Source organism: Lolium perenne, chromosome 5 (genome assembly GCF_019359855.2).
Source record: "Lolium perenne isolate Kyuss_39 chromosome 5, Kyuss_2.0, whole genome shotgun sequence".
Taxonomy (NCBI): Eukaryota; Viridiplantae; Streptophyta; class Magnoliopsida; order Poales; family Poaceae; genus Lolium; species Lolium perenne.
This window is the reverse complement of record NC_067248.2, coordinates 239799755-239871843: the sequence shown is the minus strand read 5'-3', so window position 1 is coordinate 239871843 and position 72089 is coordinate 239799755. Positions and strand designations below refer to the sequence as shown.

At 44.2% G+C, this 72089-nt stretch overlaps 3 protein-coding genes across 6 annotated transcripts; 1 reads left to right on the top strand and 2 right to left on the bottom strand.

Annotated features, from left to right (window-relative positions):
- The first annotated feature begins 27211 nt into the window (after positions 1 to 27211).
- Positions 27212 to 27571, top strand: LOC139831776 (uncharacterized). Its single transcript, XM_071821109.1, has one exon. It carries the CDS (start codon positions 27212 to 27214, stop codon positions 27569 to 27571), a length of 360 nt encoding a protein of 119 aa, XP_071677210.1.
- A 3962-nt stretch (positions 27572 to 31533) lies between these two features.
- Positions 31534 to 42969, bottom strand: LOC127302411 (uncharacterized). Of its 4 annotated transcripts, none has more exons than XM_051332860.2 (12): positions 42700 to 42968; positions 40972 to 41479; positions 40131 to 40281; positions 39443 to 39550; positions 38975 to 39351; positions 38836 to 38900; positions 33427 to 33499; positions 33267 to 33340; positions 33090 to 33159; positions 32721 to 32887; positions 32446 to 32518; positions 31534 to 31938 (listed from the first exon to the last, which is right to left on the bottom strand). In XM_051332860.2, exons 1-12 carry the CDS (start codon positions 42874 to 42876, stop codon positions 31790 to 31792), a joined length of 1992 nt encoding a protein of 663 aa, XP_051188820.1. In that variant the 5' UTR covers positions 42877 to 42968; the 3' UTR covers positions 31534 to 31789. The 4 variants fall into 4 exon arrangements, with proteins under 4 accessions (XP_051188820.1, XP_051188823.1, XP_051188824.1 ...); XM_051332863.2 differs by lacking the exon at positions 42700 to 42968 and adding an exon at positions 42003 to 42140; XM_051332864.1 differs by lacking the exon at positions 42700 to 42968 and adding an exon at positions 42060 to 42140.
- A 5676-nt stretch (positions 42970 to 48645) lies between these two features.
- On the bottom strand, positions 48646 to 52313 carry LOC127302410 (F-box protein SKIP19). The gene is made up of 2 exons (XM_051332859.2): positions 51911 to 52313; positions 48646 to 49591 (listed from the first exon to the last, which is right to left on the bottom strand). Exons 1-2 carry the CDS (start codon positions 52222 to 52224, stop codon positions 48943 to 48945), a joined length of 963 nt encoding a protein of 320 aa, XP_051188819.1. The 5' UTR covers positions 52225 to 52313; the 3' UTR covers positions 48646 to 48942.
- Between the last annotated feature and the right edge of the window lie 19776 nt (positions 52314 to 72089).

Genomic DNA, 72089 nt, shown 5'->3' with positions numbered 1-72089 from the left:
CCAACATATGCAAAAATATGTGTAATTGAGCAAACCACACATTTTAAAGGGTGCCACTTTTCATGAAGACGTACCATACAACGGTCTTATTTAATAAACTAATGAGTGGGTGATCAAAAGGGCTATAACCTACAATCATAGAATTATCTAGTAGGTAAAAGAAAATATACAAATCAACTCTTCTAGAGACACTTCCACAAGTTTGCACTTCATGGTTTTCTTATATTCCACAATGAACAACTTGCTAGTCGTCCTTTATTTATCCAATGAGTATGCTAAATCTTCGTCAAGACCAACCAAGTCTGAGCCATATGTACCTGTTAAGACAATAGGTTTACCATAATGAGCAAGAAACAATGCATAGGTGGATTAAAATTTATAATTATTACTAGGTCATCATATTTGATAGTTTTGCAATTCCTTTCCACATCTTATGCATTCTATTCTCGTCGTCTGCCTCTAATTTTTCATCTATCATAGAGTATAATCCATGTTGGTGACACCATGCCATTTCCTGCAACATGTCAAGTGTAATGACCAATTATGTTACCCGTGTATGAGTCCTAATTTCACACATAAACAACAGAGAAGAAATCCTATGTTGCCTGCGGAGAAGTTCTTATAAAATCTGCTTATATGGAAGAATGTGATAGTACTCAACTACATATGTTTTTTTCAAAACGGATCATTTACAAATACTGGACTAGTCATACTATCGAAGAGGAAAAAGTGAAAAATGTCACTATTGTTGAGATATAGCAAAAGCTAACAATCATACAACATTAAGCAAAACATCCTCATTTTAGCGGGAAATGGAAAATAAACATGATTTACATAATAAGAACGAGCAGAACAATATCACATATAAGTGGAATGTGTTACCGCACGAAGAATAAAAAGGGAAGAGTAATAGAAAAGCAACTTGTGCCGACATCTGCAAAATCATGTGTAATTGAGCAAGCCACACATTTTAAAGGGTGTCACTTTGCATGAATATGTACCATACAACGGTCTTATTTAATAAACTAAAGAGTGGTTGATCAAAAGGGCTCTAACCTACAATCATAGAATTATCCAGTAGATAAAAGCAAACCTACAAATAAACTCTTCTAGAGACACTTCCACAAGTTTGCACTTCGCGGTTTTCTTATATTCCACAATGAACAACTTGGTTGTCGTCCTTTCTTTAACCAATGAGTATACCAAATCTTTGTCAAGAACAAGCAAGTCTGAGCCATCTGGACCTATTAAGACAATAGTTTTTCCATAATGAGCAACAAACGATGCATAGGTGGATTAAAATTTATAATTATTACACCATATTTGAAATTTTACTTATATAACCATTTCAGAGTTTTTCGTAATGGGCACTATTATTGTAGTTTTTCAATAATTACAAGCCATAATTTGGTTTACTATTGAATGAGAGACAACTTTTCTTTTTCAACTTTTCTTTTGCTTGCTGATTCTGGAGTTCTAGTTGCTATCACCCGTTGCCTTTATTGCTCATTCGATTTTCTTTGGATTTGATACTTTTGCGATTCCTTTCCGCGTCTTACACATTCTATTCTCGTCTTCTGCCTCCAATTTTTTTTATCTATCATAGAGTATAATCCATGTTGGGGGACACCATCACTACAAGAAAAGTTCTGATACTCAATGTCCAATTTTCGTCAAGTATGGCCCCTTTTTCGTCGCCTATGGGCCTAACCCGACGATATGGGTTCTATGGTCCAAACTGCGTCAGGAAAAGTCCTACCATGTATTTCTCGATTCATCGCGTTTGGGCGCCCTTCCGCCACGGAAAATTGGACTGTTGCAGAAGTATTTTCGGGAGGCTGTTGACTGCTGACGTCATGCAAACTGACACGTGGCAGACGCTGTTAACCGGCTGAAACCCCGTGGTAGATGGTAGGCCCACACAAGGTCTGCCACGTCTTAAGCGGGCCAGCCCATTTAGCTTGCAGGCCGGGTCAGCTGACTTAGTTTGACGGGTCAACTATATAACTGGGCTGGTCTATTAGGTACGTGGACCGGGCCTAACCTCTAAGGTTGACTCTTCAAAACTTAAATGAGCCGGCCCACTAAGCACATGGGCCGGGCTGAATGCCTTCGTTTGACCGGTCAAAGGATAGTTGGACGGTCCCACTGAAAAGGTGGACCGGGCTGAATGTCTTTGCTTGACTGGTCAACACGATAAATGGGCCGGCCCAGTAAGCATGTGGGCCGGGCCAAATGCCTTTGTTTGACCGGTCAACAGGCAAACGGGCTAGCCCACTAAACATGTGGGTCCCACTTTCATGTTATCCGACCGACCCAGTTAGTAAGTAGGGTCCACCATAAAGCAAGTGGGCCGGCCCAATAAGTTAGTGGGCCGGCCCAATAAGCATGTGGGGTCCACTTTCCTATTATCTGGTCGGTCCAGTTAGTAAGTGGGGTCCACCATAAAGCAATTGGGCTGGCCCAATAAGTTAGTGGGCCGGCCAAAATAAGTGGCCCCACTATCCTGTTATCGGGCCGACCCAGTTAGTAAGTGGGGTCCACCTTAAACCAAATGTGGGCTGGCCCAATAAGCATGAGGGCCCCACTTTCCTGTTACCGGGCTAGCCCAGTTAGTGAGCGGGGTCCACCTTAAATCAATTGGGCTGGCCTAATAAGTAAGTGGGCCGACCCGTTTAGTTGGTGGTTCGGTCCACTACATAATATATGTGGGCCTAGTAAGGCCCAATAGTCTTGTTGGGCTGACGTGCGTGAAGACCGTTTTTACTTGTTGGGCCGACCCATCTGCGAATTGCTATGTTAACATGCCGGCATGTAAACGCTTTAGGATTTTGCGGGCCGGCCCATATGTGATTTCGCTTAATTGGGCCGTTGAAGGGATGGGAATTTGTGATTTAGATTGCGCATCACATAGAAAGATACTGAGAATATTTACGCAACACATGATTTCAGTCGGATAGCCTCACTTACCAGAAGCACCATAGAAAGAATGCGCGAAAGAACCATAGAAACTAACTAAATATTACATCAGCTGGAAGGCTTTGAAAAAATATTACATCAGCTGCAAGACTTTGAAAAAATATTACAGAACCCAGAGAGATTGAATGGTAATTAAACCCTAACAATACAATGAAGGGATTCGGCAATCTTTTATGTTTTCCGTGTACCACCTATATTTGAAACAAAGACATTACAAGTTAAGACAACAACAATGGAGAGGCAAAGACACTACAATGTTGTTTTCCAAAGAATTTGGAACTCACCATTTCCTCGTTATAACAAGATCATTGTAATGCGCACAGATAGTCCACCGGTATGGGGCTAATATAGACTACCAATAAGCAAATAAAGAGTGCATGCCGTATAGCAACAGCAAAACATTTTAACGTGGACAGATGGCAAATAATAAGTTGTGAGCTTCCTATTGATGTGTATAATCTGTACCAACATAAAAAATGTGATGTTCTAATCTTTAAGCAGCTGAGATAGTGCAATATAAACAAGCAATCGAATTATTTTGTGGCTTATATAACCGAGCACGTCATAATAAAACAACAGACATACTACTGTCAAGTCCCATGCAGCTAACCATGTTGATACACTCGTTGAAGATGTTCGATGTTGCCCTTATTTATAAACGGAGTTTTTTGTTACTGTGCATCAAGACACAATCAGTCATGCACATACGAGTTCCAGCATGATAAACAATATGTATGTACTCCCTACATCCCAGTGGTATTCATGCATTAAACACCGAAAATATTGAGCGATGAGCTACATAATTACACTATATGGCCGGAATCTCTCAAGAATATGTGTTCATGCATATATACACACACAGGCCTATAGCAATACAAAAGGTACACGTACTTGAACCAGAGCAGCAGTTACTGGCCTAGCTTATGACAAACCAGATAGATACAATAGTTGTATCATTTGCAATGTAGCAAAAGCAGACCAACGCATGTTCAGTTACTTCCAAATTGACATGAACTACTACATAATAGAAGGCACTTACTTTTGTAACAAAGAATGAACCAGATAGTAGTTATAACGTCAACAACTATAGATCAGGTAATGCAAACCAACATGCTCAATTACTTAAATTAGCCATGAACTAAATAATAGCATAATTTTACTGTCACGGCTAGTAATAAACCGTAAAATAATTATAATCCGAACTTTGTTGTGCAGGGAATACTAATCAACGCGTTCAGGGACTTAAAATACGTATCATGCAGCACATAGAGGGTAGTGAATGAAGTGATAGAAGGCAGTTAATTTAGTAGCTCACGACGAACCAGGTACATCTAATAATGGTATTACTTGAACAGGGAATGCAGAGGACATGTTCAGTGACTTCAATTTGGCACGAACTACGTAATAGGAGGCTGTTACTTTTGTAACAAACAATGAGCCAAATAGAAGTTAAGATGACAAAAGCTATAGAGCAGGAAATGCGAACCAACATGTGCAATTACTTAAAATTGGCCATGAACTAAATAATTGCAGGATGTTACTATAATAGATAGGAATGTACCAGATAGGAATTATAACAACATCATTCCTGAACGTGTAGTGAAGGGAATGAAAATTAATATGTTTCGGGAAAAAATTTGTAATGAGCAACACGCAGAGGATAGTTAATGCTGGAGCTAAGGATGAACCAGATACAGAATATAGTGAGATCGCCTGTGAACTTGTAGAAGAGTTGAACAGGGAATGCAAACCAATATGTTCAACATTCCATGTGTGAGTGCCATGCAAATTAAGAGAAGTGAGTTAATGTTGAAGCTTTTGGAGAACCCGATGGCACACAAAATTATTATCGAAGTAGCTACTGTGAAGAGTTTTAATAAATTTGTACTGCAGGATAGCATAGCGATAGCATGCAGGAACTAATAGTAGTAAGTTACTTTGTTAGCTTACGACGAAGTAGATAGAAATAACAATGGCATCACCTGTAGTACAGGGAATGCAAACCAACATGTTCAGGGAGTACAAAATTGGCATGAATAAAATAGTAGCAGGCTATAATTTTTGTAACAACGACTGAGCAAGATAGAAGTTATGATGGCTACATCTACAGAGCAGGGAATGCAAACCAAAATATTCAATCGCTTAAAGTTAGCAATGAACTAGAAAATAACATGGTGTTACTGTTATAGCTAGGAATGAACTTAAAAAGCTTCAGACAAACAAGCATCTGAACCCAGAACATGGCGCTAAAACAAGGGACTTACATTAGGAGAAGCACTTTGTGGCAGTCACTGCAGATCTTCCTAGGGTTGATAGATCCGGTGATGAAGTACACTACATGTGCTACTTGGGGTTGGAGAGACGGCCATTACACTTCATGGTTACTCATCTCATCTGCAAAAACGTAATGGCGCGTATTTAGCACAAACAGGTTCCCCCAAGATTAAACAAGAACTTGCAGGCAAGCAATAGAAAAGCGACAGTAGAAGAGTTTAGATCATGCACGGCGCCGGTGCAGCAGATCCGGTTCATGCATAGCGGTATCGGTGAGCTAGATCCGATGCGGTGGACGACAGATCCGGCAAAGCGGCTCCGGTGGGGTGGACGATACCGCAGCTAAAGGACTGCGGTAGACTGCTGGATGAGTATATGGTTTCGAGGTTCGGCGGGGATGATCTGGTCCGGTTGATGACGACGTCGATGAAGCGGCTCTAGCAGACAACCGGATCAGGAGGATCGCGCGGCCTCGGATAGGCCAGGGAAGTCCGGCGGGGATGTTCCGGTGCGGTGGTCGTGGAGGTGGGAGAGAAAGGGACTTGGAAAGTTCCGGTGGGTAGTCTGAGGGAAATGAATTTTTTGGGAGGGTTTCCGAGGCTAGGGAGGTGGTGATCGAAAAAATGACGGGCAGACCCCCCACCAACCGACTTTGCTATTATCTCCACAGGGGTAGAATGGGAATTTGGAAGCGTGTGAAATATTTGTATTTTGTGGGTGGGAAGTTTTGCCGCTATGAGATTTTGAATTTGGCTACGGTCCAAGTAAAAAATTGTGAGACCGTACTAGTACCTCTGTTCAAGGCCGAGTGCAAAATCAAATCATCATCACGTTGAATATCGGTCACTACCATGATCATGATCTATCTCTGAAATTGGCGCATCCGCTAGATCTTGCAAAGTATAATGATAAAAAATTGTGAGACCGTACTAGTATTTCTGTTCAAGGCCAAGTGCAACATCAAAACATCACCACGTTGAAAATTTGTTACCATGATCATGATCTATCTCTGAAATTGGCGCATCCGCTAAATCTTGCAAAGTATAATGATAAAAAATTGTGAGAGCTTACTAGTACTTCTGTTCAAGTCCGAGTGCAACATAAAATCATCATCACGTTAAAAATTTATTACCATGATCATGATCTATCTCTCAAATTGGCGCATCTGCTAACTCTTGAAAAGTATAATGATAAAAAAATTGTGAGACCGTACTAGTACTTCTGTTCAAGGTCGAGTGCAACATCAAATCATCATCACGTTGAAAATTTGTTACCATGATCATGATCTATTTCTGAAATTGGCACATCCGCTAAATCATGCAAAGTATAATGATAAAAAACTGTGATACCATACTAGTACTTGTGTTCAAGTCGTGCAACATCAAATCATCATCACGTTGAAAATTTGTTACCATGATCATGATCTATCTCTGAAATTGGCACATCCGCTAGATCTTTCAAAGTAGATAAAAAATTGTGAGACCGTACTAGTACTTATGTTCAAGGCCAAGTGCAACATCAAATCATCATCACGTTGAAAATTTGTTACCATGATCATGATCTATCTCTGAATTGGCGCATCCATTAAATCTTGCAAAGTATAATGATAAAAATTGTGAGACCGTACTAGTACTTATGTTCAAGTCCGAGTGCAACATCAAATCATCATCACGTTGAAAATTTGTTACCATGATCATGATCTATCTCTGAAATTGGTGCATCCGCTAGATCTTGCAATGTATAATGATAAAAAATTGAGAGACCGTACTGGTACTTATGTTCAAGCCTGAGTGCAACATCAAATCATCATCACGTTGAAAATTTGTTACCATGATCATGATCTATCTCTAGATTTGGCGCATCCGCTAAATGTTGCAAAGTATAATGATAAAAAAATTGTTAGACTGTACTAGTACTTATGTTCAAGGTCGAGTGCAACATCAAATCATCATCATGTTGAAAATTAGTGTTACCATGATCATGATCCATCTCTGAATTTGGAGCATCCGCTAAATCTTGCAAAGTATAATGATAAAAAATTATGAGACCGTACTAGTACTTTTGTTCAAGGCCGAGTGCAAGATCAAATCATCATCACGTTATAAATTTGTTACAATGATTGCAAAATATAACAATAACAGGAAAAAAGCTCAAATATTACAATAACAGGAAAAATTCTCAAATATTACAACAAGTCGAAATAACTCAAATAATACAAGCCATACAAATGGCATCATCAGCAAAACTGCATTTCTGTTAGGTAGACTTCATCAGAGTGCAAGTAACAGCTGGCTTTCCATTAGATCTACAGAGTAGATTATTAAGGATCTGCTCAATCCAAGCTTGCCTATGTTTCAATTCATGTATCTCATTGAGCGTTATGATGATTTTTGAATTTATTTCATCTCTTTGCTGCACAATTATATCAATTGATTCGTGTGCAAAGGCAGCAATTGTTTGCGCTGGAATGGCTGGGACAGTAGATATCATGTGACTATCATATGAATTGTCATTGTCACGACTGTGCTATGGAAAGACCTGGACACTTGATGTAGATGCCCTGCCATCTGCCTTCCTTGCTCTATTCAGGGGCTGAAAACAAGACACACTACAAGAAATCTGCCATAAGTTGACAAAATAGAGGTGTCACTGAAACGTCACTAATGGCTACTTGTGACGTTACGGTGACGCTTTTCAAAACATCAAAACCTGGGAGTCAGCAGTGACTGCTTAAGATGTTCCACTTGAAAATGTCGTAGCGCTTTGTGATGTTTTAAAATGTCACTGACGGCATGACGTTCCCAACACGTCATGGGCACCTGCCCCTGAGTCCAGCGTGGCAATCCGACGTGGCAAAATTGTGACGAATTAGAAACGTCGTTATCTGAATTCAGCCCGGTCCATTCAGCTCCTTATGTGGGTTGAGCCCCTTAGTTCTGATTATTTTTTTCGGCTTTGTTGGGCCTTGGCCCGTAACTGGCCCAATTACCTCGCCCTTTTTAGCTTATTTTTTTTTCAACGGCCTTTTTAGCTGCTGTACTTACTGGGCCTGGGCCAATTTTCATTGGGTTGTGGCCTTTTTAGGACCCATTACAGTTTTGGGCCGTGGCCTTTTTAGGACCTCGGTACCATCCTTGGAGAAATAGCAAAGAATTCAATGGTGCTTCTGAAAGCCGTGAGAAGCCAGCGGAATTCACTCCAGAAGAGCTGAAGCAACAACTTGATAGGGTTAGAGATGTGATACCAGGCAAGCTTCAGAAGAAAAGGAAACGTGAGGACGGTCAGTGTTGGAGCCGTAGGTCATGTTTGTGGGACTTTCCATACTGGGAAGATCTAAAGCTGAGGCATAATATCGATGTAATGCACATCGAGAAAAACATCTGTGACAATTTGATTGGTACTTTCATGAACATACAAGGCAAGACAAAAGACACTGTGAATTCAAGGCTTGATTTGGAAGACATGGGCATAAGACGTGACTTGCATTTGCAGCCTGTTTCAGCTGACTCTTTTGAGATGCCACAGGCGTGGTATACAATGAGTAAACAAGAAAAAATTGCATTTTGTGAATTCATAAAAGCTGTGAGGTTTCCAGATGGGTACGCGTCTAACATATCCAAGTGTGTTGCTGCTGATAAGTGCAAGCTTCAAGGGATGAAGACCCATGACTGTCATATATTGCTTCAAAGGATCTTACAGGCTGGCCTGCGAGGAACAATCCATGAAGACATATATGAAGTGGTTGCTGAGCTTGGAAATTTCTTCAGAGAGCTGTGCTGCAAAACACTGAAGAGAGACGTTCTGGACAGACTTGAAAAGGAAATCGTAGGTATTCTTTGCAAACTTGAGAAGATCTTCCCCCCATCTTTCTTCGACGTGATGGTGCATTTGGCCATCCATTTACCAAAAGAGGCAAGGCTTAGTGGCCCAGTGCATTACGGTTGGATGTACCCAGTCGAAAGAAGGTTGCTAACATTCAAGCGTTATGTCCGGAACAATGCCAGGCCGGAGGGATCGATTGCCGATGCATATATTGTTGATGAGTGCCTGACATTTTGCTCGAGATAGTTCGACGATGTTGAAACAAGATTCAACCGTCCAAGCAGAAATCCGGAGCAGGATGATTCACATATTGGTGATGTGTCTGTTTTCAAACACGGTGTGAAATTTATTGGAGCCTCTCAATATGTGTATGCAGGTAAGGACTATGACAACATGGTGTGGTATGTGCTCCGAAGTTGCCCTGAGGTTGATCCATACATCGAGTACGTTTCTCTTCATCCCCATATATAGATAGGTTATTGCAGCCTGTCCAAATAATAATTAGGATCTATTTTCTGTTGCCATTCCAGCCTATGCAAACAAGAGTTGAACCAACGAGGTGGTCAGATCAATGTTGATAGATGGCTTGCCAAGAACTTTGCTAGATGGTTTCAGACTCATGTGAGATCTTTAGCTGGTTTATTTCTGAAGATTGGAAAAGTTCATGATATAAGTTTTCTGTGTGTGTTACTCACCCCCTGGTTGATTTTTTGCAGATTGGAAAAATGCGAAATGATGTCTGTCCTGATCTCTATGCTTTGGCGTGCAAACCAGATTTTAGAGTGAGACTATATTCGGCATGTGTTGTTGACAGTGTTCGGTACCATACTGTTGACCGCGAGAAGAACAGAAAGACACAAAATAGTGGAATCGTTTCTGAGGGAGATCATGATGGCAACAACATTGACTTCTTTGGTCAGCTCAAATCCATCATCAGATTGCAATACAACTCCAGTGGTGGCGTCCATCGGTCAGTTGTCCTCTTCCGGTTTGACTGGTTTGACCTTGGTGGTAGGAAACCCGGATTCGACGATGATGGACACTTCAAAAGTGTTAACACAGAAAAGTTTTGGTACAAGAATGATCCTTTCATTCTGACATCACAAGCAACCAAGGTCTTTTATGTGCCAGACACTAAGTTGAAAGGAAAATGGCAAGTTGTGCAGAAATTTAACCATAGACATCTATGGAGTGTAAAAGAAAATGAACAGGGACCCGGTGTTGCTGGACTATCATATCAAGATGAAGATTCCAGTCAAGTTCCTGTGCAAGAAAAAAAGGCACTTCACGGAGTAGGACGAGAAGTGACCAGGAACGTGTGCTACTTGAAAAAGTCATTGTGGACAAACTGAAGAAATGGAGCAAGGAGGTTGTGCCTGAAGAAATCGAGGAGGTTGATCAGACAATGTACCAGTATTGCAGTGATGATGGTGATGATGGAGGAAATAGGACTAGGAATCGTCCAGTTTCCGAAGAAGATGAATAGCAGTTTGAATCTGTAGTTTGTGTAATGGATGAATAGCAGTTTGAATCTGTAGTTTGTGTAATGTCAGTTTATTTCAGATTATGTGTCAGGTTGTTTGACCCAGAATTTATGTTGAACATGCCAGCTTGTTTTTCCCAGAATTTATGTTGAATATGTCAGCTTTTTGTTCCCAGAATTTGTGCCCAATTTTTTGGGGAATCCATGCCCAATTTTTAGGGGAATCCATGCCCAATTTTTTCAATACATGGCTGACGCCGGCGACCATATATGGGCGGCGCCGCCGTGCATGGCTGACGCCGACGACCATATATGGGCGGCACCGCCGTGCACAAGGAGTTGCTACACATTTTCAACAGAACTCATTTTCAACATAACACATTTTCAACTGAACAAAATTGCACACATACATAGAAATGGTTCAAATTCAGGAACTAAACATTGTGGCACGAACAGACAAATGTTTGGAATTACAACACAATAACTCTAGCATATACTCTAGCTTCTTCTCCTCCTGACCAACAGATCACTGAATTCACCCTAATTTCAGTTCCTACACATCACCCAGGTACAACAGATGACAAAAGCTACAGATAACACCCAAACCATGAAGCCTCTCATTTTCTTTGGTTCAGGGTTGCTCTGTTTCCTTGCAGCAAGCAGAAACTTTTCTTCCTGGAGCCTCTCAATTTCTACCTGCAGCCTCTCAATTTCTTCATCTCGATCCCAAACAGCATCACGCAGATCACGAACTAACTCTTTGTGACGTGCATCCAGCGGATCATCAATCCACTTAAACACTCTACACCCTATTCCACCAGCCATCTAACAGATGAAGAACAAAAGAGGATAAATAAGCCACAGTAGAAAAGAAAATTCAGAAGACGGCGGGCTCCAGGAAATTCAGAATGGGGGGGCGTGCTCGAAGACTAACCGAGCGAATTTTGCAGTTCCAGTATCTTCTCCCAGGGTTTGGATCACTCCAAGAAATCCATTGCGGCATCTTCTCGCCACAGTCACAGACATCGGTGGGCTCATAATCGAATGGCCGCTGCCGATACGGGATGGGCGTGCCCGGCCGCCGGCGGCGACGCGACGACGCTCCTGACCTAGAAGAACTGCTCGAGCAGGCTGGGAACCCTAGATGCGCCGCCATGCGAGCTGTCGGAGGAGGAACCCTAGATGCACCTGGTCGGAGGGATTTTGGTCGAGGTGGAGCGGTTTTGAAGACAACTGATTAGTCTATCATGTCTATATACATGGACAACCATACTTGTGTCAACAACACTATTGTAGCAAAGCGGTAGGTAGTGGTAGTGCGGTAGCGCCTGCAGGTCGAGGGTTCGAGTCCCCGCAAGCGCAATTTTTTGCCAGTTATTTCCATCGGGAGCGCAATTTTTGGCAGTTATTTAGGGACAAAATAGTCAATTATAATAAATTTACAGATACGGAGAATCAGAGACAAAAAACTTAAAACATCGCTGAATACTGAGAAGAAAGAAACAGAGAGACCCTCTTCCTTTATCTGGGCTTGGGACCGGCTACCGAGAATATGGTAGGCGGAGTTACCCCCCCCCCCCCCCCCCAAAACCCAAATCAAAAAAATATCAGAAATATAGTCTGCATAATAGATATTGCGACATATATAGTCAAACAAGCGGCCAGGGTAGCAAAAATAACATAAACACATAATGGACACACACAAATTGTAGACTAAAACAATTATATCATATGATAAAGATTATATCATATGATATCAACTGAAACTTCAATACCACCACGGCCGCCCTGGTTGAAAAGAAGGAGAACAACATTCCCAGATTCAAAGTTATACTCCTTAGCAAACTCCGACCAGCAGGAATCGAACTTCAGCCTTCCATCAGTAGTAGTGTAGTATGCACCCTTAGGGCGGTAGCCATAGTCATCAACAAAAAAACATGCCTCGCCGCTTTCAGAGATATTCAAGGACCTAACAACTTCCATCGGTATACGCTGAATAATAAAAATTAAATTATATATGGAAAGGATATATATAAAGGATAACTAAGATCACATAAAGAAAAGCAGAATTATACCAGTCCATTGCCCTTCAAATCAGTATTCGTCAAGGTGTGCACAAAAACAACACCAAGACCAAGACCACGCTCACGGAGAAGTTGTTCCTTCTTCAATGTTTGAGCAGTAGTAAGCATAACACCTTTAGTGTGGACAACTGCAGTTGGAATTTTTGCATACAAATTTAAAATTAATAAAAGAATCAAAAAAAGAGGAGATATAACATCAGTTGTATTACAAAAATGGGCAACACATGGTAAAGGAGAAAACAGAATTACCATCGACACGATGCTTTTCAGTGCCATCAAGACCTTCTGCAAAAATCCCAAACAGTTCAGGAGCATTATCAAACCCAAACATGATACAGTCGCCAACTTTCAGGTCGTAGTCACGAAGAAATTTTTGGTATCCACTTCCAAAAACACGTGTCTTCGAACTGCCTTTCTTAACATGAAACTTGTACTTCACTTCATCCGATGTAGCAACAAAAAAGATATTACCAACAAGGTTGTTGAACTGCCTCCTCACAAAACAAGGCACAGTCTGAACAAAAATGCCGAAAATAAGGATATAGTCTATAATTTGTCAACAAAAAAGATAAAGACTAAAAAAGGATATATACCATGAACTCATCAAATCTGCTTCCAAGATAACAACGAAATGAACTGAGAGTCTCCCGCCTCTCCTGACAATGGTTACCCATCGAACCACAAACAACACAGTTCATCCTGCGTATATTTAGCAATTACCAAAGCTAGAAAAAAATACAGGTAGGTAGGGCATATTCATAGAAATCTATCCATAGATCTGAAACCATACACATATATCCATAGATCTGAATAAACAAGATTATTCAGAAGACAAAAAAGATTTTGAACAAACAGAGAAAAAGGAGATGAAGTAGTGACATGTAAAAACATATTTTCCTACCTCTTAAAATAAACAAGAATCTTCAGAGAGAAAAGAGTTTTTCAGCACAAAAGAGAGAGAAAGAAGATGAAGGAGACTTGTTTCACCGGAGGGCAGAAGGCAAAACCAACCAGGGGCATTATAAATACAATAAGTACTAGTAACTGCCTACAACCTATTTAATGAGGCTGTGGGTAGGTGGTGGTTGCTATCCTGTAAGTTCAAAATTCAAACACAAAGTATCTCATGCAAAAATGGAGCCCACTACTATTATGTAATCTCTGTCAAGAAGTTCACACTGAATGGGCTAGAAAAATGAATTTCCCATCCACTTTACATGGCTGACGCTGGCGACCATATATGGGCGGCGCCGCCGTGCATGGCTGACGCCGGTGACCATATATGGGCGGCGTCGCCGTGCAAAAGGAGTTGCTACACATTGTTCTATCATGTCTATATTGTCAACAACACTATTGTAGCAAAGCGGTAAGGAGTGGTAGTGCGGCAGCGCCAGGTCGAGGGTTCGAGTCCCCGTAAGCGCAATTTTTGCTAGTTATTTCCAACCCCGGATGGGCCGTCGGGCCAGCAATTCAACCACCGGATGGGCCGTCGTGCCAGCAATTCAACCACCATATACATTAGGGTAGGCCAGCAGCCAGCAGCCTAGTAGAGGACAGCCCAAAAGAGGATGATATCACCAGCAGCTCATTAAAATGGTGGACGGCACAAAGAAAAAAATAACAAGACGCCTTGGTCCCACAAGTATCAGTTGGTCCTACATGTCAGTTAGTTCAAGCCAGTTGCTTCTAGTGACACGTGTGAGGCGCGTGGGACCCGAAAAGGGACACATAGGCAAAATGAATGACATGGCAGCCAAACACATACCATTGTATTGAGCCAAATGCCAATGACGTTATTGATTTGTCGCAATCGGCAGTGGAAAAACGTCGTAGGCCACTTAATTTTGCTAATGAAGTTTTGACCTAAATTGCCAATGACGTTTTTGCCCAATAACGTCACGATTTTCTAGGGTTTTGCCCCCCCCCCCCGAGTGGCCAAGGACGGTCAAAGCTAGGAACGTCATAAAGCTATGACATTTTGATTTCCAGTCATAAAAAAAACGTCATATTATGGCAGATTTCTTGTAGTGACAGTGCAAGTTACAGAAGCATACAATTAGAGAAAACAACCATATTAGTTGTCACAGATTTTCGCAAATCATCAAAACAAATGGCAGGTTTTCACAAAGCATAAGGCATAATATAACAAAGCAAGCTATCCACCCCAATGCAACAGGCATAGCAACCAGATGGCAAACATGAATAAAATAAATCAAGTAACTTGGATGAGGGTATGATCCACAATCCCTAACCCTAGGTGTTGTGATTTGTATATGCTATTTTTCTTGGTGAAGATGTTGTCTAGTTGCTCCAAAACTCGTGTAGAGTACTACATTTGCATGCTATGAGGCCGATATGGTACTAGACATCTGATTGCTCAAGTTTTCTGCAGATTCGCAGGGCCGGATTATCCGACCCCGCGCTGGCCGGATTATCCGGCCTGATCGGATTATCCACCCCTTGGGGACCCCGGATTATCCAGCCTGGAGTGTGGTTGCTGCTGCAGTTTCTTTCGATCAGCCGTGTCTAAATCATTACCGACTCCTAGCATGCATATATAGTACACTACTGTATCAGTTACATGACTTATGAGCTTTCTCCTCTCCATGCTATCCATCTTTGTCTATCACAGGTAGTGGTTCTCAGAGGCGCTCTCGGGCTCAAAGGTCAAGTGATGAATTGGGTCAGAACGCTCCAAGGAAGTCCGCAACTCTAAAGCGGAAATGCAAGGCAACAAGGGAGAATTACAAGAACATGGATAGTATCTCTTATGCTGCACTCAGATAGAAGAACTGGTATGAGGATGTCGAGCGGGAAATTGACATTGAGGATCCTTGTTTCTGGTGCTTGGAACAGCTCTTTATTTACAAGGACATCTATGAACCCATGAAGAAAGTGCGGCCTATGCAAGCCATTGATGTGGAGCCCCTCTCACAGAATGATCACTTTGAGGATGCTATTTGGGTTACTGAGAGGATGGGATTGCACAAGCTAATGAAGGTCCAGTGTGACTGCAGTATTCCTTTGATCAAGCAATTCTATGCTACTATGGCATTCAAGAAGGACGAGGAGCACACCATGCAATGGATGTCTGACACTTCTCCTTGTGAGGCCTCCTTCCACAGGTTTGCGGAGATTCTTGGGTATCCCTTTGAAGGTGGTCACCATCTCCATGGCCCTCAGAAAATAGATAAGGATGTGCTCTATGATCTCTATGACTGGACCGGGGCAGTTGGCACTATCACTGAACTTCTACCTATCTATGGTCAGCTGCTTCGTTTCTTCAGAGCCACCATTGGTCCAAGTGGTGGGAACAATGATGCTCTCCGAGGTGCTCAGGATGGTGATGAGACCTCAGACTTCACACTTGATGTCATGGACTATATCATTCATGAGATTAATGATGCCATGGTTTCCCGCACGACTATGCCTTATGCTCCATACATACAGCTTCTCATCAACAGCACTGCGGTGGCAGAAGATATGAGTCAGTTTCCCTTTGAGGAGCACAAGTTCAAGAAGGCATATGTCAAGAAGAAGACAGCTGCCCCTACTACACCAGCTTCTGGCTCATTTATGGGAGATGCCCGCTCTAGTGGCTTTGCACCCGATCGTCCTATTGCTACCCCCCTTATTCAGAAGCAAGTGAAGAAGCTCAACTGGTTTCAGCGCAATGTTCTGTGTATGAACATTGAGATTCATAAGGAGAACTTTTAGGCCAGCCGCCAGCGCGCAGAGATATAGCATACTCAGGCGGTCATTCTTCACAAGCTCAGTGGTGAGTAAGGGCCTCCTCCTCTACCTCCCGTTCACCCCGCCTACAGTGGGTGGCACGCTTCTCAGGTTCAGAGGTCTTTCCTCGAGCAGAGTCTTCAGAGGAGCAACATCACTCGCGACTCTCCACCAGCTGCTGACAGTGCTAACGAGTATGACTCCGAGTTGGGCTCCGACTGATCTCCATGGGACGAGTAGCATCGCGCTTTTCCCCTTTTTGGTGTTTCGATGCCAAAGGGGGAGAAGTGTTCTATTTAGATCTCCTACGAGATTTGCATGGGTAGGGCACAAGCATATGCATTTACCATTCCTTTATTGCTTGTGTCCTTTTTTATATCATTTGTTTGAACTATTTGGCTTGGTTTGGTCGTTCAAAACTATGTTCTATGTGTGGTTATGAGACATTGTGTTAAGGATTTCGGAATTCTATATGTTGAGACCAAGGTTTATGATATGGTGTGTTATTTAAATTATCCGGCATTATATATGTCCATATGGGTATGACCTCTATCACCTTGTCTCAACTATATATTGACTATGTCTCTTGTTTAAGCTCATGTTGTATATCTCTTGTGTTGAGGCACCTCGCACCTATATGATTGTGCATTTGTATTTAAATGCAAATTACTTATATGCACACATGTAGGGGGAGTGCCTCTATCTTTTACCAACATGTCGGTTCATTCTAGTAATTATATTGCAAATCTGTATATTGTCATCAAACACCAAAAAGGGGGAGATTGAAAGAACATCTCTTGGTTTTAGTTTTGTATGTTTGATGACAATATATGTGATACAGTAATGTATGTTGAGATGGTGCAGATAATATATATGTGTGTGGTTGTTTTGTGTGGAGAAACATAAGAAAAGGAAGAAGAACATTTTCAATAGGCCGGATAAGGACTTTCTGGCGAGCTCCCAAAATTTGGCTAAGGACTTTCTGGCGAGCTCCCCAGTAACCCCCTGCATCCAGGCCAGATTTTTGGCCGGACTTTTTCGGAAGGCCGGATTTTCCGGGGGGGGGGGGGGTTGGCGTATAATCCGGCCCTTACTTAGACTGGATTATCTGCCCCAATTTTCCCCCAACGGCTGGATTTTGGAGGGGGGGTATATATACCCCCTTCTTCCTCTTCCCCAAGCTACTCATTCATCCCAAGTTCATCCACCATTAGAGGCACCTCAAGAAACACAAGAATCACAAGATCTCCTCCTCCAACCAACCAAAGCTCTTGATCTTTGGAGATTCAAAGGAGAAGACCCCGATCTACATCTTCACCGAAGCGATTTGCATTTCCCCCTCATATGCTTGAGGACCCATTTGCTAGTGTTCGTCTTTTGGAAACCCTAGCTATTTGTGGTTGATTTGTTCTTCTTCTTGTTGTTGTTGTATTGTTAAGAATATTGGGAGCCTCCAATTTGGTTGTGGATGTGTGTTGACGTCAAAACCCACCGGCGGGCAGCGACGGGCAACACCGTAGAGCCGGGAACAACCTAGGGCTGCGGCTGGCCGAGGTCCCTCCGAGCGACGGCCCGCAAAGCCTTCTGGTCACACATCCGATGCTGATTGCAAGGGCGTGCCACCTGACCTATACCTGGTCAGGAAGGTGATGGAGATGCCTCGCTTAGTTTCCTGCATGGCATACACGTAAACATTAAATACGAGCCTCGATCGGCTCTCAGGTTATCCTGTGAATCGGCTCAAGGAGCCAATCCACCCATGATTCGTACGAGGTGCACGAATATATGGTGGTCCTGCTTGATCAAGATAAAGCTAATGAGATCTACGACGATTTAGGGTTTTCACCGCATAATCGGATCATCCTACTCATGATTGGGCCTCGCGGCCACGCACGGTGATCGTAAGCCGATCCTAGATAGGGCCTAAAAACCAACACGAGGTTGATCCCCGGAACATCCTGTCTAGGACTAGCGAACGCCACCCTACGTGCCGCTGGATCCTCCAACCCTTTGTAAGGCCTAACTATTGCAGATATTAAACTAATCCTTGATGAACAAGGAGCAACCATAACGGATCAGATCTACTAAATAATGATCAAGCGGGGTGCCGCCCCTACACCTAAGATAGGTGTAAGGGCGGCTAGATATGCTAGGGTTGCACTACGACAGCATGTTTAAACGAAGAACAATGCTAACCCTAACACATCTATGATAACTACGTTGCTCGCCATCAAAAAGGCTTCAGTACGAGCAACGCATGAACAACATGAAGCTTGTGCTGCCTAGATCGCAAGATGCGATCTAGGCAGCATGTTGCTTACCGGTAGAAACCCTCGAGACGAAGGAGTTGGCGATGCGCCGAGATTGATTTGTTGGTTGAACGTTGGTTGTTGTTTATTCCATAAACCCTAGATACATATTTATAGTCCAGGGGACTTTCTAACGTGGGAAATCCCCACCGTGCACGATACAAACTCTAACCTCTAGTCTAAGATGCGATCTACTATATTACAGATACAAGGGCAAACTAGCCCAACTTTGCATAACAGGCCGATTCTCGTTCTTTTTCTCATGTATATCTTCAAATCCTATCTTGATCGCGGCCCACCTCTGACTCGGTCAAATTCTGGTGATAACACATGCCCCCCTGGTTTTGGAATTGGTAATTCCAAAATCACTCTGCGTTTCCTTCGTTGGGTCATGTCGTGGCAGAACCGTTGCAGTATCCGTCATCATGATGCCTTGCCTTCTCAACTTCTCCGCGTGACCTGGCAGTTTTTTTTTTCTTTTAGGCACCACTTCCTCGGAAACTGCTGTGGCATTGAATTTCCACTATATCCCCTTTTATTTAACCGCTCCGCACAGTTTATTTCCGCATCTTCTTCGCATTAGCACCCCAAAAGCCCTCCTGCGCCACCATGTCTTCTTCCTCCTCTGCTTCATCGGATCTTTCCACCCAGTCCTCTTCCTCCCGCGAGCCGACGCCGGAGCCAAACCCGGCGGAGGTCCACGCAGCCAACACCCGCCGCGCCATTGAGGCCGGGGAGGAGTCTAGCCATGACTTCTCCATCTGGTCGGAGGACGACAAGTCCCTGACCGACGGGGAAAGCGACCTCTGCTTCCTCGCCGACGGGGAAACGGAGGAGGAGAGCGACGACGATCGCTTCTCCTGCGACTTCACCTCTCCCGAGGAGGAGGAAGAGGAAGAGGAGGAGGAGGAGGATGACACCTCCTCCGACGAGCCGCCGGCCAAGCGGTTCTGCCCCTGGCCGGGAAACCTAAGCGACTTCGACAGCGACGATGACGCTGACGAAGAGGACGAGGACAATGAGGGCCTAGTCGGCGGCCATTGGAGCGACGACGAGCCCGCCGGGAGCAGCGCCGACAGCGGCGGTGATGGCGACGACGAGGGCAGTGACGGCCCGTAGATAGGACCTCTAGTATAGGGCCAGTAGCAGTAGACGGGGCAATGTATCCCCTAGTACTTCCATTTGAGAGCAATCAGCTCTTTATGTAAGAAATCTCGCCTATCAATGAAGAACTTTTCCCAATTTGATTTTGCCGATTTCCTTTGAGCTTAATTTAGCCGATTCCCTCTCATACTGATCTTGCCGATTTGTCCCCTTTGCCAATGCGTAATGAGCCGATAGCAACGCATCGGTCCTTTAAAATTCACCTTTCCATTCTTCAACTGATGATTTTGAAATCTGGTGGATAATGTAGAATCTTCAGGGAAGCCTTTGAATTCTTCCAACCAAACCTAATGGTCTTCTTTAGCACTCATCAACTATGAAGAAGGTTGTGACGAAAGATCAGCCGATGGTACCCCAATCGGCTCCTGAACAGAGCATCTACCAGGCCTGCTGCCCCCCGAGCCTTACTCGAGGCGAGGATGTCAAAGAGGATGCGCCAAAGCCGATCACCTTTCTTCCTTAGAAAGCCGATACACCCCTTCTGTCAACACGGCTGAACTCGACAAGAAGGTTCAGGAACCTGGATCGGCTCGAAGCAGCTAAAGAAGTTCTCATTGTTTTACTCCCGCGAAGAAGCAGAAAGCCCCACAACTGAACTGGACTTGGTGGAGATCCGGTAAACCTCGTATGATTGTACTAGAGTCGATGGCTGCGCATCGGCTTCGTCTCTTAGTTCTAAAGTCGATGCCCTTGCATCGGCTGTAAAAATTTTTTTTTACTGGCCGATTTTCTCCTATCGGCCCCAATATTTTACTGCACACATGTTCTCCTGCACCTGTTCCATGTTCATCGTGTTTAGGTGCCCCCCGAGCCGAATCTGTCAGGAAATGGCAGATATCGGCTCTGTAATTCGTACGTCGGCTCCGGTAGGATCAAAGACGAACACAAGCAGAACACGTGGTGATGATAATTTTGGCCGATTGCTGGGATCGGCCTCCATATTGATTGAAGCGCTGACTGAAGGTTCTGTAATGTCCCTTCATAGATTTTTGGGGCCGATCACAAGGATCAGCCTCGCCACGTTTGCTCATTGCTTTGCTTCAGTTACATGGTCAGGCCAGTGGATAAAACCAGCTTAACCCTTCCCTTCGTCACGTCGATGCGCTCATAGTCGTCAAAATTGATACCTGAGAGGGGTTCTTGGCCTGCTGCTTCCCATGCGTTCATGCCAGCCGTTGAAATTTCGGCTGAGTCATCGGCCTGGACGACCTCTACCTCATCCCCATCCCACTGTATTATGCATTGGTGCATCGTGGAGGGAATGCAGCAGTTGGCGTGGATCCAATCTCTTCCTAGCAGAACAGCATAAGTGCTCGTGCTATCGACGATGAAGAACGTTGTAGGGATAGTTTTCCTTCCTACGGTCAGATCCACGTTCAGAACACCTTGTGCGTCAGATGCTTGGCCGTTGAAATCGCTCAACGTCACGTTGGTCTTGATTAGATCTGAGCTAGAGCGTCCCAGCCGACGTAGCATAGAGTATGGCATGATGTTGACTGCCGCTCCGGTGTCCACCAGCATCTTATTGACAGGCCTCCCATCGATATAACCTCGCAAGTACAGGGCCTTCAGATGTCTGTAGCTTCTTTCTCGTGGCTTCTCAAAGATAACCGGCCGTGGACCGCAGTCAAGTTGTGCCACAGGTGCCTCGTCTAATCCTGGAGCACTGAACTCCGAAGGGAGGATGAACACCATGTTTGTGCCAGCCGATGTTTCATCATCGGCTTTCCTTTGCTTGGGGCGCCACTCCATTTTCCGTGGATGACCCTCTTCGTCCAGGGTTCGCTGAACTTTCGCAGCCAGATCAGGTCGTGCCTTCCTTAGCGTATGCAAGTATAACCTTTCAGCTTCCTCCAGGCCGCGCAATCGCTGAACCCTGCGCTTTTGGGAACGGCTGAGTCCGTCAGGGCACCACCTTGGCCGGTGGTACCTGTCTTCTTCTTCTTCTCCCTCGTCTTCTGAATCCTCGAGATCTGCCCAACGAGGTGACTCAGCGCGTTTGCTTTGTGGCGGGAGAGGCCCTAGGCGCTTGAACACAGACACGTTGGCTGCCTCCTTCTTCTTCTGGTTGCATTCTGGGCAATTGCCGATTGTGGGCAATCGGCTCATTCCTGAATCCCAGCAGTGTCTGAAGAAGGGGCAGTCCCAGTGCCTATCGTTGTCGTCTTGCTCCCTTGATTTTTCTTCGGCACGGCGCTCGTGCTCCTCCTCATCGCGATCGTGCCGACGATGTCTTCTGGCTTCTCTAGCCAGACGATCTCTTTCATCATCATTGCTTGATCGTCGGCGTTGGTCATACTGACTCACATACTTGTTGAGGAGGTGATCAGAGAGGGGTCGCTGATATCTTATGTTCGTCACTTCTCCCTCTGTGACGTAGCGCTTGCCATCATGACGGAGCCGATCGCGTGGAGCGGCCTCCTCTGTGTCCTTGCTACGAGAGCAGCTGCCCTCGTCTCCATCTTTGCCAGAGTGGTGCCCAGATCCTACCATGTTGATGCTGAACGAGGACCCTGGCTGGCAACCTTCAGGGTAAGTGCATTACACCATGTTAACGGCGGGGAAGGGTTGGGTGTCGACCTTCATGGCGTACTGGTTGAAAATTAGACGCCCTTTTTCTATCGCCGCTTGGATGTGCTGACGCCACACCCTGCAGTCGTTGGTGGCATGGGAGAGCGAGTTATGCCATTTGCAGTATGGCTTTCCGTTCAGCTCCTGTACCGTGGGGAATTTGAGACCTTCGGGTATCTTCAACTGCTTTTCCTTGAGTAGGAGGTCGAAGATTTGTTCAGTCTTGGTCACGTCAAAATCAAACCCCCTGGGCGGGCCTGGTGGCTTTACCCATTTGCAGGACACGGGGGTTGCCCCTCGAGTCCATTCAGCCACTGCTACCTCTTGATCTCCCGCAGAAACTTCGTCTTCCTCTGCCTCAACCAGGACTACTGCACGCTTGAATTTGTCCTGGTACAGGTCCGGGTGGCGCTGTTCATATGCCGACAGTTTCTGAACCATATGCGCCAGTGAGGGGTAGTCTGCTTGGGAGGCCATGTCCTTGAGCGGTGTTGCAAGGCCCGCCACTGCCAACTCGACTGCTTCCTTTTCAGTCACACGAACCGAATAACATCGGTTCCTAAGATTCCTGAAGCGCTGGATGTATTCTCACGCGCTTCTCCACGCTTCTGACGTAGTTGTGCTAGATCGGCAATGCCAGACTCGGAAGCCTCTGAGTGATACTGCATATGGAACTGTTCTTCCAACTGTTTCCAAGTCCGGATGGAGTCTGGTGGCAACGAGGTGTACCACCCGAAAGCCGATCCCGTGAGGGACTGTGAGAAGAACCTCACGCGTAGTTGATCCGACACTGAAGCCGGTCCTAGCTGTGCCAAATATCGGCCTATGTGCTCGATGGAGCTGGAACCATCTGATCCACTGAATTTGGAGAAATCAGGGAGCCGATATTTAGGTGGTAGCGGGATCAATTCGTACTCGTCGGGGTACGGCTTGGAATAGCCGATTGCCCTCCTTTTCGGCACCATGCCGAACTGGTCTCTCAGTATGGTACTGATCTGATCCGCTGTGCTGGCTGCAGGAGTTGAACTCTGAAGATTCGCCGGGGTGGCGTACTTAGCCAGCCATGTTTGCTTTTCCAGCTCTGAGCCAACTGCAGGAGCTGAGCTCTGGAGGTTCGTCGGGGTGGCGTACTTAGTTAGCCACGTCTGCTTCTCAAGATCTGTCGCTGACGTCCCTCCTGTTTTCCCAGAAGTCCCTGATGTTGTGGCCTGGTTTGTGAGCGCCCAGTTACCGCAATCTGGCACATACGTGCACGTGTACCCGTGAGGGATCTCCTTAGGCGCCTCAAGCAAGAACTGGTAGTCACTAGGGTCACCACCGATCTTGTAGACGACGAATGCCGGTGAATTCGGCACTTCTGGCGCTGCCCATGCAAATGGCAGCGGTGGACGGGACTGGAGTGGCAACTCTCCTTGATGCGTCCCGAGAGCTGGTCCTGACGGCGAATACTGGTGCCTCATGATCTCCTGGATCACGCGAAGAGCGACACGCTCCAACGTGTTTACCAGGTTCTCAGAGTGGCGGTGTAGCGAGTGAGCCACCAAGAAGTTGATCTCCTGCCGCAGGGACCTGGTGCGTTCTTCTGACGGGGCAGAGAGGTCTATCCCATCGAGTGCACCTTCAGGTGAGAACCCTTTCCATCTGACGCCATGGGAACGGGTTCTGTGAAAAGAGCCGATGAGGTCGGCTTCGAGGATGACTTTGATCTCGTCATACTTCTTCTTGAGCTCGTCCGTCAGATCCTCGTACGTGACTGGCGTGCCGTCCGCCATCTCAGATGTAGATGGCGATGTGGTTGATGATGAAGCTTGTCCCACCGGGCGTGCCAGAATGTGTTGACGTCAAAACCCACCGGCGGGCAGCGACGGGCAACACCGTAGAGCCGGGAACAACCTAGGGCTGCGGCTGGCCGAGGTCCCTCCGAGCGACGGCCCGCAAAGCCTTCTGGTCACACGTCCGATGCTGATTGCAAGGGCGTGCCACCTGACCTATACCTGGTCAGGAAGGTGATGGAGATGCCTCGCTTAGTTTCCTGCATGGCATACACGTAAACATTAAATACGAGCCTCGATCGGCTCTCAGGTTATCCTGTGAATCGGCTCAAGGAGCCGATCCACCCATGATTCGTACGAGGTGCACGAATATATGGTGGTCCTGCTTGATCAAGATAAAGCTAATGAGATCTACGACGATTTAGGGTTTTCACCGCATAATCGGATCATCCTACTCACGATTGGGCCTCGCGGCCACGCACGGTGATCGTAAGCCGATCCTAGATAGGGCCTAAAAACCAACACGAGGTTGATCCCCGGAACATCCTGTCTAGGACTAGCGAACGCCACCCTACGTGCCGCTGGATCCTCCAACCCTTTGTAAGGCCTAACTATTGCAGATATTAAACTAATCCTTGATGAACAAGGAGCAACCGTAACGGATCAGATCTACTAAATAATGATCAAGCGGGGTGCCGCCCCTACACCTAAGATAGGTGTAAGGGCGGCTAGATATGCTAGGGTTGCACTACGACAGCATGTTTAAACGAAGAACAATGCTAACCCTAACACATCTATGATAACTACGTTGCTCGCCATCAAAAAGGCTTCAGTACGAGCAACGCATGAACAACATGAAGCTTGTGCTGCCTAGATCGCAAGATGCGATCTAGGCAGCATGTTGCTTACCGGTAGAAACCCTCGAGACGAAGGAGTTGGCGATGCGCCGAGATTGATTTGTTGGTTGAACGTTGGTTGTTGTTTATTCCATAAACCCTAGATACATATTTATAGTCCAGGGGACTTTCTAACGTGGGAAATCCCCACCGTGCACGATACAAACTCTAACCTCTAGTCTAAGATGCGATCTACTATATTACAGATACAAGGGCAAACTAGCCCAACTTTGCATAACAGGCCGATTCTCGTTCTTTTTCTCATGTATATCTTCAAATCCTATCTTGATCGCGGCCCACCTCTGACTCGGTCAAATTCTGGTGATAACAATGTGTGCCCCAAGAACCTTGTAAAGGCCCGGTTTCCGCCTCGAGGAAATCCCTTAGTGGAAGTGGGCTAGGCCTTCGTGGCGTTGCTCACAGGAGACCTGAGTGAAGCCTTCGTGGCGTTGGTCTGGCTTTCGTAGCGACCACACTCCTACAAACGTAGACGTACCTTCTTGCAAAGGAAGGGAACTACGGGAATCATCTCTGTGTCTCCGCGTGCTCCACTCTCGGTTACCTCTATCCTTATTATCTCCCCTATATATTGTCTAGCTTTATATTGCTTAGTTGTTGGCCTTGTCATATAGGTAAATTCACATAGTTGCATATCTAGAGAATTTACCTTTGTGTCAAGCCTAAATTGAAAAAGAACTAAAAATTGGTTAGCACCTATTCACCCCCCCCCCCCCCCTCTAGGTGCGGCATACGATCCTTTCACAAGTGCACATGCAGATGTTGCATCATTCGAGCGGAAAAGTGAAGATAATGGGACATGCCTAATAGAAACGGCTGATTCGGGCGCTCATCTGGATGCAGGCAAAACACTGATTTAAGAATCGTGCGATGCAACAACACGGGTGAGCCCAGAAAACCAAACGGGCCAAAAACGGCACCCCCATGCGAGCCAAGAGGCCTCCAAGCTACGAAACACGCCCCTAGCATTTTCTTTCTTCGGCTGCCAAAACGGCCAAGCCCATTCAATAGTAGTACCCGCACAGTACTAAATGATAGGTTTGTATTTCTCAAAAAATCGATAGGTTTGTATCTATAAAAAATTAATCGATAGGTTCTAATGAGCCAGGGGCAGGGCGGAGTCTAGCGACCAATTCGTTTCTTTCTGGATCGCCTATGCCCTCCTCGTAGCCATCACGCTTGCAATAAGATTGTGTGGCCCCTGAAAATATATTTACATATATTTTTAGTACATTCACGCACGCGTCCCTGATAGGTAAGCTTCGGAAGCTAGTTGATACAACGGTGAGGAGAGGTGTTGATATCCTTTGCGTCTAGGAGACCAAGTGGAGGGGGCAGAAGACGAAGGAAGTAGAGGATACCGGCTTCAAGCTGTGGTATACGTGAACGGCTTCAAGTTGTGGTATACGGGAACTCCTCCAAACAGAAATGGAGTAGGCATCTTGATCAACAAGAGCCTCAAATATGGAGTGGTAGACGTCAAGAGATGTGGGGACCGGATTATCCTAGTCAAGCTAGTAGTTGGGGACTTAGTTCTCAATGTTATTAGCGCTTATGCCCCGCAAATAGGCCACAATGAGAACACCAAGAGGGAGTTCCGGGAAGGCCTAAAGGACTTGGTTAGGTGTGTACCCAGTGGCGAAAAGCTCTTCATTGGAGGAGACCTTAATGGCCACGTGGGTACATCTAACATAGGTTTTGAAGGGGTGCATGGGGGATTTGGCTATGGTATCAGGAATCAAGAAGGGGAAGATGTCTTAAGCTTTGCTTTAGCGTACGACATGATCGTAGCTAACACCCTATTTAAAAAGAGGGGATCACATCTAGTGACTTTTAGTAGTGGCCACCACAGTAGCCAGATTGACTTCATCCTCTCAAGGAGAGAAGACATGAGTGTGTGCCTAGATTGTAAGGTGATACCTGGAGAGAGTGTTGTCCATCAACATAAGCTTGTGGTCGCTGACTTCCGCTTTTGACTTTGTGTCCAGCGGGATAAGCGTGCGAAAGTCGCTAGAACGAAGTGGTGGAAGCTCAGACGTTCAAGGAGAGGGTCATTAAGGAGGGCCCTTGGGAGGAAGGAGGTGATGCAGATAACATGTGGATGAAGATGGCGACCTATATTCGTAAGGTGGCCTTGGAGGAGTTTGGAGTGTCCACGGGAAGTAGACGCGAAGTTAGGGATACCTGGTGGTGGAACACTAATGTCCAAAAGGCTATTAAGGAGAAGAAAGATTGTTTCGGACGCCTGTACGTGGATAGGAGTGCAGACAACATGGAGAAGTACAAGATGGCAAAGAGGCCCGCAAAGCGAGTTGTGAGTGAAGCAAGGGGGCAGGCGTATGAGGACCTCTACCAGCGGTTAGGCACGAAGGAAGGCGAAAAGGACATCTATAGGATGGCCAAGTTCCGAGAGAGGAAGACGAGGGATGTTGACCAAGTCAAATGCATTAAGGACGGAGCAGACTAGCTCCTGGTGAAGGACAAGGAGATTAAGCATAGATGGCGGGAGTACTTCGACGGTCTGTTCGATCACTGGGGAGATTGAGAGCTCTACATCGAACTGGACAACTCCTTTGATGATACTAGTAGGCGTTTTGTGCGGCGAATCCAGGAGTCTGAGGTCAAGGAGGCGTTGAGAAGGATGAAGGGAGGCAAGGCAATGGGCCCTGATTGTATCCCCATTGAGGTGTGGAGAGGCCTCGGAGACATATCGATAGTATGGCTAACTAAGCTCTTCAACTCCATTTTTCGGGCAAACAAGATGCCAGAAGAATGGAGACGCGGTATATTAGTACCAATGTTTAAGAACAAAGGGGATGTTCAGAGTTGTACTAACTACCGTGGAATTAAGCTTATGAGCCATACAATGAAGCTATGGGAGGGAGTCATTGAGCACCGTTTAAGACGAATGACAAGCGTGACCTAAAATCAGTTTGGTTTCATGCCTGGGAGGTCGACCATGGAAGCCATCTTCTTGGTACGACAACTCATGGAGAGATACAAGGAGCAAAAGAAGGACCTGCATATGGTGTTCATAGACTTGGAGAAGGCCTACGATAAGATACCGCGACACGTCATGTGGTGGGCCTTGGACAAACACAAAGTCCCAGCAAAGTACATTACCCTCATCAAGGACATGTATGATAATGTTGTGACAAGTGCTCGAATAAGAGATTGCGATACCGATGACTTCCCGATTAAAATATGACTACACCAAGGGTCAGCTTTGAGCCCTTATCTATTTGATTTGGTGATGGATGAGGTCACAAGGGATATACAAGGAGATATCCCATGGTTTATGCTCTTTGCGGATGATGTGGTGCTAATCGATGATAGTCGAACGGGGGTCAATAGGAAGTTAGAACTATGGAGACAAACCTTGAAATCGAAAGGTTTTAGACTTGGTAGAACTAAAATTGAATACATGATGTGCAGTTTTAGTACTATTAGGCACGAGGAGGAGGTTAGCCTGGATGGCAGGTGGTGCCTCAGAAGGAAACTTTTCGATACTTGGGGTCAATCCTGCGCAAGGATGGAGATATTGATGAAGATGTGAACCATCGGATCAAAGTCGGATGGATGAAGTGGCTCCAAGCTTCTGGTATTCTTTGTGATAAGAGAGTGCCACAAAAGCTAAAAGGCAAGTTCTATAGGACGACGGTTCGACCCGCAATGTTGTATGGCGCTGACTGTTGGCCGACTAAAAGGCGGCATGTTCAACAGTTAGGTGTGGCGGAGATGCGCATGCTGAGATGGATGTGTGGCCACACGAGGAAGGATCGAGTCTGGAATGATAATATACGAGATAGAGTTGGGGTAGCACCAATTGTAGAGAAGCTTGTCCAACATCGTCTAAGATGGTGTGCGCATATTCAGCGCAAGCCTCCAGAAGCTCCGGTGCATAGTGGATGGCTAAAGCGTGTTGATAATGTCAAGAGAGAACGGGGTATACCAAACTTGACATGGGAGGAGTCTGTAAAGAGAGATCTGAAGGACTGGAGTATCACCAAAGAACTAGCCATGGAAAGAGCCGTGTGGAAGCTTGCTATCCATGTGCCAGAAGCATGAGTTGGTTACGAGATCTTATGGGTTTCACCTCTAGCCTACCCAACTTGTTTGGGAATAAAGGCTTTCGTGATCCAAGTACTCGAAGGAGCGATCCTCTAGAAAAGCTGACTCGTACACAGTGCCACTACATTCATTTTATGCTTTTCAGCATAAACTGTAGCTGGTACTGCGCCATCATGGAGGTACCGGCCTGCACTCGGCCTCGCCGCAGCCGCATGCTTCCACCATCCCGCGGCACCCAGACCACGTCTTCATCCTCCGGGTGAGCGTCCCTGCTCCTCCGCTGCTGTCGTGCATGCCTCATCGGAGCACTCCGCCGCACACATGCGCCTGGTCACCAGGCCTCGCTTTTGACCAGAAGAAAGCTACGGGCTGCTTTCCCGGTGTGGCAAACACGTCTAAGGTTTAAATTAGACCGGGATCGATAAGTTTGGAGTGCCAATTTCGAACATTAGGAGTTGGAGGTTTGATTTATCTTTTGCCTACAAATTTAAGGTTTGTTTTGGACTTTTTCCATTGCAAAACTAACTTTGAACCTGGTAACAGCATACACATTCATTGGCTCTATCAAGCCCAGGAGCTCAGTACGCCATGGCTGCACAGCGCACACAGCACGCAGAGAAAGGAGTGGCACCACAAACTTACCAAAAACCCACCCATGGCTGCACCATCCAGTCATTTATGCCCTCCATAGGGCGAGGACCCCCTTTCAAGTTTCAACGACAATCCATCGTTCGTTCAGCCTAAAACATTTCAGTTGTGGGCAGGCTTTGCCAACTGACCAGCACACATGGCCATACACTGAGCACAATGTAATATCCAGCTCTTCCAGCTGGGGAAAGCCTTTCATTAGATACTTTATCACAGGCTCTTCAATACAAATTATATGCATTGAGAAATGGTATGTTTTTAAACAAGCCAAACAGTTAAGCTATGCCGAATCCCAACATGATTTCTAAGCTCGCAATAAGAAACAAAAGTAACTGATTGAAATATACATGTGAAAGTAGAACATTCTATGCTGTTACATTGACAATAATCTCCAAAATAAATACCATGTGACTTGATACTGTGTCTGAACTCAAGCCATGAGAAGAAAAGGACAACAAACCATGCTTCTGGCAGAAATGAGACTTGGTATTTCTAGGAAATTTAAACTATAAGAGTGGGATCAGTTTATTTCAACGCATTAAAATATCAACACAGAACAAAAAGAAATTATCAACTCTGAGCAGCACTTTTTTTACCAAGCAAACAGATGATCACAAGAATATAAAGCTATGAACAACTTACAGATTTTACTTCAGAGAGGGAACATAACAGTTGCAATAGAATAACTGAAAGTAGCTGCTGACAGGTACATATTTTCTTTTCACCACATCGGTAGATATTTAGTACTACTCCTACATGATACAGATTAACTCTAGAGGGCTTGAAATGCGCATTCAGTTAGGCCCTTCAATTTCTTTATGAAGGAAATGCTATAGATGAGGCCCCGACAGTACAACAAATATGAACCCAAATTGTTGGCCCACCAACTGGGTACGAGTCCTCATGTACTCAACATTAAGACATTCATCCTTAAGTACATTAGTTATTTTGGAAAGATTCAGATGTACTTAAGAAACTTTTAACAATGTGACAGTTCCCAAGGTTGCAAGTTTCTGGATAATATCAATGCAAGAGCGAAATGTGGTAGATGAGAAAGGTAGAAGATGCATATGCACCAGAAATTGTTACTGGAAGATTAACAGAGAAATCTGCAGCTACCAAAGGCAGGAATTGGCTGAAATGCCAAATTCCATCATGCATCAATCAGAGATCTGTATGAGTCAGTGGTACGTAGATGACAAGCAGCAGAAAGGAGCGCATAGAAGTTCCTCAATTAAAGCACAGCAGCAAAGAGTCAACCTACACCTTTATTCTGAAGTGCTCCTTTTACACACCAGTCAATACAGAAAGAAAGACGCGTACCATATCACCCCTATGACTTTATCAACCACTCAAGAACTTTCAATAACATGGTTAGTAAAGAATGCAGCTCAGACCGTCAAAGTGATTATTTTGTTTTCTATGGTTCAAGAATAAAAGGATTTGAGTGTGCTAGCTATATTTTACCTTCAAGATTTCATCTGTTGCTTTGGCTGAAGACTTGAAATCACTCACGTGTAGAGCTGTTGCAGACTCGAACTAGATAATTGAGTACCTGAAAGAATGGAGCCTCCATGTCCGAAGAGAGCAGCAGCTGTTCTGGCTTCACAATATTTGCTACCAGCAAATATCTACTGACCCTTTAGATAAAATATTAAAACTTAGGCAATGAAAAGACCAGCTGAATACTACACAAACACTATCAGCGACTAGAAAAAGCGTATGTACTTGTTGATAATCTGTGTTCATCACCATCATAAAATTGACACCGCAGCTGCTGCGTCATGAAATCAAAAACAACATTCTGCATTTATCACGACCTTAATAAAAAAAAACGCACAAACAACGACAGGAGGATTCAACTTCTGGAAGGTAAATAGCAATCGTTTCTCATTGAGTTTGGTTCATAGTTGTAATGACTACTATGGGTTCTAGCCGCCTGCTCTCCCAACTAGGCAGCTTAACATCAGGTATCATGCTTTGCCTTCTTGTGAAGCTCCACCATCATATTCACAGCTGCTGAGCACCTTGCCTCACGTGGGGTCAGAGAAGGATCGCCAGCGATGCTCATGTCAAAATCAGGGCATGTAAGATGTACACTGGCGCAGAACATTCCTGGAAAAATAGGAAAATGAAGTAAAAAAGTGTTTGAAACAATGTGTGAGAGCTCTGAAAGAGAGACATGATAGTCAATCAAATGGAAGTTACTGGTTCTTGCTAGGTGGAGACCTAATCAGTTCTTCACAAGTGATTGCAATTCTATGGCTAGAGGTGATCTTATAATAAAGCCTACAAGGTGTATACATGTCTTTAGTAACCATTGACTTAACCCTGATGTTAAACAAACCTACCGTGGTAAACAAAGATGTGGTGTATTGATCTGACACATTGAAAACTCTTTTGGCTCAAACATGGTTAGTGTTATACACTACTTATGTTGTCATTTCAATGCACAAAACTTACAGGGAACTGTAGGGACCGAACTCAATAAACAATAATCAGAAAGTGCGTGGCACAAGACCTACTTGTATGATATTCTTAATTCTTATGCTTATATGGTCCAAGGACCCAATGCTTGTTCATGCAAAATAATAATGAGATAAAGTAAATATTTATATATACCATCTGCCACTGAAGGATGTATTGTGTATCTTGGGAGTACCCACTCGCACACATTGCAGATCTCGTCAAGCTCCTGCATTGACAAGTGTCAAAATTACACCTGGCATATAAAAATTATAATACTCCCTCCATCTAAAAAAAAAGCTGCTCAAGTTTGTCTACATACGGTTGTATCTAGACATGTTTTTAGTGTGTAGATACATCCGTATCTAGAAAAATTTGAGCAGATTTTTTTGAGACAGAGTGAGTACAGCAGTTCTGCTCGAGTTTCTCACCTGGCATTTATTGCGTATGTGGAGAGCCTCCTTCAGTGTCTTCCTCTTTGTACTCATGGTTAGACCGCCATCTCCAGAGCCAGATGAATTGGCAGCATCCATCATATTTGAGCAAGTTCCCTTATATTTGTCTCCTGTTGAGAGCACTTTTGGTGTCATCTTCCCTTCTGCATAAGGTTTGAACATGATGAGAGTACTGGAAATGTGGAACTGATATAGAAACACCTTCTTGCCAAATTTTGCAACACTTCCGCTGGACGATTTGTTCGTCGCCAAGATTAGTGGATAATTTGTCCACAATGAAAAGTGTGCCACACCACAACTTAGCACAGAAATTTCGGAAATGTATGGCTCCTAGCCAAATAATACCATTCAAGATTGTCTGAATGTCCATATCACATTGAATACTGCGTTCTTGAAGTATGCATTCCTTGTGAAGCTGGAACAAATAGAGAACAGGATGACTTCACATCAGCTTCTCAACTAGACAAAAATTATAGGGAATATGCGTATCATTTTGTCAAAAATAAGAGAGATATAACATACAATTTCATCCCGTATTTTCCGAATTAATCGTAATAAATCATACATCTGATCATTATTGTTCTCTGTGATGCAACCTTCAATAAAATTGGGAACACATAGGTTAAGAACTTAGATGACCAATAATAAGAAAAACAAGTTGTCTTGGGTGGTTTATCGCAACCTGAATTTTCTGTCATTTCCATATTTTGGGGTTCCAAAGCACTGTTCTCGATTACAGGATCAGCACATGGTACCTGATACAACAGTTAATTATTTAATTTAAAGCAGACTAAATGAATCAAACTAAAACTTAGCACACTCATCGTACACAACAAGCCAAGACTTGCCAAACTTACGGCAGATATTTGGTCGCTAGATCATAGCATAAATGAGTCAGATGACACAAGGCTTGAGATAGAAACTAACCTATGAAAAGGATAAATACTTATTTCGTTGACTAAACATGGACAGTGTGGCTCCTCTCTTTATATTGAGATGACTAGCCCCTAACAGTAGGATTAATCAAAACACATTGATCTTTTCCTTATATTAAGGATATCCTTAACTAGTAAGATGATCTTAAGTAATGGGATATTATTGTTTATTTGGTAGGATTGGATTGGGTCAGCTTCCTTCCCTCACCCTAATCCCTAACAAACATTCACGTCGCAACATGACAGATGCCCCAACTCCATGTTACTTATAACTAGTTGAATGCCCGTGCGTTGCTACGGTTTCTTTTAAAGAGAATGCACGTGAGTGTTCCTATAATTTGCAAGATATGCGAAAAGATATATTTGAAACATCCATAAGATCATGCAAGACTACATGTTATATTATTATTGTCCTCTTTTTCTCTACATAAGGAAACATCTCTCTATCATTAAAGATAGAATACAAAATAGATTACTTCTTTGCCAGACTATGCAAATGCCAATATAACAACTCCTATCCATGACCAACAGGAAAACGGAGATAGCCAATAATGCTGCAATCACAAGATTTAGTTTCCCCATTTGCCACAGTGTTTCCTGGTTTAAACTATACTTTTGAATATGTATCACATAACTTTATTTGTAGCAGAAGATACAATGTATGGTGTGTACCTTAATGAGATCAAAACATTGCTATTAGTCTATACCGCTATACTGCAAGTCACAGAATAGTGACCACGAAACTGAATAAACCCATTTAGCAATTGCTTACACACAAAAATCTGTAGCTAATCATTTGCATAGTAAGATAGGAGACATCATAATGTTGTAAAAATATCGGTTGGAGACCCGCATGCATACAAATATTCGAGCTGAACACTTAATTGGTCCAAGCTATCATTAGACCAAATATACACTTAGTTTACAAATATGTACTATTTTGATTCACATCCATTACAAATATTCTAACTGAATACTTATAGATATTACAAATATTCCAACCGAATCCGGAAGTTCAGGTTATATGAAAGTGAAGTCCAGTCTACCAAGAACCATCCACATGTCGACGTATTAACTTTGCAGATATGTCACGTAACATAAGATGCAACATGGGACAAACCAATAAAGTGGGAATTGTATGTATACGGAAAAAAATGATTGGGTCTCTAACCACTTAGAAATTCTGTCACCTGAAGCTTGGTATTTTTTCTAACAATAAATGGGTAATTTTCACAATCACCTAGTAGACCTATAACATGCAAACATCAAGTTGCTGTCAACAAATTGTATGCAAGGTATAAATTAATCCCAAACCTAAAAAAACGAATGCTCTTTTATTATCCATCATCTCCATCCACAAAAAAAAACATGTATGCAACTAATAGCAAATACCCTTCTAGTTATATTTCTAAATCTTGTGTCTAATTTGAGAAGGCCGAGTTGATGATAAATTGTTTCTGAAGAGAGGTACACTGATATTGCGTCAGATCAGGTAAAAAGTGCCACAAACTTGATCCAACCTCATGCACGTAAAAGTACCACAAAGGCACAAACTTGATCCAACCTGATGTACATAAAAAGTACCACAAACTTGATCCAACCTGATGTACTTAAAAAGTACCACAAAATTGATCCAACCTGATGTACCCGAGTTCACCGAATCTTTTCAGACAACAACATCTATGTGAAATTGCAAAACATTTCTCCAAATTCACCAAACAAAAAAGAGCAAAAACATATTGTCCGGCCACTTCCTGCTTGCAATTCGAATAGTTTTCATTTTTCTATCATTATTATAGAGACACAAGAAGAGAACACAAAAAAGTTCTACTTCATTGGTGAAAAATAGATTATAGACAATTTGTTGTTCCTAAGATACATATCTTAATCAAAAAATTATACTGAGAGTGGATTATAGACAACAATTTGTTAGTAGTTTATTTACTGAGAGTGGATTTTGTACACACACGCATGGGTGTGGGTGTGTTCTTGACCACGATTTATTACTCGAGATTCCCGATCGCCTTGGTAGATGGAAATATTCGTTTCTCTCTCCTCCTTTTATCCGAATCTCAAAGCAAAACAGACAATGACAGAATCACCCACACCCATATCTGTAAGTAAAAAAGTATTTCCCTTATTTAGAAAGACATACAAACTAATCAGGTGTATTCCCATAAGAAAAAATAGAAGCAAATTTTATTCTTTGTACCTTATAATTCAGCCATGGAAGGGACCAAAATAGGAAAGCAGCACACAATATTTTTTTTTTAGAAACAACACACCATATTCTAGCTTGAGTTGGTTATGATATACATCATTATCATACTATCTCCTACACCATGGCATCTCAGACAAGGCAATATGTGGTGATCTCCTACACCCTGGCGTCATGTACAAGAAATGTTATTAAGACTGAAATAAGCTACCTCTATTACTTCACTGAGAACATCACGTCCAAATTCCTAGGAACAAATCTCACTCCAATGCACTCGATCTTATGTGGACCTGCACAGGTGGGATAACAATCGTGTAAGGCAAAGACTATATGATTGAAAAGATCAAAGGAAGTTTGACAGAAAGCATACCAGGTTTACTGCCAGAGAACCTAGAAAACAAGAAAACTGTATCAGGAACATATATGTGGCACACATAACAGAGAAGGTTAGTATGGGCGGAATTTGAAGAAACATTGATATTAGGATATTTCCTTGAGGAAACGACCAACACCAGATATTGTCCCACCTGTCCAGATTCCACCAATGAATATGTCTACCATCCATTTCGAATCCCCCCAGATTTCTACCTGAGCGAAAATTGGGCAAAACAGGCTAGACACAACTTGAGTGCCTCAACACATGCAGTAGCATGTCCTTGTTATGGTTGGGTTAACAGGGTTGTTAAACTGCTCGAGCATGCCAGACTTAAGCGTCTTGTTCGGAAGTTCTGCATCTGTAAGGACGAGTTTGACGCCGAAAGCTTTGGGCAGAAATCTTTTCTCCATGTTCATGGGCGTTGGCATTGTCAGTATCAACTTGTATCCCCTGGAGGTGGCGATGAAAGAGAGACTGATGCCTGTGTTTCCGCTCGCCGCTTGCACCAAAATTTTCAGAGAAGGGAGCACAAATTAATAGTGTTACAGTATATGCTCCCCCTCTTAATAATTATATATACAGTGTACTCTGAACACTCTGAGCATATGATTGTTTATGTAGACTAACAAAGAGAAGATGCGGTAAATCACCTTTCTGAGTGTTATCAAGCCCTTCTCTTCGGTGTAAAATATCATGCGGATTCCTATCCTGAAACAAAGACATCTAGGGCACACGTTAGTTGGTCGGCAGGTACGTCAATGGAAGGAAATGAAATTATTGGAAAAAGAGGAGGAAGACTCTGGTTGGTGCAACCTATCCTTGACTCTGCAGCAGGGCTCCACTGTCTCGAGCTTGGCGGCAATGTTAGCAACACAACCCTTGATAACCTTGCGGAGATACACCATGGGAGTCTTGCCAATGAGCTGTCTGTCAAGATTCACCAATATGATTCGAAAGCTCTGTCGACATATTTGGCTGCAGTGTAAAATGTTATTTCGTTCGGAGAAAATATCCAAGAAATTGACAGTTAAGAAAGCCTTCAGTCAGTGCTTCCTTGATATTTTTCTAATGATTTTTGCTAAACTGCAGTCTTTCTCGTAAAGGTGAATAACATTTCCATGTTTGACATCAAATACATTCACAGATTGAAGTAGTGCCACATTAAACAACGGAGGAACTATGCAGATTGAGAGAAGCATTGTTGAAGGACTGATATCACAATGTTACCTGGACTTCTATGTGCCTTGATTGAGTAATATACTTCTCAATCAAGAGTGTGTTTGTGCCAAATGATGATGCTGCTGCTTCACCTTGAGCAGTCAGTTCAGGCCCTTGAACTATTCACATCCTCCTGAATACAAAGATCAAAGATCAATAGAAAAGCATATATGACAGAAGATTTGATTAGTGCAGCGCCGTTTAGTAAGCTATACTTAGTGTACTGCACAACCATACTAAAAATATTCAGCATAATTTGTACCAAATCTTCAAAAAATCTCACATATCAGCAAAAATCTCTATAGAAGTTTGAAGAGCACACCAGGATGGATGGACATGTAGTGCTGTAGCATGGACTGGACGACAATAGACCTCAACCACAGCGACCACAGACCTGGAGAAAGGTAGTCCGACAGCAAATGGCCCAATCTGTGCGTGAGGACCATCCCTGGGCAGTAGGTCAGGCCGACGGGGCCGTGCGGATTATTATCCGGAGTAGCCATGTCGGGGCAGCGCTCGGAGGAGATCCCCGTGGAGGTTGTAGTCACGAGCATGGACGGACGTGGAGGCGCGTGGGGATGTCCGGGGGAAACCGGGCGGTACGCGAGAACGGTTGTACGAGATAGGGATCTCGGGCAGGGGGCGGCGCGCGATTTAGTCGTGCTTGGGGAAGGACGATTTGGCCGCAGATGCTCCTCCCCTCGTCAAAGATCCACCCCGCCATCTACATGGCCGGTAGGGGCGGCGTGTGAAGAACTCAACCCGCTCGACATGTCCCTGCTTGACGACATATCCCTTCTCAGCGTGATTTCCAGGCGGGCGGGAGGCACGGGTGGTGCAGTGGCAGTGTCTCGGGGACGGCGCTGGGTACGGAGGCGGCGGCGATTCATTTTCAGCAGGAAACCTAGGCGAGCTAACGAGAGAATACCTGCGACGCTGAGAGATAGGAGGAAAAAAACTATTTTGGTGGTGAGCTGCGGCGGCAATTCAGCTATGATTATGGTTCGTGGGATTTGCTCGTAGATCGGACGGTGAAGTTTGGCCGAGAGATATTAGAGGGTCCGGATTGTTTTAATGACGACCATCAAAGTGCGTTGAGTGTCAAACGACCAACTCCCATTTAATAGTAAAGATAATAGAGTGTGTAGGAAAACAGAAACAAACAGAATAAAGCACAAAAAACACCACAACAACATTTGTATGGACAAGGATGGAACCATAAATTTATAATTATTACCAGGTCACCATATTTGAAAATTTACTTCTATAACCATTTCAGAGTTGTTCGTAATGGGTGCTATTATTGTAGTTTTTTCAATACTTACAAGCTGTAATTTAGCTTACCATTGGAGGAGAGACATCTTGGTGCATGTTGTCATTCTGAGTTTTGTTCTTGTCCACTTGACCACCTGAAGTTGATTGTATTAGAAGACTAATAATGAACAATGTATCAGTAATATCTAAATATGGTTAGAATACTCACCGGACTGTAGGAATACAGGTCCTCCACTTACTACTGTTGTTGCTTTTGTATTTATTGACTTAGTCACGAATCCTGAAGTTTTGACATCAGGAACAATAAGTGATTCATTTTCTGTTATGGGGCTCTCACCATCTGGACCCTCTGCTGCTGTAGCCCTGGAGGCTTCAGCTTTTCTTTTGCAACTTTTCTTTTGGTTGCTGATGCTGGAGTTCTGGTTGCTATTGGCACCAGTTGCTTTTATTGCTCGTTTGTTTTGCTTTGGAGTTGACACTTTTGCAGTCTGTTTTTTCATCTTCGACATGCTATTCTCGCCTTGCTCTTCCAATTTTTCATCAATCACAGAGTTCAATCCATGTTGGGGGATAACAGTCCATTTCCTGAAACATGTCAAGTGTTACGAAGAATTGTGTTACCTGTGGAGGAGTCCTAGTTTCACACATAAATAGCTGAGAACAAATCTTATGTTACCTCTGGAGGAGTCCTTGTAAAATCTCCTTATATGGAAGAATGTGATAGTACTCAACTACAGATGTTGTTTTCGGGAACGGATCATTTACAAATACTGGACCAGTCATACTGCCGAAGAGGGAAAGGTGAAAAATCTCGGTATTGTCAAGATATAGCAAAAGCTAACAATCAAACAACATTGAGCAAACAATCCTCATTGTAGAGGAAAATGGAAAATAAACATGATTTACATGATAAACATGAGCAGAACAATATCACATATACATGGAATGTGTTACCGGCAGAAGAAAAAAAAACGGTTTTGCTATGTCTCAGTCAGTCTAAGTCACTTACAAAAAAGTGCTTGAGTTGCACTTTTCTGTTAAAAAAGTGCAATTGCACTTTTCTGCCAGAAATGTGCAACTGGACCGAGTTGCACTTTTCTTTGAACTGCACTTGCATTTTTCTGAGACTTAAGAAAATCTCAGTCAACTGGGACATAGACACACCCAAAAAAAAGGAACAGTTATAGCAAACCAACTTGTACCGACATATGCAATAAATGTGTTACTAAGCAAGCCACGCATTTTAAAGGGTGCCAGTTTGAATCAAGCTCTACCCTACAATGGTCTGATTTAATAAACTAAGGAATGGTTGATCAAAAGGGCTCTAACCTACAATCATGAACTATCAAGTAGGTAAAACAAACCTGCGAATCAACTCTTCTAGAGATATTTCCACAAATTTTCCCTTCGTGGTTTTCTTATATTCCACAATGAACAACTTGGTAGCCGTCCTTTCTTTACTCAATGAGTATGTCAAATCTTCGTTGAGAACAAGCAAGTCCGAGCCATCCATACCTATTAAGACAATAAGTTTACCATAATGAGCAACAAACGATGCATAGGTGGATTAAACAGAAAATGCACAAAATATAAACAAAACCAAGTTCATATACCATACTTTTACACGATCATATTTATACAAATATATAAATAGCGGTCTCTAGCAAGCAACGAGCTACTGTTTGTTCATGTACAAGGGAATTAACCATTATAGTGTCCCAAGTTATTTCAGTCTGCTAGTTGATAAAATCAAATCAAGTTTCATTATTAGCAGCTTGTACACAACCAATACAAATAAGGAGAATAGTGCCACGAGAAATAATTAACCAATTTTCTTTGCTGATGTTATTATTTTGACTGAGACTAAATGGTTTTACATGAATCAAAAGCAAGTGAGAGGTACATTTTTGGGATACATTCTCGGACCATACACTTGTTCTTGTTTTCTGTAAAGCAAATGCACATCAACTACAGTTCCAATTTAGTACAATTTGGAACATAACCCATGTAAACCTTTATTTACAATATTAACAGAAACTTTGATCCACGCTCTTCTCCTTGTTCTAGCAAGTATGTTTCATGACATGAAAAGTATTTTTGGCAATACTACTAATAACCTTGATCAAAGCGAGGAAACCTCACCAACTCAAAAAAGAAAATGGCAAATATGATATATAAATTAAAGGCTGTAGTGATAAAACTGACCTGCTCTACGCTGCACCTCTGATATTGCCAGTTGTTGAAGCATAAATGGACCATCCAAAGTACCAAAGATTGTTGTATTTGTCGATTCCTGGCCTGCTGGCTGGTTGGTACTGTGTGAAATACCAGCTGCTGCATCATATTCCTTTTCTATGATTGACCAGACACCCTTGGTGTCAGCACCATACTCAATCAAACATCTTTTCTTCGTCTGGTCCAGAAGAAGCACAGCAACTTTCCCTATTGGCCACAATTCCATGTCTGGATAATCTTTAGTCACATCGAGTTGTTCAGCAATCTCACAAGCTTGTATTCCTTTTCTATCAGTAACAGATAAGCCGACATCATGTCCACAATCGTTCTCACGCGCATGGAGTATACACAAGTATGGGAACAGATCTTCTCCAACAGAAAGAGAAGCGCAAATGAAAAACCGCTTGGCATCAGCGAAAGCAAGCCTGGGACACATCTTCCTGTGGTAGTAGTTGTACAGAATGACAGCCGTGTGAACCTGCAACAACCATACGGCCGTGTGATGTGTTAGCAGCTGTGGAACACCATCTTAATTGTATTTAAGCAGGAGCAGAATTAAAAAAACACAGTACACAGCACATAAACAAAAGGCGATGAGTATTTCCTGGCTACACTGAGGGATGTTGCCATGGATAGCAAAGGAAAATAAACTAATGGAACTACAATGGTCAGTTGGCAGGAAAAATAAGCTAACTGTAAGCATGCCCTTCCTGGCAAGTGCTGCAACCCAAACAGACCAGGTAATTAGCAGGGACAAACCAAACGTATATTTAGCAATCTCATGCAATCCCAATCCGAATTCATAGAGAAATTTGGTGGGCAGATAATTTCCTTGGAACCAACAATCTACTAGCAACAACTGTACTATGCGAACAATAAATTGACAGAGCTGGCTCCTCCAATTTTGCAAGTAGACAAACAAGCAGAGCAGAACTGTCAATTTTCACTGAGAATGGTGAGAAGAGAAGTACAGAAACTACTAAGAGGCGCTCGCGGCTTGCCTGTGCTGCCGCCCATCGCTCCCGTAATGCCGCCCATCGCTCTGCCTCCAACCATACCTATACACGACGCGCTCACGCCACCGCCGACCGGGCAATGAGACCACGCCGCGCCTGCCGCTGGCCGCCGCCGCCGCCGCCATCTCCATCGCTTACTCAACAGTGTGCTCTGCATCGCACGGACGCCATGGTTATCAGTTGGGCTTATCATATTGGGCCTCCAACGTGTGCGTACTTAGCCCACTACCGGACCAGTAAGGCAACCCACCCCTATCAACCACCACCAACATCATCCCAAAAAAAAAAAAACCACCACCAACATCATTAAGGCCCACCACTTCGCCTTCTTGCTCCTCCGCCCGACGGCTCCCATTCCCCGCAACTCCTCCGGCGAGGTGCCTATCCGTCTCCGGGAAGGAAGTCATTCCGCCCAACTGCCCCTCCGGGGCGAGCGATACCCACACTACTATCTAGCAACGGCGGCCGGTACGTACGCCCGCCACCAACGAGGACACAATACAGTACAACAAACGAGCAAGATGACGAGGAAACTAAGCTTTTGCCGCGAGCATTTTCGCCCCATCCCTCCCATACCAGCGCGAACCTCGTTCAGAACCGTGAGGAATTCTATCACCATAGATTGAATAAAAGCGCCCGTTCTAGTTAGCCGCCACCGGCTACAGCATTGTCCGGTGCTCACCTGCTGCGCAACGGCGCGCTGCTTCTCCAGCGTCATATGGCGCTCGTCCTTGCCGGCGCGTCTCGGCAGGACCGGCCGCACCAGGTGATCCACCAGCAGCTTCACCGCGTCCTCCATGTGCACCAGCTCCTCCTCGACCACGGCCCCATCTCCTCCTCCTCCGCCGGCGCTAGACATGCCACACTGAGACACAGTTTTCCGCACAAACGAGTCAGCGCAGCTCAATTTCTAGGGTTTGGGATTCTGTGCAGCGGCGGCGGTGGCTGGATGACCCTGCGGCGGTGGCTGGTTTTTCCCTTTTTTGTAGCGAGGAGAGTGGTGGGTGGAGAGAGCTAGAAGTGGAAGGAAACACGCGATGGGGCGTGAGGCCAAAGTGGAAAGGGCGTGAGGGGGCGATCCGCCGTTCGTTGCCAGTGCCTTCCGCCGTCCATCGCCTTGGCCAGAATGGGCAAGTGTTCAAGAGAGGGACAGGACAAAGACATGTGCTTTGCTTTCTCCAAGCTGGATCACCCATACGATGGCTTGACGGTACAGAATAAGAAAGACATGATTCAGTTTCTTAGCTAAGACCTACAATTGTTGAAAATAAGAGGTCGTTTGGTATCCATCATTTGAGCCTGGAATCCTGGAATTCATTTTAAAATTTCATAGGTGGGCTGTTTGGTTGCCACAGAATTGGGCCATCATTTCATTTAGGAAATCCAGCAAAATGATGCCATGTGTAATCACAATTCCAAACTGAAAGCTGTCATTCACAATTCCTGTGGCAACCAAACAAATTCAATATTGAATTCTGCTGTCATTTACAATTCCTGTGGCAACCAAACAAGTGCCCATTTCTGGAATTACAATGTAAATGAAATGAATACATGTATTCATTTCAAAATGCTACAAATGAAATGAAAACCTGGCTTCCAAACGACTTCTAAGGGAATTTGAGAACAATTCCATGCGCATATATAAGACAATAATAATAAGAGTGTGATTAGTTCTCGGCCGACTTCGATCTCAGTCAAATGATGTCATCAAATCATGTTACAACTGACAACTAGCACGAATCACGAAGCAAATCTAACAGTGTAGAACTTGACTGAGCACGAAGCTGAGAACTAGCAAATCCCTAATAATAAGGAAAAACTTGCGCACCTGCACATTTTTTGACATTTTCTATTTATATCTCTTAAATTATGTAATATTTTGATTTGATTTTTTTCAAGTCACTCAATAATAACAAATAGAATGGGGGGAAATAGTTTGGAATTTTTTTACAATTTCAAATTTCAAATTATTTAAAAAATCAAAATAAACTCTTGAAAAACATATACTTAATGACAAAAAAAATCTGAAATATTATTCCCACATGATAGTTGCTATGTTTAAGTGATCTGCAAAATTTCAAGTTTAAATATTGTGTGGTGTGAGAGGTATAAAAATGAGAAGTTTGTTTAAGAGAAAAAAATCTTAGCACGGATCTTGATGCAGTATAGACGGTCTAGATACGGGTGCGCACTGAGCGCCTGCTCTGAAAGTCCTCTCTCAATAACTAATAATAAACGGCGTAGCATAATCGAACACAAAAATAGTAGTAGTGGTGCAAATGGTTTGGCTAAGTTACCGAAGCAAAAGACGATGGTGTTAAGCCTACAAGGCTGAAGTATGTTGCCAATTGACAAGAATCTGGTGGCTTGTCATCACAACCTCCATCTTCTTCGACTATCACTCCTTTCGTCGGTTCAATCACGGATTCATGTTTATCACTTTGAGGAGTAAGTTGAGACCCTTCCCGAGCCAGCGACGTGTCAGCACAATCTATATTTTCTTCCACGGCCAGTTTCACCAGCTTTTCATTTTCTATTGAGGTGTAAGTTGAGTGCCTCCACGAACGGCCGACTTATCACCACAACCTATATCTTCTTTCATTGCCACTTCTTTCATGTGTCCAATTTTACCAAGTCTTTAAGTTGAGCATATTCCAGAATATCACCAATTTTAAATTCTCCTTTGGATGCTAAACACCGGTTTTGATCAGAGCAACTATGAAAGTGAATGGTAGTTTTGAACCAATTCTGGTGGAGTGGTATTCAGGTCCACCTATAGATTAAGCCCTTCATTCAACTCCACGTAGAACCCAAAGACACTTTTCAAACGAAATCCTGACATCTTACAAGATTGACAATGAGCTTAATTTATGCATAATATTTTACTTGTTGTATTTGTCGATAGTTACAAGAGTGCTAAGAAACATAATGCTTGGAGCTGCAGCTTTATTTGGTTCTAAAGAAGTCATAACATTTAAGCTCGATCTTGGACCACGAGTTTTAATTGAAACATCAAGAGTAACTACAATGTGGTAAGATTTCTTGCCACGAGCTATCCTGGAGGAGCTTTTCTTCCGAGTGTCGTGAGATGTCCGAGTGTTGCATGTTTGTTCTTTGTATTGTTGAAACAATATGACTCCCTGATTCCATAGGAGAACAGAAGGACAAACTAGGAATATTAAATGTTTCTTTAGTGCACTACTCATTCCGTTATTCAAATGAATACTAAAATATTATCTTATATCTCAATTAAAAAAGGGCCTACATGAACTTTACAATCTATTTGGACCTCTTTGTAGAATTCATAAACATACCAAATAAAAAAAATTGTGTATTAAAATAACATCCTTATTATAGATGAACCAAAACACATTAAAGAAATATTACATCGTACTACCCGATGATCTATTTCTAAAGTTAAGGTGTGCCAAATGGTCATTGTATGATTTTACAAATTTTTGCTAACAATAAACCCACCAAATACTATAAGATGGAATCACCACTGGTCTTCTTGCAATTAAGTGCAATTAAGCGCATAATGGGTTGCACTTGCATATGTTTATGTGAAATAATTATCAATGTAAAAATCATATGGCCAACTGAGAGACACCACCTTGTACGATATGTAAGCTGTGGAAAATATACACATCGGATGACAAGCACTTTGTTCAAGTCTTCACAACAACTTTAAGAAGTAAATCATTTTTTATTTTACCATTGGGCTCCAACAAATGAAAATAACTAATGCCCGACAGAAATAATTGGAAGGACCATAAAAACAACAAATGTTACCACTAAGTCCCCAACTAACATTCGAACTACTAAATCAAAGAGTACAACTCACAATAAGAAACACAATAATGGCAAGACTTAACAACGTAAATTCAAGATCGGAAACAAATATTGTGTGAACTACCCCTGGAGAGTTCAACGGAAATCGAGAACAGCATGCCATACCTTCGAATATAGTTATTATTTTGCATAGCTCTGCTTTTGGTCGTCATAGAGGAGACACCAATGACGGGTATGATGGTGATGGCCTGATAATACCAGGTTGATTGGTGGTAGGTATGATTTCTAGGAATCAGAAAACTAACATGATAATCCATGAGTACAACTCAAAAGAGTAATAGAATAATGAAGATGATAAACACTGGAAATTTGGATTTGATTATGTATGACCTTTTTATGTTAATCACATCATTTAGAATTCACTTCTGAATTGGGAACATGACACCCTACCTTGAAATCTTGCTTTGGTTCCTAGCAACATCTATCATCGAGATCGGTGTGGAGGAGAGGGACCAGTAATGAGAGGTCTCCTATAGATTGACGATGACTATGGTTGCTAATTCCTAGAAATTAGAAACCTAGCACGACGAGTTCGCGTATCAAAGGGTATGTGTTATATATGCTCTAAGGTACATAGTATGGGGTGAGCAAGAGTATTATTCGGGTATTCATGGCAGTGGAGGGGGCATGGGAGGATCAACGGAGGAGAAGAAATAAAGCACGGTAAGAGGTGGCGTGCGTGGGTGGGTGGAGGCGGAGAGGTTGAGGGTTAACTTGGTGGTGGGCAGTGATTTTTATAGGGAAGATGCCAATGGTAAAGAGTGCCTCCTATTTTTGGATTCCATTTCCTTCTATTTTTACACCATAAAATTAAATGAAGCAATCTTGTATTAAGAAAAACTTGGAATATACACAACGAAGAATGGTGGAAGGGATTACATGACACACACATCCCCTAATACTATTGGATAGAAAGCATGTGTTATCATAGCCCGAGCTCTGGTACTTCTTGAACAACCTCTAAGTTGGTGTGTGCAGGAATACACATGTAGGTGACACGCGTGAGGAGATTTTGGACACCTAATCCAAAAATGTAGGTGTTTTAGGCATGAATATTTCCTGCACGGGTGTCCATACGATTCTATGTGGAAGATTGACAAATTTAATCTAGAACAATCCAAGTCCATGTATGACACTTGTCATGGTCAAAAAATTAAGATTTAAAATAGAAAGCCGATGAGAAGGCCCAAGAAGAATCAAACCCATCATTGGAAAGGGATGAGAAGGCTTGGTCCACCATAGACCATAGTTTTCTCCCCTAGTCCACCATGGACCTTGTAGAGCAACATCGAACTTACTACCCCCCCCCCCCCCCTCATGTCTATCCCCATCAAAGGTAGCTCTAGTATTTTTTCAAGACCCCTAGCCTATAAAAGACCCTCCCATGGGCATGTAACCCTCACTCTCACTTACAATACAGTTAGGCCTTGTTTGGCACTTGTGGGTATTAGTGGGAATAATACTCTAGAGTATTGGGTGAAATCTCTGTCGTCACCCAACCCCCACAAAAATATATCCCCAATCCACTAGGTAGGGATAGAGTATTGGGGATTGATAAAAATACACTAAAATTTAGGGGGAAAATGGGGATAAGCGGAGATTAAACTCGCTCATACGACTATAGCACCAAACATGCATTTAGAATAAGTGGTGGTTTGAAATTTGGTGGGGATTATTTCCACTAATCCCCACTAAAACTCTAGTGCCAAACAAGGGCTTAGAGGGGAGAGGCTCTCAAGGGACCCGCGAGAAGGGCTTTTGAGGAAGGGTACGATGAGGTGGACCTCTACAAGGCTCGGATCCACCACAAAGGAAGGGGAGTTTCATGGTATCGCCTTTGGCCTTAAATACTATTTGATACACTTCTCTCACGGCATATCCCAACATAGGATTAATCCTTCCTCCCACGAGGTGGCAAAATAAACCTATTAAAAAATCACCACTTGTGTTAACTCACAATTATACGACAATATTTTTCATAAGGTCGTTGTATACGCTGCTAATCATATGGCACATGCTAGCCGTCGGCTGACTGTTCCGGGACCAAAAATCAGTCGTAGCTGCGCCGTCGGATGGGCCTCATCCGTCCGTAGAATCTCGCAAAGAGGAAAACGTCGTTCTCCCATGCACGCGTGGACCCGCTGCAGTCTTCCCTCTTGGCAGGAATCTTTGCGGTGAGTGCTTGCGAGTTAGCTGGCGTGACTCCACACTACACATGTACAATATCTCATGGCATAGGTACTGATGGCTCAATGCTCACATGGGTGGATCCCACCAATATGCATGCTCTTAAATCCACACCTGACGTACACGGCCATCACTTCATTATTAAAAAAACGTTACCGGCGGATGAGTGATCCCTCCCTTGGCTACTAATTGTTAGATGAAGTATGAGACCGCTCCTTTCTTTTTCAGCACGAATAGCACCCCTAAGGGCTCGTTTGGCTGTTGGGACCAAAATTTCCGGAGAAAATATTCCCGACCGGAAATAGACTGAAACAGGAGCAAAACTCCGGGATTATATTCCCGACGTCCGGACTAGGGGAAAAATCTCCCCGGGAAAAGGCCGGGAACCTGCCGGGATTCGAGTAACCAAACAAGCCCTAAGGAGTCCGTGTTTTGTTCAGGATTTGAACTCAGGATAGGCGGATTAAGCACCTTGAACTCAGTTCTTGCAATCACTCAGTTTTCACCATCACTTCATTATTGCAGCAAGCTTGCGATTTTGCTGGCACAGAGGTTACAGTGCGATTCAACACACGATGGGAGCAGACACTAAGAAATCAACACAGCAGGTATGTCATATTTATTTCATTTACAATAATAGGATTCTACGACATGACACAAGTGCATCACAAATTAGAACTGCAGAAAGAAAGTGATAGTCGAACAAGTCAGTCTCACACATTAGTTTCTTGTAAGAATGACAGTAAAGAAGACAAACATAAATGAATCTCCTGCAACAAAGTGCTCAAACCTAACTTGCGAGAATTCCAACGCATGTAAACACCACATCATTTGAGCTCAGAGTTCACGTCGTCTAGTTGAAAACCCAGCCCTGGTCGCAACTCCTTCAGACATCAAATAAATCATCATACATGGCAGAATCTGAGCCCGCATCATCAAAATCATCCATATCATCAAACTCTGCATCATCATCATCCGTAACCACATCCAACAGATCGTCATACATATCAACCTCAAAGTCAGATCCATAGTCACCCCCTGTGCTGGCAATGTAACCTCGGTACTTGAAATCAGTGATGGGATCATGAGGAAGCTTAAGATTGGTGATTCTAGCGCACCTTGATTTCATAGCATCATCCATTCGAAGGTTGAAGCACTGGCGTATGTCAAGGGATTGAAGGTGGGGGCAATGGACAAGGATCGCCATCAGTCCATCATTTGTCAGGTTGCTGCCGATCAACTGAAGGTCTTGGAGACGAGGCATACTGTTAGCAATCCCCAATGCTTGGGTGTCATCATCCATGCCCTCCTCATAGGCTGCAAACCCCCTTTCAACGATATTCCATCGTTCATTCAGCCTAAAGCATTTCAGTTGTGGGCAGGCTTTGCCAACTGACTCGCACACGTTGCCATACACTGAGCAGAATGTAAGATCCAGCTCTTCGAGCTGAGGGAAGCCCTTAATTGCCTCTGCCAACCCTTCATTAGATACATTATCACACAAGATGAGTTGAAGGCTCTTCAGTGCCAATGCTCTGACAATAAGAAATACCAAAACATGATTTCTAAGCTCGCAACAAGAAATATCACTTGAATAAGAGCAACTGACTGAAATAACCATGTGAAAGCAAACCATTTTGTGTTACATTAGAGATAATCTCCAAAAAAGTCTATAATGGCAGTAAGATGCAAATGAACTTCAACATGCAATTCTAAGGGGAATACCACATGACTTGGTACTGTGTCTGAACTCTACATATCACACATCTGGTAAAACCATGAGAAGAGGAAAACAACCATGCTTCTGGCAGAAATCAAACTCGGTATTTCCAGCAAATTCAAACAATAAGAGCGGTATCACTTTATTTCAATGCATCGAAACATCAACACACAACGAAAAGAACATATCAATTCTGCAGCACTTTTTCTTACCAAGTGAACAGATTATCACGAGAATATAAAGTTATGAACAACTTACAGGTTTACTTACAGAGAGGAAACATAATACTACTCCGATCCATATTAGTTGCCACTAATATAGATGTATCTAGATATATTTTAGTTCTAAGTACATCCATACTAGTGGCAACTAATATGAATCGGAGGGAGTAGTTGCAATAGACTAACAAAAATTAGCTACTGAAGGGTACATATTTATCTATTCACCGCATCGTTACTGATTCATATTTAGTACTACATGATGCAGATTAACACAGGAGGGCGTCAAATGCGCATCAAGTCAGCCCCTTGCAATTTTTTACGAAGGAAATGTTATAAAGGAGGCCCCAACAGTATAATAAATATGAACCCAAATTCAAATCCATGAGGACTTGAATCCTGGTGGGCCAATCCAGAATTTAATTATCTTTACAACTGTGTAGGCATATTAAGACATCCATCCTTAAGTACATCAGTTATTTTGGAAAGATTCTGATGGACTGAAGACACTGGATAATAATGTGACAGTGCCCAAGGTTCCAAGTTTCTGGGTAATCAAAATGCAGGAGATAAATGTGGAAGATGAGAAAGGTACTGGAAGATGCATGAACCAGAAATAGTTAACGGAAGATTAACAGAGAAGTCTGCAGCTACGAAAGACATGAATTGGCTGAAATTCCAAGTTCCATCATGCATCAATCGAAGATCTGTATGAGTCAATCCTGTGGTGAAACTGCCTACCTTATGGAGATAACAAGCAGACAAGAGCACATATTACAATGACACCACAGCAGCAAAGAGTCAACCTACACCTTTATTTTGAGGTGTTCCTTTTACACACCAGTTAATACAGAAGGAAGGGCGCATGCAATATGACCCCTATGACTTTATAAACTACTCAAGAACTTTTGATAACATATACAGTTAGTTAACAATGCAACTCAGACTGTCAAAGTGATTGTTTTGTTTTATATAATTCAAGGATACGACTTTACCTTACAGCGAAGATAAATTTGCTGGAAACAAATCGATTTTTATTTTCAAGGCCCTGTAAAGTAAAGTCTCCATGTTAACACTCACAGATCCTTATATATTTGGGACCGGTCCCGATATTCTATCCAAATAGCACACTGATACCCCCAGCTTCATAAATCCTTATCTTGGCTGAGATAATTGTGAGCAGGCCGATTCCCTCAGGGGTGACAAACCTTCACTATGCTACTCTATACACATGTTATGTGTTGCTTCACTGTCTGTCCCAAGCTACCGGCTAGACAGAATTTTGCAAGGAATACTGAGTCACACAAAAGTGCAGCACTAGAGATATGCACTACATTCCAAGCATCATACTGCTGAGTCCCGTTTTGCTCCATCCAAGTTTATTAGGTTACTAAGAAGTTTTTTTGGTACTAAAACTAGATTATCAGAAAAATGGCTCTTCACACATTGCATACTGGTCTGGGGCCGATTCGGTTACTCTCAGGCTGTCAGCATGCTATTCGATAGCCAACCCCTAATCTTCCATACGAAATTATACAGTTTAAAAAGTTCTATTATAACAGTTCATTTTCATGGATGAATCCCCATAACCGTCCATATGCCAGCCCTTCTTGTCGACAAATCAATGGTTCACATCAAAAGGCACTATAAGGTAAAATTTGAGGTTCAAACAGATAGCATGACCAAAGAAAGAAGTGCAAAATGGTTGTCAAATCTAACCGCAGATAGGTCAATTTTCAAAGCAAGAATAAGCCTACATCGCAAGCTGATTCTGAATTAAGAATACAGAGGTGCATTCTAAGTATGATAAAAAAATTCTGCCCTCTCGGTCTACAAAACTGAAATTAACGAAAGTAGCTGCCATCATATGGACGAGATTTGACATGTATTATTAGGAAAGCGAAAGCTGTTTTGACCTTTCGGAGATGTAGCGGAGGAGGCCGTCGGTGACGAAGGTGTCGGCCCAGAAGGCTTCCAGGGTGCCCGCGGCGCGGTCGACGGCGGCGCGCGCCATGGCCTCGGCCTCCTCGGTCTCCAGGAGGTCTCCGTGGTGGGTCATGTCCACGCGGCGCCACAGCGTGGTGTCGTTGTCGACGAGCCGGCGCCACGCGCGGCACACGAGCACGGCTCTGGTGAGGAGCTCGGCCACGTCGAGCTTCCCGAGCACTGCCGAGAGCGCATCTGACGGCATCTCGGCCCAATCGCGGCTCTCCGGCTCTTCCTCCTCCATGGGTGCGGCGATGAGGTAGAGCTAGGGTTTGCCAGAAAGGGGGAGAAGAAGCGGGTGGGGTGGGGTGGTAGGTGGGCAGGAGATGCAGCACAACAGTTCGCGCTAGGCGAGTAAATTACATAAAACTACCACATTTGGGGTAGGAAACTGCTGGCGTCCCCCGGATCTGATTTCCCAGCTCCGGGGTTGTCAGCCGTCGGATCAGCCATCTTGGATGGCCAGATCTGTTGTTACTGAATATAGCACAAACATATCTCCCGGCAGCAAAAAATAACCCGCTTTTGCTACATTGTAGAAAAAACGGTTCAGTCACGAAATCTATACCTAATAATAAAGGAGCTAAGGTTTCTGCCAAAAAGTTTCGTCAATATTTTTTTTGAACCGTTTTACCCTCCCACCAAATCGCATGTTACCAACAGTGCCACCGGTAAGTAAAATATACCGGTTCAATTCTTCTGTCGGTCACGAGCACGCGCGTGTACGGTGGAGCCACGCGGCAACACTGAGAGCGGTAGGCCGCATGTCGCTCTTGGCCTGGCCTGATTCCTCTGTCCAAATCTATAATTTTCGGTTTCAACCTAACACCCAAGCTGCGCGTGAAGAAAGGAAACAAACCCGGCGACCAACGCTGGCGATAAAAGGAAAGGAATCGCTGGTTCAAACTTTTTTTTTTTGAGAAACACAGTACAAACGCAGACGCTCACATACACGCGCATACACTCACCCCTATGAACGCACACACGCACACCCCTACCCCTATGAGCACCTCCGAAAGACTGAGCCGGCGGATTGGATCTTGAAATTGACGAAGTCACCACAGGCGCCTCGCTGTCGACGGGAACGTCGCCTCCCACTGAATGAATATTCCGCGTTTATGAGACACACAGATGTCAAACCTGGGGTTTGAACTCTGGTGGGCTGGGGGTACAACCACCCTCCTAACCACCCAACCTCAGGTTGGTTCTCGCTGGTTCAAACTTAAAACGTGCAGTATTCAATCTCAGAGATCATAAACGTGCCGGACAAGACACGATATTTTCTTGCCTTCTCCGTGCCTATAAATATCACTGGTAGAAAAACGGTCTTTGGTCGCGGTTCGCAACTGCCATTAGTCGTGGTTGCGCAACCGCGACCAATTAAGCGCGACTAAAGGCCCCCCTTTAGTCGCGGTTTCTTGCGAACCGCGACTAAAGGCACATCCAGTGGCCGCCAGCAGTCCGTCGGGGCGGAGGACCTTTAATCGCGGTTGGCCTTGCTAACCGCGACTAAAGCCCCTCACGTGTACCAGCTGGCCACCGAGCGCTCTGGGCCCAGGTCTTTGGTCGCTGTTCGCCTACCGAACCACGACTAAAGACTTCATTAGTCGCGGTTCCTACAGTTTCGCGACTAATGGGGCTGGACGGAAGCCTCTTTTTCTACCAGTGTATGGGAGCCAGATTGATCAAATCGGTCTGTTTTCACGCTCAACTCTGACGGTGCCTTGAGATCATGCACGAGTCGGCGGCCTCATCGAGTACGGCGAGCCAGATTGATCAAATCGATCAAATTTTACGCTCAGCCCTGATGGCAATCGACCGCTTTGAGATCACGCACGAACCGGCGGCCTCATGGACCGGCAACATGTACGTCGCCGCTGAAGAGGGACAAGGTGTATCGCGCTGCCCAGGCCATCTTTGGTATCACCGCGACGACATGATCCGCGGCGCGCCGGTGCCGTCTTTCCCGGTATCATAGCAGAGGACAACGAGCACGTAAGTAGCTCGAACTTTACAGGAGTTGTGGCTGTATGCGGGTGTGCCTGCTGCGCTCCTCCAACTCGAGGATGCATGGCGGGAGCGTGATTACCGACCTCCGTGGTGTCCGATTGCGACGAGATTCGAGCCTCCTATTCTACAGTTTGGAGCCACCGGTGAGCTAGACTCGGCTCTAGCAGCGACGTCCGGCCAAGGGAAGGATAGGAGGACGCGTGGATAGAAAGTTCATGTAGCATGGCGGCGAGCAGCCGTCCGGCTGCACCATGGCTAGCAGCTCGTCCTTAACAGAGGGGAGAAGGCCGGCGACCTGTCAGCCTGGCCTGGAGCGGAGGGTGTCGCCCTTGCTAGCGGTTCATGGTGTGTGGCCAGAGGTGACCGGTTGTTGCTTTCTCGGTGCTGGGTGCATCGGGAGGAGAGAGGAAAGTGCAGATTGTTGGGCCAGACCCGGCAGTACTCTCACCGATCTGATACCAAACACAGCCCCTACCGCCGAGTGCTTTCCAACGACTGACGATGAAGTGATTTCCTGCGAGACGCGCACGTACGATAGCCAATACTTCCACCGTGAGGTACGATCCAGCCAAGCTCCTGCTTGATCGATCTATTGAGATCACCTAGCTGCTACTAGTCAAATAAAAAGGCTGAGCTCGCCAGAGACTCGCCGGAGACCTCGTCGCAGAGCTTGTAGCAAAAACATTATGCTATTGTAGCAAAAAAATGCTAATGTAGCAAAAACCAATAACATCGGAAAAATTGACGAAAGACCTTGCCGGAGACATCGCCGGAGAACGTTGTAGCAAAAATTTGTGCTATTGTAGCAAAAAAACGGATATCATTAGACACATCAACGGACACCTCGCCGGAGACATCAGCAAATATATTTTATAATTGTAGCAAAACTAAAAAAAAAGTTGTAGCAAAAAAATCCATATGTTGCAAAATCCACAAAATAAAGACCTCATCGGGGTATCGACCGAGACCTCGCCTGCAGCAACACCACCCAAAAGGCAGCAATACCCGGAACCGCCGTAGCTACGACTGATGCCTAAGGTAGCAAAGTCGACCTCCGCCTGTAGCACCGTTGTACGCCTAAGATAGCATAAACGGTTGCTGCTGAGAGCTAGCAAAATACAAACCTCCGACGGTAGCAACGCCGGATGCCTGAGGTAGCAACGTTGGCCTCCGTCGGTAGCAATGTCGGGTGTCAAAAGTAGCAGCAACTCCCTGGGGCGGCTGCATACATGGTGAGTGGTGGCGGGAATCCATGGCTCGCTGGCGGCCGAGATGGCGGCGAGGAGCCTTGGCTTAGGATGGGAGTTTGGGATTCGACGACACGGCAAGGTAGCGCCCTCACGCTCGAGAGAGGAGGACAAGCTCCTGCAGTCCATCAGTGCGTTGCCCAGGCGGAGCCCAGCCAGTGCGCCCCATGGCAGCATCCAGGACGACGACGCAGACGGCTAGGCGGAGCTTGGCCATGTCAGCAGGATGGATATGAGGCACAGAGCTGCTCGGCCAGGGCGGGAGCAGGCACCAGGGCTAGCTAGGATTTGCGGGGCTCCGTCGCAGCCTCTAGTGACGGCGGACGCCGGCGGAGTTTGGGATTCGGGCCTCCGATGTGGCCTCCATCTCGGGCCACGCACCAGGTTGACGCCGGGGAGGCTGGAGCCGGTTGCGGGACGCCATGGCCTCCATCCCCGACGGCGCGCGCGCTGGTGTAGGGTGAAGGTGGAGCAGCGGGACACCCTCCTGCTAGCGGGCTGCGTGGGGGGCAAGTCGACGGAGCGGGACGAGCGCTTGCGGCGGAAGAATCCAGCGCCATGGAAGGGGTTCGAGAGAGGAAGGAAGACGAGGCTGGAAAGATAAGGTTGGGCTGTCGCTGTTGTTCGTTGAGTGCGGGCCCACGGGTGACGCGTGTAAAAGCAGGACGTCCACACGATTGCAGGATCGGACAATGCGCAACCCGGGGGCTGCGAACGACGCAGCCTCTGGGGGGGATAGGATCATTTTCCTTTGGGGTAACGGTCACAGGTTAGAGCATCCCCACTCGTTGGCGCTCCCCACGCCCAAATCCGGCGAAATTTTCGTTCGGATTGGATGGAGATTTGGCGTGGGGAGCGCCGAAGTTCCAGCCGTCCCCCGGCAGGAAACCCCCAACCTCGACCATTTGACATTTTTCAAACAAATTCAACATAAAATTTAACAAGTTGGGCAAACAAGAGGACGAAAATTGCTGAAACAAATTCGGCGATAACAGTACAATGTTTAACAAGTGCCGAAACAAATGAAGCACACAAATTTCACAATTTTTCAAACAAATTAAGACAGACTAGTTGGCGTCGGCGTTGGCGTTGCCTCGGAGCCTCCATATGTGCTCCACCAGATCATCTTGCAGCAGCTGGTGCATTGTAGAGTCTCGAATCTCCTGGCGCATAGCAATGAAGGCGGCCCATGATGGAGGCACCTGGTGATTAGGCTGTGCAAGAGGACCCTCTCTCTCATATGGTGCTTGTTGCTCACCTGTAGGAACCGGATGCTTTCGCTCATCTTCAATAATCATGTTGTGTAGGCACACACAGCAGTTCATCACCTCCCACATCTGATCTTTGGACCAAGTCATAGCGGGGAACCGGACGACAGCAAATCTCTGCTGTAGGACACCAAATGCTCGCTCGACGTCTTTTCGGCAAGCTTCTTGTTTCTTGACAAACTCGCAAAGTTTGGGGGTGCTAGGGTTGGAGATCGTTGCCCATTTTGGATAGATACCGTCTGCAAGGTAGTATCCTTTGTTGTAGTGCCGACCATTGATCACATAGTCCACCGGGGGAGCATGACCCTCAACAAGCTTGGAAAAGACCGGGGAGCAGTTTAGGACGTTGATGTCATTGTTGGATCCAGGCATACCAAAGAAAGAGTGCCAAATCCAAAGATCATGGGTAGCCACTGCTTCAAGTATCACAGTGCAGCCTTTTTTGTGACCCTTGTACATTCCCTGCCACGCAAACGGACAGTTCTTCCATTGCCAATGCATGCAGTCAATGCTTCCAAGCATCCCTGGAAAACCTCTAGCTTCATTTGTTGCAAGGATCCTCTCAGTGTCTTCGACAGTGGGTGATCTCAAGTAATAGTCCCCGAACACTGCTATGACGGCCCTGCAGAACCGGTAGAAACAATCAAGGGCGGTGGACTCCGCCATCCGAAGATAGTCATCTGCAGTATCACCGGGAGCTCCATACGCCAAAGATCCTCATAGCCACCGTGCACTTCGCAAAGTGACGAAAATCCAACCCAACCAGGGCAATCCGCCTTGCATCGGAAGTAGGGATCAAAGTGGCGGATGGCATACACAATTTGCGTAAATAGCTTTGCTCATCCCGAAACGACGTCGGAAAACACTCTCACCGTGCAACGGATTGTCGGCGAAGTAGTCGGCGTACAACATGCGGTAGCCCTCCGATCGGCTGTCTCGGCTTGCACTTCCGGCGACCTCGTGCCGACCCACCACGCCGACGAGTTGCCAGTCCGGCGTACATGCTTGCCAAGCAACCAAGGATCATCATGTGCTCGTCGTCTTGGGCGGCTGCTGCCATCTCTTCTTGCATAAGCTCGACGAACATCTGCTCCTCCTCTTCGTCCGAGTCCATGGCCGGCGAGGCAAATGGACGAACACCTGACGGGCGTGGTCGAGGCAACCCGAGCCGCGAGCGACGACGAGCAAGCAGGCCGGAAAACAGGCCGGCGGAAGAGCAGCTAGATAGGCCGTCGTCCAAACACGGCGGAATATAGGCAGGTGGGGAAGGAGTGGCGGCGCAATCTGGGCGACAAGCCGGCGGGGTGGTGCCGGCGGCGAGAGAGATACGAGGGGTGGGGGAGATTTTGAGCGACGTGGCGGTGGGGTTCGTGCGTCGAGTCACCGACAGATCGGGCCCTTCCCCGCTTTTCACTCGTCCGGAGTCCCCGAGAGCTCCCCGGGGGGCCGGGGGGGCGTGGGATCGCCGGATGAATTTAGGCCCAAATCCGGACGAAAACGAGGAACCGGGGGCGCGACTGGGCCGAATTTCGCCGTCCGGATGGAAAAAACGCTCGCCGGGGGCCTCCTCGGGGGGACGAGTGGAGATGCTCTTAGTACCGACACTTGTAATTTTTTCACATAAATACCACTCGCTGGACAGGTCGTTACAGATTGCTCAAATAGTCGTGTGATAGCGTATTAAGCTTGGAGGACCCACTGTCAGGTGCTGAATAGGCAAGATGGCCGTCTCTAACCGTTAACGTACGTTAGGGTTTATAGCTCGCGGTGCGACCGATCGGAACGTGTCGACTCGCTCATTTCCCTCCCATCCACCCCAGTTCTTCCTCGACCGGAGATGGAGGCGGCGAGTCCGGCACACGGCAGTGCTGGTGGCGGCGCTGGTGGAGGAGGGAATGCTGAAGCTAGTGGTATTGCTGGAGATGGCGAGCCAGCCGTGTTCGACGACGGGTTGGATGAGTTGTGGCCGACTGGGCCATCGTCGGCGGCGCAGAGGCTCGCCCAGATGTGGGAGGCGAACCCGCAGACGAGCGCCCGCTGGACAAGCGGCCTAGGAGGAGTCGAGTAAGTGCTTCTCCCCTGTCTCCGTTGCCTATGTTGATTGGTAGTCCGTAGGGCAATAATTCTCCAGAAATTAGGGTTAGGGCTTATCGATTTGAACTGAATAGGCTTGGACCCAGAAGTTTCCTTGTTTAATTTGCTCCGTGTTTAATTTGCTCTGTAGTTTGGACCCAGAAGTCTAGGACGTCAGGATTAATTTTGATGGAATGGATAATCTCGAGAGGTCAATTGGCCGTGATGATATTACTTACATGAATATCGTTGCAATGATTGAAACCCGAGGCTATGCATTTGGTGATTCAGTGTACTGCAGAATGGATGGGGAAATGCATTTGGTTGAGAACAATGAAAAAATCTATGAACTTTTACTGCATTTCGATGAGACACAAGTCTTAAACTTGACTGTCAAGAGGGGCAGACATGTAGTGTATAAGGAAAATAAAAGTGGTGAACAAGGTAGCATAGCAGGGGATATTTCATCATGTCTTATTAATTACTCAGCTCCAATTGTGTGTGATCAGTCCTCCTCATGTGTATGTCGTGGATGATGATGGTCAGGTATTTACTAGCCAAGTTGCTAGTAATAATCCAGTTGGTTGCAGCCAACCCAGCCATACTTTGGACAATTCTATTGCACTGTCAGAAAGTGATGATGATCCAGAGTATGATTATGACATGGGAGACTTTGCTAATTCTGCACAAAATAGGAGTGAGGAGCAGGCCGAAGTTGCTGAAATTACAGGGTGGGGACAATTACTTGCTCCAACTGTAAACTACAGGGACATAGGTACACAAGCTGCACCCAACAGCTGAGGCCAGATCTTATTGTTAGAAAGAACAAACATATGGTAAGTACATTGTCAATTCCATTGTTGACTTACTTTTTTTCCATTATTAATCAGTAACCTGCATGTTGTGTATCAGCAGCCTAAGAGAGGTGAGGATGCTCCTCCAAGCTCTTCTACTACTCCAACTAGTACTCCAACATCTTCTACTGCTCCAAGTGCTTCTCCAAGCTCTTCCACTACTCCAAGTGCTGCTCCTACTGCTCCTACTGGTGCAAGGGCTCCTCCAAGGGCTCCTACTGCTACAAGGGCTCCTCCAAGTGCTGCAAACCAGGCACCATATGTTGCACCAAGGCCTGCTACTGCTGCTCCTACACCAGGTCCAAGAACTGCTTTTGCTCCTCCAAGAACTGCCACAACACCTGGTAGAAGGGCTCCTACAGAGTCTGAGTATGAAGCAGGTTACCCATCATACAAGAGGACAAGGACATGGTCCTATCTAAACTGTGGTTACTCTGGTGGAGAGGATGAGCATGAAGGAGGGGCTTCCAACTGATAAGCTTGTCATTCCTGGTTCCTTTTGGCCACCTAGATGTACTGTAATAGAAATGCATTATTGCTTGTGGACATGTAGCAAGGTTATGGTTGTTGAACATGTACTGGTGCTCCTTTTGGCCACCTAGATGTACTGTAATGAACTATGTTTGCTGCTAAGACTTGTTGACATGTTACTGTCAAAACTATGAGCAATTTGGTTCGTCAAAAGTATATCCAATTTACTTCTACGCTTGCTGTCAAAAATATGTCAATAGTGCTATCAAAAGTATGTCCTATTTGATTCCACACTTGCTGGGCAAAAATATGTCCAATTTGCTGTCAAAACCATGTCCATTTACTGCCAAAACCATGTCAAGTCCGGCATGACCATAAATGGGCGGCGCCACCGTCTAAGACCTGCCTCCGACGACCATAAATGGGCGATGCAGCCCTTTTTTTCTTCAGTCAAACACAAGTGCCAACAGTTATCAGTGCCAACACTTATCAGTTATCAGTAAAATTCAGAACTATGTCATACAAACACAGATTTATGACCAGTGACATCAATTTTCATACATTACTTAACATAGGAATAATATAGATCCATTACAAACTTGTTCTCTGACATAGGAATAATATAGATACATTACAAACTTGTTCTCTGACATAGGAATAATATAGATCCACTACAATACATATTACATAAGGGCAACACATAGGGCAACACATAGGACAATACATATAATTCCATTATTACATAGATAACATTTCATTTCTCTTCACACAGCTCAGCAATCTTCTTCATCTTGGCTCTATGGTCATGGGTAAGCTTCAAAAGATCTGCTACATAGAACTCTACCTTCCTCTTTTCTTCCTTCACAGTGGCACCAGAAGCTTCCAGCATCTTATTCTCTTCATTCAATCCTGCAACATGGCACTCCAGATTCTTCTTTTCTTCAAGCAAGGTAGCAATATAGCACTCCATTTTCTTCCTTTCTTCTTTCATACTTGCAACCTCCTGCTCTGCCTTCTGCCTCCTTGCTGTTTCAAGCTCCAAGTCATCAGTGGTAACCTCTGCAACATACTCCAAAGCATTACCCAGTTGTTTATGCAGCTCCAAATTCTTCTTCTCCAAATCCCTCTTTGCCAAAACCAACTGGTAATTCTTTGTTGCATACTCCACATTGCCATGGATTCTTGAGTCCCTCTCATGCTCATACTGCAGCCAAAGCTTGCACAAAGCTTGCCTCAATTCAACTGGCCATGGACCATCTACCCAATGAATCTTGTCACACATTGCATCATCCTAAACATTGATAGAAAAAATACAGCTAAGCACAGGCAGTGTGATACCAGTAAGCACTAGCTACAAATGTTGCACTAATGCACTAGCTACAAATCAATTAACCTACCTTGCATCCACATCCCAGGAATTTTCTCCCAGTGTTCTCTCCTTCATAGCAAACATATCTGTACATTGGCATGTCATGTTTGCACCTAAAATCGGAGTCATCATAACCAGTGAAGTTTGGCTATAGGATGGTTATTGGGTTCTAAACAAAGGCATAGGAAAGCAATACAGTTACAACCCACGCACGAATCGAAGCTCCTATCGACAAAAATGCAAATCGAGAGCAAATCGGAGAACTGAAACCCTAACCCTAGCTCTGCACTTACCGGCGGACGAGGACTGAGGTCGTGGCCATCAGCGAACTCCGACAGCAGGCTGCCCTCGCTGCTCTCTCCATCATCTCAGGACGGCATGGTGACGCGGCGGTGCGGGGATGCGGCGGCGGCGAGATGCAGCAACGCGGCGGCGCGAGAGCGAGCGACCGAGAGCGGGGAAGAACTGACCGAGTCGATTCCGACCGGTCACACCAAGCGCTATAAGCCCTAATGCGCGTTAACGCCTGCAGACGGCCGTCCGTCCTAGTCAGCACCTGCCAGTGGGCCCTCCAAGCTTAAAACGCTATCACATGACTTTTTGCGCAATCTGCAACGACCTGTCCAGCGATTGGTATTTATGTGCGAAAATTACCAGTGTCGGTACTAGCCTGTGAAACGCGTCCCAAATGTGGTAGTTTTATGTAATTTACTCGCGCTAGCCGCATACGGTTATGGGAAGTGTTGGGCGATGGGCCTGCCCCGGGGAGCAAATCCCTCATCCCCGGGTGGACAGTCGTTGGATCAGCGAGATTCGATCGTCCAGAGCGTGACACATGTCACAATAGCCTTAATCCGCTTTTGCTTCCATAATGTACAAACAAAGTAGCAAAAAACTTTTCCTTTGCAACAAAATCTATTTTCACTTAAAATCTCAGTTTTGCTTCCATAAAAGCACCAATGTAGCGAAACCAACCCAATTATAGCAAAAAATTGATTCACCCATAAAACACATTTACCTCATCGAAAACTCGCTAGAGACTCACCGGAGACATCATAGCAAAAAATATACTATTGTAGCAAAAATTGACATCCTCAAAGATATTGTCAAGTTTTTTTTGTTTGCTATAGTAGCAAAACATATTTCGCCGAAGACATCGCCGGAGATATCATAGCAAGTTTTTTTTTTGCTAAACACATAACAATTCTAGCAAACCCGATTTCACCGAAGACTCTTTCTACTGACCTAGTAGCAATAATTTTATGTTGGAGTAGCAAAAAGGCACATAGTTTGTAGCAAAGAAAATTAAATTATGATATTGTAGCAACTTTGTAGCATAAGATTATTAGCAAACCACATAAGGCAGTAGCATTACAAAAACACTAATATAGAATGAAAACAAAATCATCTATTTGCAGCAAGTCAACAACGCCACTCCCTGGCAACGACTGAAGGACGAACCCAGGATGGCGACCTAGACGATAGCGCCCCGGTGCCGCTTCGATGAGCACTCCAGCCGAACCCTAGAAGGCGACCTGGACGATGGCGCCCCGGTGCCCATTTTCTTCCTCTATCCATGCGTCCTCAGACCTGGGCGGCAGTGGGAGAGGTTCCTGAGGGGAACGCGGGTGTGCAGGCAGAGCTGGAGCCACCGGGCTACCTGTGAGACGGCGGGATAACTTCCCCGTGCGGCTCGTGAGTGGCTCACGGAGATGGAGCTCCTCGCAATCTCTCCAGCGTTGGAATCGGGGAGAGCCGCGGGCAGTTGGAACTTGGACCCGGGGATGTGCTAGATGTGGGACGAGACAGGAGAGTTAAAGGCGGTGTCATGAGTGAGAGTCGGGGCTCGGCGGCGGTAGAGCAGGTGGCGTGTAGGTGGCGCGAGGTTCAGAGGTGGTCGCCGACCGGGCGTTGGAGGTGAGCTGGTCGCGGGAGGTCGGCGACGTTCGGCATGGAGCTGCGCGGTCGCGATGTGCTGTGAAAGGGAAAAGGAGAAAGGTGGGAAGAGATAAGGTCGTGCGGGGCTCACATAGGACATGTGTCGCGTGCGCAAGGTGAAAGGATACGGATGTCGCCTAGAGGGGGGGTGAATAGGCGATTTAAAACTTTTACGAGATGGGCTTAACAAATGCGGAATAAAACTAGCGTTTACTTTGTCAAGCCCAAATCCTATATACTATGGTTCACCTATGTGCACCAACAACCTAATCTAAGCAATGGTTCATCTATGTGCACCAACAACTTATGCTACGCAATACAAGCAAGTATGTGATAGCAAGATATATATAACTTCAAGCACGATGGCTATCATAAGGTAAAGTGCATAAGTAAAGAGCTTGTGTATAGAGATAACCGAGGCACGCGGGAGACGATGATTTATCCCGGAGTTCACACTCTTGCGAGTGCTAATCTCCGGTGGAGAGGTGCGGTTGCTTAGTGCTCCCGAACGCCACAAGAGGCTCACCTTGAGGTGTGGTTGCTCGATGCACACCAACGCCACAAAGGCCTCACCCCAAGATGCGGTACTCACACCACACACCGAACGCCACGAAGGCGCCTCACCTAAATCTCCGGTGACCCTCGCCACAAAGGCCTAGGTCACGGTTCCACTAAGGGATTTCCTTCGAGGCGGAAACCGGGCCTTACACAAAGATTGGGGCACACATCCACAACTTAATTGGAGGCTCCCAACAAACCGCCACAAAGGCCTAGAATCCGTCTAGGGTTCCAAGAACCCAAGAGTAACAACCTTCTTTCTTTCACCACCACGAATCACCGTGGAGAACTCAAACCGATGCACCAAATGCAATGGCAAGAACACCACAAAGATGCTCAAGTCCTTCTCTCTCAAATTTCAACAAAGCTACAAAAGCTATTGGGGGAATAAGAGAGGAAGAACAAAGGAATTCACAAAGAACACCAAGATCAAGATCTAGAGAATTCCACTCACAAAGAGATGGATTTGATTGGTAGAAATGTAGATCTAGATCTCCTCTCTCTTTTCCCTCAAATGGGGGCAAGAATCATGGAGGGATTGAGAGATAGAGCAAGCTTCTCTAGTTCAACAATGGAGGAGAGAGAGAGTGAGAGAAGCTAAGCCCAAGGAGGAAGAAGGGGGGTATTTATGCCCCCCAAGAAAATCGAGCCGTTGGGCAAAACCAGGACCGAATAATCCGGCCTAAGTAAGGGCCGGATTATCCGGCCTCAGGGACAAAACCTGGACAAAATCCGGCCAAAAATCCGGCCCCTGTCCAGAGCTGCTTTTCTTCTGGTCCTTAGCCGATTTCGGGGGGCCGGATATTTCCGAAATATCCGGCCCGGATAATCCGCCCCGGATATTTCTGAAAAATCCGGCCTGGCAAAACTGCAGAAACACCAAAACTAAAACGGGCATAACTTTAGCATCCGGACTCCAATTTTGATGATCTTGGGCTTGTTTTGAAGCTAGGAACAAGCTCTACAAGATCATGCAGGAAACCATCATAGTCCAACAAGGGAGGATAGAAACAAATGATGAAAGGTTTGACCTATCTAAAAAAGACATACCGGTAAAACCTCCAATCTCGAAAATGCAACACGTTGCCCGTGCAAAAACCATTCTTGATGAACTAGAGCTTGTCATGATAATAAGCACAAGCTCTAAATCATCACATGGATAATATCCAAATAAAAACCAAGAAAGATGATGAATCAAACTCGAAAACGCAACAAGTGATCTATGCGAAATCCGTTTTCGATGAACTAGAGCTTGTCATGAGAATAAGCACAAGCTCTAAAACATCACATGGATAAGGTCCAAATAACAACCAAGAAAGATGATGCAAGGATTCAAAGGTTTGAGCTCTCTCCGAACGATACGATCGAGTTACTCACTCGAGAGCCCTCTTGATAGTACGGCAACTAAACTATAAACCGATCTCCAACTACACTATGAGACCGGTGAGAAAGAAACCCTATCAAGAGCAAACCTTATACTTGCGCATTCCACTTGAGCTTGACGACGACGATCTTGACCTCAACAAGATGGAACGCCTTTCTTGCTTGTGCTTGCTTGACGAAGTCTTGTGGATTGCTCCCCCATAATCCACCATGGGAGAGCTTCTTCTTCGGCGCATCTTCACATAACCATGACCACCATGTGGATTGCTCCCCCATAATCCACCATGGGAGAGCTTCTTCTTCGGCGCATCTTCACATATCCATGATCACCATATGGATGGCAAGACTCAAGCAAAGGACCTCTTCGAGATGGCTCATCTTGAACTTGCACTTCATTTCTTCATTCTTCATCATGTTGATGTCTTGAAGTAACTTGAGGGCTCACTTCATCTTCATCTTCAAGACATACTTGACACTTGATATCCTTCATCAATTTCTTCTTATTGCAACCTAATACAAACATGTTGATGTCTTGAAGTAACTTGAGGGCTCACTTCATCTTCATCTTCAAGACATATTTGACACTTGATATCCTTCATCAAATTCTTCTTATTGCAACCTTGAAGCCAACATATGGTTCAAGAATTGCCTATGGACAACTCCTACAAATATACCTCAATGCAAACATTAGTCCATAGGGATTGTCATTAATTACCAAAACCACACATGGGGGCTCCATGCACTTTCAATCTCCCCCATTTTGGTAATTGATGACAATCTCTTTGAGAGGGTTTATATAAGGAATTTAAGTAACAAATAAGTTGAATATATAGAGCAAACTCCCCCATAATATATGCATGTGTGAATGATCTTGACTTTCATTGCATATATTGGCATTCAAAGCCTAGTGGAGTTTCCTCTAAATATTCAACTATGCCAAGTAACAAGATGCAATGCAATAAAGGCACATGCTTAAGCAAGCAAAGACATAACCAAATTCCCTTAAACCCTCCAAACTTCTCCCCCATTGGCACCAATTGCCGAAATGGGTGAAAAATTTAGAAGGCCAATATAGTGAGAGTTCCTCCATAGCGTGTGCATTTCTCATAATTTGAGTGGAATCAAATGCACATATCCAATGATGAATATTCGGAAGAAATCACACTATAGATAGGATCAAAGATTGCAAAAAGATAACAAAGTCAAGAAGCTTCAACAAATGAAGCAAGCAACCAAATGAACCACAAGGAAGACACCAAAAGAAAGATAGATATTATGATAAGATCAAGAAGATTGCTCTAAATAATATGAGAAAGCTCCCCAAGGTTTGTGCACAAAACTAGACAATTTGCATTGGAGTATAAAGTGCACAAACATGGAATCATCACTCCCATAATATCATTCAATAACAAAAGATACCAAGTGAATCAAACTCTAATGATCGCCACAAGATAGTGTTCTAAATCAAATGAGGAAGCTCCCCAAGGTACATGCATAAAATAAAATGTTGCATTTGAATACAATATGCATAACATGGAATCCTCACTCCCTCATTTAAAACACAAACATTTGTAATAGATCATAGATAGAAAAGTAAGCTAAACACTTGCAACAAACAAATAGTTGAGCAACAAGTAAGAGGCACCATAATAAAAAGGCTCAACCAAGAGGATATGTGAAAGGCATGATAAAGCATATTATAAGACTATTACAAGGATGAGCAAAAAGCATCATCATAGTCTTCAATGAATTATATTGCTTAGCATGACCAATCAACACGCAATAAATAAATAAGATATCAAAAGGAGATGTATCATCTCTTATGTGTATAAGTTTCTCTAAGTGGGCAATATCACAAAGATATTTATTCACAAAGAAACATGCACACACAAAATAGATACGCAAGAAAAATAGTATGATATCCAAGACGAAGTCATGCAATATACCAATAAGAATTTTTTCTTAATAGCATGGCCAAAGGCTCAATTTTATCTTATTGTACATTCATGAACTTCAAACCACAAACAACTAAAATACATCACAAATATCAACAAGGGATAGAAGATAGTTGGGATGCATTTGAGAAAGGCAACAAGTATCACAAACGGGGATACCAAAAGAAGTAACTAAATTTGCACTTTCATCTATATTGCACATGTGAGGGCCTTGAGGAATTGATATGCAACAAAATTGCTAGATAGGCATAGTTGGGATGGATGAATCATGCGCATGATTTAAAATACTTCCCAACAAATGCACTCATCTCAAATTAATCACATTCACAATAAAGAGGTTTCATTAAGACTTTTGCAAGAAGCACAACATTTGCAAATCAAGAGATTCATGCCAAGATGCAACCATAAGGTTGGATACAAGAAAAGTATGCATGAGAAGATACTTGTTACCAAGATAGCATTGGTGTGGATGTAGTAGATATGTGTTCGTTGACCATCCTAGCTTGCCTCAAGTTACCATTGAGTCACCACTTCTTTCCAAGAGTGAGACAAGCATCCAATGCATATCCATTGTACCTAACACAAAGGTAAGTACCAAAATGGTCCCCAAACTAATTGGGTCCGAAGTAGTTAGACATACTACAAAATATAGGACAAACTCCACAATACTATGTGCATATAGATATGAAATTGAATTTCATGCACATCTTAATCAAATTAGGATTTGATGGAGTTTACCCTATATATTGGATCAAAGAACGTGACACATGCCATAAGAAATACATATATTAAATATGCATGCACAATACTTTCAAGAACCAAAGGAAGATACAATTTGGACAAAACACCAAATAAATTAAGAGACAATGGTTGCCCAAATTATATCAAAGAATCAAATCAACACAAGATTGACTCCAAAGACTTATCTCATTCTAAGAAGCTAATTAAGCCTAAGCACAAAGGAATGAGATAACCAACTCCCAAGAGAGCAAGGTTCCAACAAATAAACCAAACCCTCAAAACTTTTTATGATGGCACAAAGTACCAAAAAGAAAATTTTATGTCTCCCAAAACCAAATTTTTGATAAAGATCAAGAGAAGTAAAGCATTCTAACAAATATAGAAGAGCTCCCCCAAGATTAGTGCATTATCTAGGATTTTGCGTATGAATACAAAATGCACAAAGCTAGGATCATCACGCTACCTCTATCTACTAAAATTGCTAAGAAAGTTTGAATAGACAAATTAGATCCATAAGATGCAAGGAAGACACATGGGAGTCAAAGCAAAACAAATTCATGGCAATAAATAAGGCAATTCGAACACAAGAGCCAATGTAAATATGATCAATAAAAATCTACCTCATAAAGATTACCAATTGTCCTAGGACAAGAGGTATTAGGAAATATTTCCCGGTGGTAGTTTGTAAGAATACATAAGATCATGTTTACAACGAACAAAGCATATGGTAAAAGATAAGAGTTAACCATCATGCAAAGAAAGTTTATTGAAAGCTTCATTTAGTCATACCAACATGCAAGGCAATTAATAGTATTCATACCAACATGCAAAGCAATTAATAGTATTCATACCAACATGCAAAGCAATTAATAGTATGACTTGAAGCACATGGTTTTCCAAAAATGTATTGAGGGACACGTTGTGAAAGACCATGCCAAGAACAACTTTCACAAATAAGATCCACAAAGATATTAGCAATGAAGCCATTTAAGCAAATTGGAACTTGTTTGAGCAAACATGCCACATAGGAGAGAGATAATTTACGGTATCAATTCTATGTGACACAACCTCAAATGTTCACATTTTATAGGCTTGTAATATGCACAAAGCTTATTACTCCCCCATAATGTGATAAGGAATTTATTTTCACAAGAGGCAAATAAGATCCAACAAGAGATATTAATGGACATTAAAATTTGAATTTCTCATGAAGATGACATACCACATAGAGACTAGATAATCTTGCAATATCAATTCTAAGTGATATTCCTCATGTACACACATTGTTAGGATCATGAAATTCCCAAAGGAATATCACTCCCCCAAAATGGGATAGTCCATTAATCGCTCATAAGAGCCATATAGGATACAACAAGATGCCAAGTAGCTCCAACACAAACACAAATACATGGTGTGCAACCCAACATGCATAGACTTGATTTCTCAAGAAAAATAAGTAGGAAGCACAACATATACAAACACATGATAGGAACAAAAACTAACACATGCAAAGGGGCGAGTAACTTTCAATATAAATGAGTTGAGCACATGTTACCGCAAGGAGGAACATTGGGTATATGATAGAAGTAAGATAACCAAAAGACTTGGCTTGAGATAATATAAATGATGAAGATCCCTTAACTCTTCATGATGTAGCCAAGTCTCCAATGCCCTCCAACAAGCACCTATTGATCAAGTTTTGGATTGTTGGTCCCCAACTAAGTTGGGTCCTAAGAGGTTGGTCACAATAGTCTTGGCAACCCAAATGGTTCTTTTCTTGACACCACTTTGGGCACCAACAAATTTGGCAAACACATTGCCACCCTCATCCTTACGAAGAGAATAAACATCATCAATGGTGATAGAGTTGGATGAGGTACCGATAGTGCACAAGGAGGAGATGTGGCCCTTCTCACGGCATATGTAGCAAGTTCTTTTCTTCTCCTTCTTCTCACTAGATTTCTCCACAATGGGAGCATTGGCTTAATTCTTCTTGGGAAGTGGAATTTCTTCAACTTGAGGTTGAATATGAGTTTGAGCTTGAGGCCGCTTCCATTTTTGCTTCTTCTTCAAAGGGCAAGATCTAACATGATGCCCTTCAATTCTGCACTTGAAGCAAACAATCTTGGCCGGGTCTTTGACTTGTAATTGGCCCTTCTTAATCTTGTTGTTCTTGGACTTGTTCTTGTTGTTGGAGTTGAATCCAAGTCCACTCTTGTCATTGGGGGATTGTTGCACACTCAACATCTTGTCAAGTTTGCATTTCCCTTCATGACCCTTTACAAAGTCGTTCTTCAAAGAAGAGACTTGGGCCTTGAGCTCTTTGATTTCCTCTACATGGTTAGTAACAACACAAGTACTAGAGGAAGTAGAACCTTCATTGTTAGAGCAACAAGGCAAGGAAGATAATTCATCACAAGATTTAGCAATATTATGAGTGGATGAATTACAAGGACTAGCACATGGCAATGTAACATTTTGAGTAGTAGTGCTAGTACCCACATGAGGCTCACAAGGTGTTGCCTTAGATATTATAGCCTCATGAGCTAACTTTAGCCTATCATGGGAGGCTAGAAGATCCTCATGGGAGCTAGAAAGCTTTCCATGATTTTCTTCCAACTTCCCATAATTGCTAGTTAGCAATTCAAGTTGATCCCTTAGCTCAACATTCTCCTTCAAGATAGATGCTTCACAAGAAGTAGAGTTAGTAGCACAAGCATCATCACAAGACATATTAAGAAGAGATGGTAACATAGCATGCTCTTTTAAATAGGAAGCTTGAAGTTGCTCATGGGACTTGGTGAGGATAGAGTGTTCGCTCTCCAAGACCTTGTGGGCCTTGTCTAGATCATCTAGATCCTTAACAAGTTTATCATGACCAACACCAACTTTGGAATTTTCCTTTTTAAGCATTTTTACTTGAGCTTTAGCATGGTCTCTTTCCTTAGTGAGTTTAGAAACTATTTCATTTTGAGACACTTCAAGGGTTTCAAGTTGCTCTTCAAGAGAGGCTACGGTCTCTTGTTCTTCTTCAAGATCATTCTTTAGGGATGCTACATCATTGGCATACTCTCGTTCAAGAGCACCCTTTTTATCAATGGTGTTCTCATGCATCCAAATAAGTTTTTGGCTCTCAATAGCGGTAGTCAAGATTTCAAACAAGTAAGAGCTAGCAATTTTATCTTTGCAAAGAACTTTGAATACACTCTTACCCTTATCGCGTAGAGAGACAACCCAATCCTCTTCTTCATATTCATCCTCATCCTTATCACCACGAGACATATTAGGTTCCATGGTAGGAGATACCATGGAACCCTTGGCCATAAGGCATATATGAGGACCGTGAGATAAAGATGAGGAGTTACTTGAGGCTTCTTTCAAGATCTTGTCTTGACCAATAGAATCTTTGGTTTCCTCTACATTGTTAGACACACAACAACTAGAGGAAATAGAAGCATTTTTATCATGGCCACAAGACAATGCAAGCATATCATCATTAGATTTTTTCAAGCAACTTACACATGATATGCAAGGACTATCAACACAAGCATGTAAATCATTTCTAGTGCTAGATGTGTTTGAGTCCGTAGATGAAGCATTGCAATGAGATAGAGATGAAGAATCATCAATAGAAAGCTCAATATCAACATTGCAATTTTCATCACCACTCACCATATCATTACCTTGTGTCTTGACACACTTTGGTGAAGTGGATGAAGATGAGAACTCATCACGGACGGAAGTGGAAGCAATGCAATCATCCTTAATAATATTGGACACATCATATTTATCTTGAATTTTTGTCCATAACTCATGAGCGCTCCAAAAAGGCAAGTATGGAAAAAGACCTACATCTCGCAAAGCATTCATAAGAACATAAGAAGCTTGAGAATTGAGATATAAATTTTTCTCATCCTCTAAAGATAGATTTTGTGAATCCATAGGAGGAGAAAAACCTATATCTACAATTTTCTCCATATGAGGGTCAATGTCCCGAAAATGACTAAGCATGCAAATTTTCCAAACATCATAATTTGTGCCATCTAATATAAGAGTGTTATCGTGCACTAATCCTCTAGCCGACATCTTTACTCTCAAGGCTGTGAAGCCTAAAATGAGAGACCTTGCTCTGATACCAATTGAAAGGATACGGATTTCGCCTAGAGGGGGGGGGGTGAATAGGCGATTTAAAACTTTTACGAGATGGGCTTAACAAATGCGGAATAAAACTAGCGTTTACTT

What these genes read in the sequence shown, in the direction of transcription:
- LOC127302411 (XM_051332860.2), bottom strand. Translation starts at nt 42,876, where the DNA reads ATGTCTAGCGCCGGCGGAGGAGGAGGAGATGGGGCCGTGGTCGAGGAG. An exon ending in GGAAAATACGGGATGAAATT is followed by an intron (nt 33,160 to 33,266) that starts GTATGTTATATC and finishes TATTTGTTCCAG; the next exon opens with CTTCACAAGGAATGCATACT. An exon ending in ACATCCTTCAGTGGCAGATG is followed by an intron (nt 31,939 to 32,445) that starts GTATATATAAAT and finishes CTATTTTTCCAG; the next exon opens with GAATGTTCTGCGCCAGTGTA.
- LOC139831776 (XM_071821109.1), top strand. Translation starts at nt 27,212, where the DNA reads ATGGCGACCTATATTCGTAAGGTGGCCTTGGAGGAGTTTGGAGTGTCC.
- LOC127302410 (XM_051332859.2), bottom strand. Translation starts at nt 52,224, where the DNA reads ATGGAGGAGGAAGAGCCGGAGAGCCGCGATTGGGCCGAGATGCCGTCA. An exon ending in CTCCGCTACATCTCCGAAAG is followed by an intron (nt 49,592 to 51,910) that starts GTCAAAACAGCT and finishes TCTTATTGTCAG; the next exon opens with AGCATTGGCACTGAAGAGCC.